Source organism: Lycium barbarum, chromosome 7 (genome assembly GCF_019175385.1).
Source record: "Lycium barbarum isolate Lr01 chromosome 7, ASM1917538v2, whole genome shotgun sequence".
NCBI classification, from domain to species: Eukaryota; Viridiplantae; Streptophyta; class Magnoliopsida; order Solanales; family Solanaceae; genus Lycium; species Lycium barbarum.
The window spans coordinates 91,732,799-91,804,887 of NC_083343.1; the positions used below are offsets into that span (position 1 = coordinate 91,732,799).

At 38.9% G+C, this 72,089-nt stretch overlaps 1 protein-coding gene, 1 long non-coding RNA gene and 1 other non-coding gene across 3 annotated transcripts; 1 reads left to right on the plus strand and 2 right to left on the minus strand.

The window, feature by feature from the left end:
• Positions 1 to 17,953: 17,953 nt before the first annotated feature.
• On the plus strand, positions 17,954 to 18,057 carry LOC132604752 (small nucleolar RNA R71). The gene has a single exon (XR_009568854.1). It is a non-coding gene; the product is annotated as a small nucleolar RNA R71 (small nucleolar RNA).
• A 5,093-nt stretch (positions 18,058 to 23,150) lies between these two features.
• LOC132603555 (uncharacterized) lies at positions 23,151 to 27,920 on the minus strand. Its single transcript, XR_009568392.1, has 2 exons — positions 27,244 to 27,920; positions 23,151 to 23,817 (listed from the first exon to the last, which is right to left on the minus strand). It is a non-coding gene; the product is annotated as an uncharacterized LOC132603555 (long non-coding RNA).
• Positions 27,921 to 32,470: 4,550 nt separating this feature from the next.
• On the minus strand, positions 32,471 to 39,074 carry LOC132603556 (uncharacterized). Its single transcript, XM_060316685.1, has 6 exons — positions 38,783 to 39,074; positions 38,314 to 38,687; positions 37,478 to 37,828; positions 35,558 to 35,938; positions 33,840 to 34,054; positions 32,471 to 33,339 (listed from the first exon to the last, which is right to left on the minus strand). The coding sequence occupies exons 1-6, from the start codon at positions 38,923 to 38,925 to the stop codon at positions 33,088 to 33,090; spliced, it is 1,716 nt and encodes a 571-aa protein (XP_060172668.1). The 5' UTR covers positions 38,926 to 39,074; the 3' UTR covers positions 32,471 to 33,087.
• Positions 39,075 to 72,089: the final 33,015 nt, after the last annotated feature.

Consider the following 72,089-nt stretch of genomic DNA (forward strand, 5'->3'; position numbering starts at 1 on the left):
CGGCTATACTCCCCAAGGTTGTTCCGGGGTGGCGTGATAAAGCTCGCAAAGCACAGCCGGAATCCCATTTTTTCGACAATGGATGAAGATAGAGACCGGGGCTGGTTGGAGCGATATGTCCGGGTGTGTACCTCGGACATTATTCTGGACAATTACATGCCCTTTCCGGAAAGGTGGAATAATAAGCGTAAGTTTGAACTTTTCGAATAATTGCATTCGTAGATTTTGCCAAACTCCAGTCCGCTTTCTCACTACTTGTCTTTTTATTTACACTAGCCGCGGGTTGGATTCCTCCGGTCGTCCGGAATCTCAACAAATGGGTCACTGCTCTAGTCAGCCAACATCCCCACGACGACCGGACGTGGGGTCACCTGTCATGTGGCCGATGGATCGCCCAGAACCACGGTAATACTTCGCTTCTATCCATATTCATTGCACTTTCTATCCTTCTGTAACACATTTGATTCTCAGGTTTACCTAAGGGCTCGGTGGATCCAAGGCCGGAGGCAGCAGCCGAACCTGCAGCGTCGGCACCCGAGTTTGATTCGGCGGGTGTATCCCGTATCCTTGCTGCTGCTGCCAAGAGGAAAAGTCCCTCGGACAAAGGGTAGAAAACAAAGAAAAGGGCGAGGACCGTCGTTAGGACTTTACGGGATGAAGCAGAGCCTGAGCTCCTCGTCCGGAGTATCAGTGCGGCCCCTTCTGTGACTCCTGTTCTGGAGGAGGGTATCACCGCTTCACCCCTTCCTTCAGCCGGGAAAGGATCTTTGGTTCCGGCGTTACCCACAGGTGCGGAAGGAATTCATTACCCGACTCCTCTAAGGTCGATTGATTTCGTCGACATTTCAGGTGAAGCTTCTTCCGAAGAAACCCCCCTGCAAAGGGCAAGTAGATCTTGGGGGGGGGGGGGGGGGCTGCTGCCGAAGCTGATCAAAGAACCGAGCCGGTCCCCGAGAGTGAAGCTCCAACGGTCTCTGGCCCGTTGCCCGACTATGAGACTGATGCAACTACGGAGCCCCCTGTCTTTACTGAAGCTGCTGAGGCTGCTCCAAGTTTTCCAACTCCGGCTTCGAGGCCGGATAAGTTTGAGGACATGTTCTCGAGCACTCCTCCTGCAACCGGTGAAGCCGCGGGTTTCGGACATCTCCAGATCCCTCGAGCCACGAGGGAGGTTGGTCGGGCCACCGAGTCCGGTGCTAGGGATGGCTTGGTTCGAACCTTTCCGGCCCCAAGTGTGGAACCGAGGAGGACGAGGTCGGCTGTGATCACCGTTCCCGAGGATTGCAGCTTTCTCTCTCGCCCGGTGGGTGTGGCGAGCTACCTGAGGCCCCTTATCTCAGACTCGGATAAACGAAAGATGAACGGGGTCTCTTGGCAGTGCCTCATCAATGAGGGTATGCACGCGGGAAATCGGGTAAGTTTTGTCAACTGTCCCTGCATGCTTTTCTTGAGAATTTTGTCTCGTTTGATGAAAAGTGTTTGACTTGCTTCTTTTTGCAGAGTGTGCTGCTTGTTAACGAAGCCTTCGTTCGTGCCCAGCAAGAGGCGGACGATCTCAAGGGCCAACTGGATGCCCAAGGCCGGGAAACGGAGAAATATGTGCACCTTCTTCGGGAGAAGGAGGAGGAGTTGAACCGAGCAGTTGCTCGTTCCAACCTCCGACCCGAGCTCGATGCAACAAAGGCTGAAAAACGTCGATTGAAGGGTGAGCTGGCCGATATGGTTGAATACAACCGGAGTCTCGAAGCGGACAAGATCGGCCTTAGCCGAGACGACGCTCAATTTTCCTCGAGGCTTGGTGAGCTCGAAACCACCCTCTCTCAACTCCGGGGGGAGATGGATTCGGTGAAGTCTGATGCTGCGGGCTTGACCGAGAGGAATCAGCTGCTCGAATCTGAGAGTGCGCGGTACAAAGAGCGTATGAGGGTGTTCGAGGAGAAGGCGGAGAAGAGGGCCCAAATATGTGATGATCTGAAACCCGAGCTTAAGGAGACGGCCGATGCTAATGACGCCCTCAAGGTCGAGCTGGAGTCGGCCATCCACATGCAAGATGTCCTCGTAGAGGCTCGGGATGTTCTGGCGGCAAAGTTAGCCCAGGCCGAGGCCGATTTGGAGGAAGCTCTGAAGAACGTGGAGGCCGCCGAGGCTCATGCCACTATTGCTGCCGAGTACGAAAAATGAAAGTCTCGGAGAATCACCCTTGAGCAAGCCGAGCATGGCTTTACGGGTCTTCCGGTCCTTATTCTCGAGGCTAAAAGAATCGAGGAAGAGGCTAAGGGTGTCCTCGGGGATGACTCTTACGAATCTGAGTGGACAGTGTCCGAACACTCCGGCTCCAGCCATTCCGGATTGACTAGGGCCTGTACTTAGCCTTTTTATTTTTTTCCTTTGTAGTGGTCTCCGATGTAAAATCCTTCGTATAAATAGAACATGTATTTTCCTTGATTCTTTTCTTCGAATGAATGTTTGTTATGATTTTAAGGAGTCATTATTTCTGACTGTGCCTACATATCGATTTTTGCCCATGGGACTTATCTTACGCTTTTGTGAATTTGGACGTCTCTGAATCACGACGGGCGTTTCTAGGGCCGGTGTTTTCGGCTACTTTTAGGGCCGGTATATTTCGGACACCTGAGTCTCAGCCTTAGCTGGATTTTGAAGTAAAAGTCCCCATTTGTGGGGTTGACGATTTTGGCTCGGTTCACTATGACCTTGTTGCCTTTGTCAAATTTCGACCGTAGTACCCGGTATAGGGTGTATGAATGAAATAGTGCTGAAATACGGCGGTTATCATCGTGGTGAACTGTTTTAACAGGAAGACTTCCGAGATATAGTTTATCCAAACTTTCGATAAATTTTTGCATTGCAAGTGTTTGTGTACATGAGAATGAATTTTTCCCTTCCGCCTTTGCCGTAGCAAATACTAAATGGACACGATTCATTCTGATCATTTGGTCCTTACATCGGAACCTAATGCAGAAGGTCCGGTTCTTGGTTTTGCCGTAGCAAATATGATGTTGACACACGATTCGTTCTGATCGTTTGGTCCTTACATCGGAACCTAATATTGAAGGTCCGATTTTGTTTTGTTGAGGGCGGCCTCCGATTTCAACTAACCGGGGCAAACTTCAGAGTGGGTGTGATAGTCCCCTAGCTCTTATCCGAGCTGCAAGATCGGGTGAGTGCTATTAAGTCCCCACTCGTTGGGTGTGACCCCGAGTTTCCGGGCGTTTGTCTTCGTCTTCGTCGAGTAACACGTTGTACTCGATGCCTCATTAAAAAACTTGTCGGAAAACCCATTTTGGGACAAAACCGCACTAAGGAAAAGAGTGCAACACGTGTTTTCAGGCCTAAATTCTAACTTTATCCGGTTCTCGATTTTTCTGCAAAAGAGAAAAGTTAAATAGAAAACACGGGGAGTCCATACCTTAACAGTAGTATCTTTTCAGATGAGCCACGTTCCAATTGTTGCGCAATCGTTGCCCGTCCATGTACTCCAACGGGTACGATCCTTTGCCCGTTATCCCGGTTATCTTATACGGACCTTCCCAGTTCGGACCCAGTTTTCCTTCGTTGGGATTCTTGGTGTTCAAGGTAACTTTTCGAAGCACCAAGTCCCCAACTTGGAAATGCCAAAAATTGGCTCTTCGGTTGTAGTACCTTTCCATTCTCTGTTTCTGGGCTGCAATATGGACTAACGCGTTTTCGCGAAGTTCATCCGTGAGGTCGAGTTTTACGGCCATGGCGTTCTCGTTTGACACCCTGGTAGTATAGCTGAACCGGAGAGTGGGTTCACCAACTTCTACGGGAATAAAGGCTTCGGCCCCGTAGACCAACGAGAAAGGAGTTTCTCCCGTACTTGATTTTGATGTGGTTCTGTATGCCCACAACACCTTCGGTAATATTTCCCTCCAGTGATGCTTTGACGCTTCAAGTCTTTTCCTCAGATTTTCGATTATAGTCTTGTTCGTGGATTCCGCCTGTCCGTTTGCACACGGTTGATACGGGGTTGATATAATTTTCTTGATCTTCAACCCCTTGAGAAAATCGTTGACTTTGCCACCCACGAACTGGGTCCGTTATCACAGGTTATCTCAGCAGGGATGCCGAAGCGACAGATGATGTGGTCCCATATGAAGTCAATGACTTCCTTCTCTCTGATTTTTTCAAAGGCCTGCGCTTCAACCCACTTAGAGAAATAATCAGTCATAAACAGAATGAAACAGGCTTTACCTGGTGCGCATGGTAATGGACCGACAATGTCCATTCCCCACTTCATGAAAGGCCAAGGTGAAACCACCGAATGCAGCAACTCCCCGGGCCGGTAAATCATCGGAGCATGTCTCTGACACCCGTCACATTTTCAGACAAATTTTTTTGAATCTTCGTCCATCTGGTTCCAGTAATAACCGACCCTGATGATCTTTCGGACCAGATTCGGCACCGGAGTAGTTGCCACAGGTTCCTTTGTGCACCTCTCTCATCACATACTCTGTCTCTCCGGGACCCAAACACTTAGCCAGGGGGCCGAAGAATGATCGTCGATACAATTGGCCGTCTACCAAGCAGAAACGCGCAGCTTTGGCCCTTAATGACCGTGATTCTTTTGGGTCATCCGGGAGCTTTCTATCACGCAAGTAGTCGATGTACTTGTTGCGTCAATCCCAAGTAAAACCCATTGTGTTTATTTCGGCATGTTTTTTTTCTATTGCTGTGTTCAATAAGTGCACCGTAGTCCCGGGGTTGATTTCCTCCCCTTCGATCGAAGATCCCAAATTGGCCAATGCATCGGCTTCGCTGTTTTGCTCCCTCGGTATGTGCTGCATGGTCCATTCTCTAAACCGGTGTAGTATCACTTGGATTTTTTCCAGATACCTCTGCATCCGCTCGTCCTTAACCTTGAAGATGACGTTCACCTGGTTTACGACCAAGAGCGAATTGCACTTTGCCTCGATTATATCGGCCCCCATACTGTGGACCAATTCCAAACCTGCAATCATAGCCTCATACTCGGCTTCATTGTTAGTCAATTTTAACAGTTCTAATAGACTGTCGGACGACATCCCCGACCGGGGTTCTAAGGACGATTCCTAGCCCGGAACCTTTGAGGTTCGAGACTCCGTATGTAGCGACCAAATACCCAAGGCTTTCCCCGAGGTTAGCAGGAGTTCTTTCTCAACCTCGGGGATCATAGCCAGGGTAAAATCCGCCACAAAATCGGCTAAGATCTGGGACTTGATGGCCGTTCGAGGCTTGTACGATATCGTATCCGCTAATTTCTACGGCCCATTTGGTTAGTCTACCCGATAATTCTGGTTTATGCATGACTTTTTTTAGGGGACAAGTAGTCACTACACATATCGGATGACATTGAAAATAAGGTTTGAGTTTTCTAGAAGCACTAACCAATGCCAGTGCCAATTTTTCCAAGAGGGGATAACGGGTTTCCTCATCCCCCAAAGTTCTACTTACATAATAAATAGGGAATTGCGTACCTGATTCTTCTCGGACCAAAACGCCACTTACCGCTACCTCGGAGACAGCAAGGTAGAGAAAAAGTTGCTCGTCGGCTTTTGGTGTGTGCAGCATCAGCGGGTTGGACAAGTATCTTTTTAAATCTTGTAAAGCTCTTTGACACTCCGGTGTCCAAACGAAGTCGTTCTTCTTCCTCAATAAGAAGAAGAAGCGGTGGCTCTTGTCCGAGGACCTCGATATGAAACGACTTAGCGCCGCTATCCTTCCGGTGAGCCACTGTACACTCTTTACGTTATTCACTACCTCGATATCCTCGATGGCCTAGATTTTGTCTGGGTTGATTTTAATACCCCGGTTTGACCCCATGAAACCCAAAAATTTACCGGACCGGACGCCGAAGGCGAATTTTTCCGGGTTGATCTTCATGTTGTACTTGCGGAGTACATCGAAAGTTTCCTGCAAATGCTTTAAATGGTCTTCTGTTTCGAGGGACTTAACAACCATGTCGTCAATATAAACTTCTATTGTTTTCCCTATTTGTTCTTCGAACATTCCGTTAACTAGGCGTTGGTAAGTTGCACCCGCATTTTTTAGTCCAAAAGGCATGACATTATAACAGTAAGTCCCATATCCGGTAATAAAGGATGTTTTCTCCTGATCCTCCGGGTGCATCCGAATTTGGTTATACCCGGAGTAGGCATCGAGAAAAATTAACATCTCATGCCCGGCCGTCGCATCGATCATTCTATCGATGTGAGGCAACGAAAATGAATCCTTCGGGCATGCTTTGTTTAGATCCTTGTAATCAACACACATTCGAAATTTATTACCTTTCTTTGGCACCACTACTACGTTAGCTAGCCAGTCCGGATACTTTATCTCCGGATAGATCCTATGTTCAAAAGCTTTGTTACCTCGTCCTTTACGAAGGCTTGTTTTTCTTCTGCCATCGGCCTTCTCTTCTCCTTTACCGGGGGAAACCTCCCGTCTAAACTGAGCTTGTGAGTTGCTACTTCTGGTGGTATTCTTGTCATATCTATGTGGGACCATGCGAAGCAATCGGCATTAGCTCGAAGAAATTCAATTTACTTGTTCTTGAGCTCCGAGGTTAACCCTGTGCCCAGGTATACCTTTCTGTCTGGTAGATACTCGAACAAGATGATCTGCTCCAGCTCCTCTACTGTTGACTTGGTTGCATCCGAATCATCCGGCATGACGAATGATCTGGGTACACCGAAGTCATCCTCTTTGTACCCCGGGTCCAACCCTGCATGCTGTGATTGCTATTTGGTGTCCGTTTCCCCGGTTGAGTCCTCTTCCTTTTGATCCGATTTTTCGGGCTGAGGTGTCGCTTCCTCGACTGCGAACATCTCCCTTGCAGCGGGTTGTTCACCTCGGATGGTTTTTATCCCCTCTGGTGTCGGGAATTTCAGCAACTGATGCAATGTCGATGACACGACCCTCATGCTATGTATCCAGGGTCTACCCAGTAATACGTTATACTTCATGTCACCTTCGATTACATAGAACACCGTTTGTTGGATAGTGTTATCGATGTTCACCGGCAATGATATCTCCCCCTTTGTGGTTTCGCTCGCCATGTTGAACCCGCTGAGGACCCGGGCTACCGGCACAATCTGATCGAGTAGCCTTAACTGTTCGACCACTCTCCACCGGATGAAGTTGGCTGAGCTACCTGGGTCAATCAAAATACCCTTAATTTGGGTTTTAAAGATAAGAATAGAGATTACCAATGCATCATTGTGCGGTTGAATGATGCCTTCTGCGTCCTCGTTGCTAAAAGATATGGAACCCTCGGATATGTAATCCCGGCCGCGCTTTTCACGCACAGCAGAGACCTTGGTTCGTTTCATCACCGGCCCTCGTGGGGGTATCGGTCCCCCTAATTATCATGTTAGTTATATGTTGGGGATCTACTGGCTCGGCCCTTTTATGGGTCTCCCGTTCTTTGTAGTGACTTTTGGCTCGTTCATTCAGCAATTCTCGGAGATGGCCATTCTTCAGTAATCGCGCCACCTCCTCTCTTAGCTGGCGACAATCCTCGGTCCTGTGTCCATAGGTTCCATGATATTCACACATCATGCTCGGATCCCTCTAGCCCGGATCCGACCTCAAAGTCCTTGGCTATCTTACATCCAGGATACGGCCAATAGCCGAGACGAGGTCCGAGGTGTTGACGTTGAAGTTATACTCCGATATCTTCGATGAGTCTTTGCTGCCGGCGGAGCTCCCGGCGTCGCTCCTGAATGAGAGACCTCGACTGTTCGATGGGCGCTCGACCCGTTTGTCACCCCGACCGGAGAAATGGCTCGGGCCAACCCTGGACTTCTCCGACCTGAAGCTTGGTTTTTTCGAATTAGAATACGGCCGATACCTTTCCCTCGATGACCTGGCCTCCGGTTCGTAATTGTTCCTTGGTCTCTCAAAACTTTTGCTCATATTTATTGGCCCCGGGGGAAGCTTGAGTTGGTCATCTTCCACCCGAATCTTCGACTCGTACCGGTTATGGACGTCCGCCCATGTCACAGCCTAGTATTCTAGCGAGTTTTCCTTTAATTTGAACGAAGCCGTCGAGCTCCGAGGGTTGCGCCCCTTTGTGAAAGCTTGTGCGGCCCACTCCTCGGGAACCGGAGGGAGCTCTATTCGGTCCCTTTAGAACCGGTTGACAAATTCACGTAGCAACTCATCGTCTCTTTGGGCTATACGAAAAATATCTGCCTTACGAGCCTGCACCTTTTTGGCACCGGCGTGAGCTTTTATGAAGGCATCGGCGAGCATTTCGAAAGAAGTGATCGAATGCTCGGGCAGATGGTCGTACCACGTCAGTGCTCTTTTCGACAGGGTTTCCTCGAATTTTTTCAACAACACCGATTCGATTTCATCTTCCTCCATATCATTGCCTTTTATAACGCAGGTGTATGAGGTCACGTGTTCGTGTGGGTCCGTTGTGCCGTCATATTTCTGGATATCCGACATTTTGAAACTCTTCGGGATTAATTTCGAGGCTGCACTCGGAGGAAAAGGCCTTTGGATGTACCTCTTTGAATCCAGTCCTTTCAGTAAAGGCGGAGCCCCCGGGATTTGATCCACCCGAGAGTTGTATGTTTCCACCCTCTTTTCGATTGAATCTACCCACTTTGCCAAAGTTTCGAGCATTTTCAGAACCTCGGTGGAGGATCCAGCTCCGGACCCATTGCCCAACTATCCGTGCTTCATCCCTTCTGGTTTCAGCAACACCCTTCGTCTTCTCCAGGGTCGTTTTATCTTTTCCACCTTGCAACTGGGCAATTGCGATTCCTTGTTCGGCAATCGCTGCCCTCTGTTCCTGCAACATTTCAAAAATCAAACGTAAGTCAATATTATCGTTTGGGGTATTCGGTTCTTTCCGGCCCTGTGTCCGGGACAAAGTAACTAAAACGTGGGTATTTAAAGGGTCAGTGGCCGGCTGGGCGACATTCTCCTGATCCACGGTGTTTTGATGGTTGAGGCCCTCCCTCGAATTAACGGGGTTAGGGTCAGCGGGGTTTGGTAATCCTCGTGGACCGCTGCCTTCAATTTCGGCCACGATCTCGTTGTTGTTGACGTGACCAGATTGCCTACTGTTAGCCATTTGGTCCGTTTTTCCAGAGACGAACAAAAGATGTTTCTGATTTTGATGAGTAAGGTAGAGATCAAGATCAAAGACCACTATTATGCTAGCCCCACGGTGGGCGCCAAACTGTTTACTCACACATTTAATTGATTATCCAAATTCGGGGTAAACAACTTACCCAGGAATCCAACATTTCACCAATCTATCGTCAACTAAGTACCCTCACCGGAAGAGAGGTGTCCATATACCTCACAAGAATCATTTATTATATATATATGTATTCTGCTTTCAATGAACATGAATTCAACAAGTACGCTCACTCTCACAAGGAATATCACATGCTCAGCACGACATACCTTGCCCATAGTGTAACCACTTCACTAATATAAGCATATCAAACCTAGGATCAAGTAGGACTTAAAAGGGTTGTAATGTAGGCTAGGGGATAAGTATGAATTATTTGGATAATAGTGACTAACCTCCGTAGGCCCTTTAATACGTAACAACACTCTTCAATTCAATTTCTTCACCACCCACTAACAATACCAACCAACACCCAAATTTGCACAAGTTACACCCATTTATTTCTTTTCATTTAAGCACCACTCTTTTAGAGACATGAGTTAGAAAGGAACTTTTTATTCGACAAAACCAACTACATATATACATATATTTTTTCAGTTCAGATTTCCCTTTTTTTTTTGTCGATCCCCAACTAACAAGCTAAACTTACTTTCCTTTGGTGCCCTTATAGACCTCCTCAAAATGCAACCAACAACCCCTCCCTTTTTTCACATCCTAACTCAAATTACCATAATTCATCATTAAAGTGCTCAAGGAGTATATTGGATAAAAAAATAAGCTATTTAGAACGAAAGGGTACAGCCATCTTGACTGCTATCAAAGAACAGGATAAAAGGCTCAACGGGGCTAACTAGGGTATACTCATGCACAAGTTGGTAGGAAAGGTTAGATTTAGGCTAACAAAGAAATGCCTATATCACTTCCTAAGTTACAACATACTTCATTTTATTTCATGAACACACGGGGAAAGTTCTAGACATCAATACAAAGCATGGATCACATAACAACTCGTTACATACTTAACGCAAGAAAGGGTCCATGGTGTCCCTCGGATCAAGCAACAACGTATCAACAATGCCAAATGGGTCATACATGAGTCAAACAACATTCAATTTAAGTGTTTCGAGAAAGGTTATGTATTTTCACGGCACGCTTCAAAAGAAACCACAAAAATCGCTCATATGATAGTATTTCACCTAACTCGAGTACCTAGCATTTGAATGGTCTTTCTTATGGACTAATTTTACCTCAAGCAGGTTGTCATCCACCCTTCATTAGGAAAAGCCCTTTCGATGACTAAGAAAAAGAAACAAATCCTAACGGATGACTTATACCACTACCGAGGGCCTAATAAACTAGAAAACAAAATCTTTTGACTTTTTCTGTATTTTCCATTTTTTTTCTAGCAATGCTCCTAAACTAAAAGGAAGAATAAAAGAATAATATAAAGTTAAAAAGAAATAATAATCTAAAGTTAAGTGCTAAAAAAATAAAAATCCTAAGGCATAAGCATCCTCTATCTCGAGACGCACCTCCCACCCCACACTTAATTTCGTACAATGCCCTCAATGTATAAAAAAAGAAACTAAGAACAGAGTAAGGTGAGAGATACTCCCCGAGGCCCTTTAGGGCCTAGTCGTCTTCATCAATATAGTCCTCATTATTAGCCTCGACATCATCCAGCTCAGTGTTTTCTTCTCCTTCATCATCGTCGTGTATCATTTGCAACTCTGCCTTCTCCCCTTCTTCAGGTGCAACCAATGTACGATCAACCGAATTTTCATCTTCATCATCAGATAACTGAGATTCCTCACCCACAAGTGCTCGATAGTGTGGTGTGTGTGGGGTCTGAATAAATACCCTGGAAAGACCTATGTTGTAATTACCCGGCACCATCATTCTTTTGTAAAGCTGGGACAACACTGTGGATTGGGTTGACCTCTCCTTTGCTGGAGTCAAGTTGTGTCCGGAAGAGTTCTATAGGGCCATGACGTTCGAGATGTCGAGCATGTCAGTGGGTGCCTCAAGCATTCTATCATGGGAGTCCGCCAATTCTTTGTCAAGCCTCATCAAGTAGGCGGTAAATGTGTTGCCGAAGCTCAGCTTTTTAGACTTGCCCTCTCGCAGTCTGAGAATCTCCTGATGTTCTCTGGCTGCCCTGTCATCAAGAAATAGACTATGCACAACCTTTCCTTTTTTACCTCCGAGAAATGATCAAGTGGAATGATTCTTGCATTCAGAAGGCGCAACCAAACCTGGGCTTCTCTATAAAAATTGCTCATACTCATGCTCCTGTGTGCCCTGCGAGGTCCTGCATATCTAGCCCATTGAGCTTTAGAGTTAGGCCCCACAAAGAGTTTCCCGTATAGCCTTATAATCGGGGCGTTTAATAAAGTTTAGCAAGGGCTCAGTTGGCACGTCTGGGACTCCGATTGCCCCGCACAAAGTAGCAGCCGTCAATGGCACCCAATTTCTCCGAATGAGCACAGAGGTTTAGTCACTGAAATATTTATACCGACGTACATCTTCATAACCAAATCAATATTTACCGGTCCTGGTTGCTCAAACAATGAACTCCATCCCATGGCCACTATGCGGTTGTATATGTCTAGAAAGTTTCTTTTTTAGAGGGACTCGACTGATAGCTCGCTCATGATTGTATCCGGTTGAGGTATTGAATCCCATGTACCACTCCTTCCCGTCACTGAAAAACTCGGGATGAGGCCTCTTGGTTGGAGCCCGAGGAATGGCAACAGCTGGATGCTTTCCCTTTCCAGATTGTGGTCCCTTCTTTACCTTGGATAGGTTTTGTGCTCGTCCTATTTTATGCCTTGGGAGGAGCAGGCAAAAGATTTTCCCTTACTATTTAGGTTAACCATTTTTCCTACAAAACAACACATTATCAAACCATAAGTACAATTCAATAACTAAAGGAGGTTGTGGAACGACCCCACATTTAATTCTATTACATGTACTCACGGCTAGAACGCGTGGCCCCTTTCAATTCTCGGGCCCCAATCTTGGTTATTCCTTCTTTTATGCACACTAGGGGTAAACCGACCCTATACTTACTTCAAACTACATTACAAAAATAAAAATAAAAGAAGCTAACTACTCTTATACTATAAAGCAAACAAACCTAAAAAACAAAATAAAAAAAAACAAATTCATATTGTAGGATTTGGGTCGGAGGATCACAAATTCCTAGTCTCCATCAAAATTTTGATTTTTATGGTGAAAGGTGATGCACAAGGGTTCCTATGTTTGTTTAATGTTCCATTGCTACTCAAGACTTCACAATTTCACAAAAAAACTTGGTCTAGGACTTTTATCGAACACCTTGTGGGCATAGAATCTTCCCTTAGTTTTGACAACAATGGTGGGTTATGAAACCCTCCCTTGTGAAATGGGAGTCATGTTCTAGCTATAAACAACACAAACAATCATAGCAACACCAATCCCCGCCCTAAATTCACCCAACCCCATCAACCCTAACTTTACAACTTTTCACAACTTAAGAACAATGGAGAAAGGGAAAGGGGAATCATGTGTTGAAGATAAAATTACTTACCTTGTTAAGTTAAGGGAGGGTGGATTAGAGTTACGTGAGTTTGATTTTGTTAGAGAGGGAGTAGGATAGGGAATTTTCGCCTAATGGACGTTGTTTGTGAGTGTTAAGAGTTTTTATGAGAAAAAGCAACCTCTGTTCGTGATTAAAACTTAAAAATAATTTCAAACCGGGTCGACCCGCACGATGGATCCGCATCGCGGGTCCATTGTGCGTGAGCCCATTCTCTGTCACCCAATAAAACTAGACGATCCATCCGCATCGCGGAAGGAAAGCCTGATTGATGGAAAGCCTGATTTTCACCTCTCTGATCTTTACCATTCGCGCGATGGGTCCGCATCGCGGGCCCTCTGCGTGAATCACTGCTCTTCGTCATGATTTTTCGTTCTTTCCTAATTCCTACAACATGAACAAATGTAACATTGGGTTGCTTCCCAACAAGCGCCTTAGTTAAGGACGTGGCACAACACCTTTTGTATTTTTCTAATTTTTTTTGTTCTTTTCGTTTTATTTTACTACGCTACTATTACAAACTCGGGTTGCCTCCCGAGAAATGCTTGATTTAACGTTGCGGCACGACGCTGGCTCTCTTAAGCCTTTTCCAGTTCCAACGAGGTCCTCTCGCGATCAATGACCTCTCTAAAGTAGTGCTTCACTCGTTGCCCATTCACCAAAAACGACTCGACAGAATCTTACGGCTTCAACTTAACCGCTCCATGTGCTGTCACACACACTATCTCAAATGGCCCAGACCACTTACTCTTTAACTTCCCCCTAAAGATCTTCAGACGAGAATTATACAGCAACACTAACTGCCCAGACTCAAACTCACGAGGTTGGTTTCACTTATCATGTACTCTCTTAGTTCGTTCCTTGTACATTTTCGCGTTCTCATAAGCATGATGGCGAAACGCATCAACCTCATGCAGCTGCAACAACCGCTGTTCACCAGCTTGTATTATGTTCTAAGTTCAGCTTCTTTATTTCCCAATAAGCTCTATGCTCAAGTTCAACCGGTAGATGGCACACCTTTCCAAAAATCAATTTGTATGGAGATGTGCTAATGGGAGTCTTGTAGGTTGTTCTATATGCCCACAAAGCATCATCAAGCTTCAGCGACCAATCTTTCCTACTCACGCGCACCGTCTTCTCCAGGATTTTTTTGATTTCTCGATTGGACACCTCTACTTGCCTACTCGTCTGAGGATGGTAAGCAGTCGCTACCTGATGTTTCACCCCATACTTAAACAACAAACTATCAAAGAGCTGGTTACAAAATGTGTACCTTGATTGCTGATGATAGCCCTCGGGGTCCCAAACCTCGTGAAAATATTCTTCTTCAAAAATCTTGCTACCATACTAGCATCATTGGTGGGGAGTGCAATGGCTTCCACCCACTTTGACACGTAATCAACTGCCACAAGAATGTATTTGTTCCCCATGGATGGTATGAAGGGCCCTATGAAATCTATACCCCAACAATCAAATACTTCGATCTCCAATATTCCATTCAATGGCATTTCATGTCGCTTTAAAATGTTTCCAGTTCTTTGGCCGCTATCACATGCTCTCACGAATTCATGAGCATCTTTGAACAACGTCGGCTAATAAAACCCGGACTAAAGTACCTTTGCGGTTGTTCTGTCATCGGCATGATGTCCACCATAAGGTGACGAGTGAAAACTCTCAAGAATTGCGGGGACTTCCTCCATTGGAATACATCTCCTAATCATCTGATCTGTGCCAAACCTGTAGAGATACGGCTTATTCCAAATGTAGAATCTGCTGTCGTGTAAGATCCACTTCTTCTTCTCATGATTAGCATCCGAAGGATATACCTCCCTCACCAAAAAGTTCACCATGTCTGCATACCAAGGTAGCTCGGCCGTCTGAAGAGCAAAAAGTTGATCATCTGGAAAAGTCTCCTTTATCACCACATCTTCATCAACATGCTCTCAATCTTCAAGACTCGATAGGTGATCTGCTACTTGGTTCTCTGTGGCCTTTCGATCAAGAATCTCAATATCGAACTCTTGTAGAAACAACACCCACCGAATAAGTTTGGTCTTCGCATACTTCTTAGCAAATAGATACTGCACAACAGTGTGATCAGTGTAGATAATCACCTTGGTCCCCACCAGATAAGAACGAAATTTGTCAAAGCCGTTAACAACTGCCAATAACTTCTTCTCTGTGACTGTATAGTTTATCTGGGCTGCATCAAGTGTATTTCTGGCATAATAAATAGAATAAAAAATCTTGTGCCTTTTCTGACCAAGAACAGCCCCCACAGCAAAATCACTTGCATCACACATCAACACGAATGACAGAGTCCAATCAGGTGCAATGTTAATAGGTGCAGTTACCAACCGCACCTTCAGCTCGTCAAAAGCCTTCAGACATGATTCATTGAATATGAACTTCACATCTTTATCAGATTTTCAACCTTGGAAAAGTCCTTGACGAACTGCCGATAAAAACTTGCATGCCCAAGAAAACTGCGCACTCCCCGAATAGAAATGGGTGGTGGCAATTTTTCAATCGCCTCGATCTTAGCCTTGTCAACCTCAATGCCCTTGCTTGATACTTTGTGCCTAAGACCAATGCCTTCTGACCATGAAATGACATTTTTTCCAGTTAAGCACCAAATTAGTTTCTTCACATCGAGCCAACACAGCATCAAGATGGCTCAAACAATCATCAAAAGAATCCCCGAAGACTGAGAAATCATCCATGAATACCTTCGCATAGTTTTCCACCATGTTGGTGAAAATAGCCATGATGCATCTCTGGAACGTAGCTGGAGCATTACATAAACCGTTTGGCATCCTCCAGAAAATGAAAATGCCATATGGACATGTGAAAGTGGTCTTCTCTTGTCTTTTGGTGCAATCATAATCTGGTTGTAGCCTGAATAACCATCCAGAAAGCAATAATAATTGTGCCCATCCAATTGATCCAATATCTGGTCCATGAAAGGCAAATGAAAGTGATCCTTTCTGATGGTAGTATTCAACTTCCGATATTCAATGCAAATACTCTAACCAGTAACAGTTCTTTGAGGTTCCAGCTCATCTTTCTTGTTTTTCACCACAGTCATGCCCCCTTTCTTTGGGACACATTGGACGGGGCTCACCCATTTTCTGTCTGAGATGGGGTAAATAATGCACCTATCAAGCCACGTGATCACCTCTTTCTTCACCACCTCTTTCATGATTGGGTTCAACTTTCTTTGACTTTCAACACTGGCTTTGCTATCCTCCTTCAATAATATCTTATGCATGCAAAAAGAACTGCTGATGCCTCGGATGTCAGCTATAGTCCACATAAGGGCTCGGATTCTATCTCTTAGTACTCGCAATACACGTTCAACCTGCACATCAGACAAATAAGCAGAGAGGATTACAGGCAATGTGTTACTACTTCCCAAAAAAACATAGTGCAGATGAGATGGTAATGGCTTCAGCTCCAGAGCAGGCGCTTTCTCAATAGATGGTTTTGGATTTTTCCACGATTCTGGTATGTCTAACTCCTCAAACGGTGTGTTGGCTCGTAGATATGCACAAGAAGTGTCAAGAATCTGAAGACACTCCTCGACTTCATCATCCACCAAGTCTTCACCATACACTAATGCTATTTTCAAAGGATCTTGAGAAGCTAGAAATTGATCTAACTCTGCATTCGTGAGCTTGGGCTCCACAACTATAATCATCTTCAATTCTTCATAATGAGGCAGAAGCTTAGTAGCCTTGAAAACATCAAAAGTGGCTTCTTGCCCATCAACCGTCATAGACATCTTCCTATCTCTGACTCGAATAACCACATCAATGGTCGCTAAAAATCCCATTCCCATGATGAAAGGGATATTCCTATCAGCCTCGTAATCAAGGATACTAAAATTAACCGGCAGAATAAAAGGACCCACCTTCACGAGAACATCTTCAATTATACCATTGGGATATACAAGGGATCTATCAGCTAACTGCAAAGTGACTGTTATTGGCCTTGGCTCACCCAACCCCAATGTTCGGAACACAGAGGTGGGTATCAGATTAATACTAGAACCCATATCACACAATGCCAGCCTAACCTTGATATTATCAATAGTGATAGAAATAGTGAAACTGCTCGGATCTTTCAGCTTTGGTGGAATCTTGCTCCTCACTCTAGAACTGCACTCCTCAGTAAGTGCCACAATCTGAATTCTGTCCAGCGCCTCTTATTTGTAACAACATCCTTGATGTACTTAACATATTTCGAAACTTCTTGCATGAGCTCTACCAAAGGAATGTTGATGTGTACCTGCTTCAATGTGTTAAGAAATTTCTTACAGGCTGCATCTATTTTCTGTTTCTGAATGCACTGTGGGAATGGTGGAGGTGGTCTAGTCACCACACGTTCAGGCTGTTGTATAACTTTCTCCGGACTCTTTTCAGCTTCAGTTCTTTGAGCAGGAATGGGTTCAGCATCTACCTTCTTTTTGTTCTTTGATAGTACCTCTTCAAGTTCTCTGCCATTCCTCAAGGTGACTGCTTTGCATTCTTTCAGTTTCTTTTCAGTATCACTCGGAAGAGCACCCTGTGGTCTGACATTTTGAGCAATCACCATCTGCCCGACTTGACGTTCCAGTTTATGAATATATTTTCGCAACTCGCTTTGCACTTTCTAATTTTGTTACTGAACTACTTGTTGTTGAGCTAGAAATTGCTTCAACATTTCTTCCACTAAACATCCAGCTATCTGAGCTTGGGGTTTCTAATAATTGTTCTGCTTTTCGTATTGCTGATTATATTTGTTTCTGAAATAATTTCCCTGATTTCCACCACTACGATTGTGTTTCCCCACATAATAGACTGATTCTGAATTAGCATGAGGCTCACCACAACTCTTGCATGCTGCTTGCTGAATGTGTTGAGCTGGTTGGATCTGCTGACATTAAGAAAGATCCATCGTAAGAAGATTACAAAGTGTCCCAATATTGCCCAGAATAGCTGCAACATCATCTACTTGAAAAATCCCAGCGGCTTTCTGTGGTATCCTGCTCGACTCGATTTTTGATACTCGCAAGCACCTTTAGACATCAACTCAAGGAGAGATTCTGTCTCTTCATATGTTTTGTTCAAGATCTGTGCTCGAGCAGAGGCATTCAACAAAGTCCTCGATTCATGCCTTAGCCCTTTTACAAAATAATTCCCAATGATATCCTTGGTTGCATGTGATGTGGACAATCTCACAAGTAACCCTTAAACCTCTCCCATGCCTGTGGTAGAGATTCAGAGTCTTTCTGAGTGAAGGTGGAAATTTTTCCTCTCAACTCGTTCGTTTTCTTGGGTGAGAAGAATTTATCGATTAACTTGCCCGATAATATCTCCCACGAAGTAATAGACCCAGTAGGAAGATTTTTCAACCAATCCCTTGCTTCACCAATCAATGAAAACAGAAACAAGCCATCTTCACATAATCATAGGAGACATCTCTATATTGAAATTTTTCGCTCAACTCCATGGATGTCATCAAGTGCCTATGTGGGTCTTCATGAGGCTTACTCTGATACTAGCATATATTCTGCACCAGCTGCACTGTTCCTTCTCTTAGCTCAAAATTTCCATTGATATTAGGCTTGACGATAGCCTTAGTAGTGTTTTTGCCATACTAGGTCTAGCATAGCTAGACAAAAGAACTCGTTGTTCTTGTGCCATGTCAGCAACTCTTGCAGGAACTCGGACAACTTCCCTGTTATCAGCTCCAAGATTTTCGACCAACTAAAGATTACGCTCGTTGTCCACTAGCTTTTTCTACTCGTGTAATGTCCATTCAATTTCTGAGTCAAATTTAGCTAGTGCTTTTCCTTGACTTCGAGTGTTTGGCATAAATAAGAGAATGCACCTGAGGAGCACAAATCAACCAAAGAACCAGAGTAAAAACTTGAATAGAAATTCAAAAATCCAAACTAGAAAAACAGTAATTTTTCTAAGTCCCCGACAACAGCGCCAAAAACTTGTTTCTCCCAAATGCAGACGAAAGTATACGCGGTTGTACAAGTAATATAAGATTTTTAAGTCGAGATATCGTACCCACAAAGACTTAGATTTTATACTGTTCAACTAATTCAAATTTTGTTGTAACTATTCAAGAAGGTGACAATCAAAGTGTTTGTTGTGACTAAACTAAAACTGAAAGTAAACGATTGAGTATGGTGTTTTTGTGACGAAGACTGTAAGGTTTATCAGATGAGAGAAAGTTCCAGGGTCATGGCTTTCGACAATCCTGTTGATCTTTTGACAATTCTACCTATCTTATTTCCTGGGTTACTAGTTGATGGGTTAATTGTAACTTCATTATATTTTCTCGAGCTACTCACAAGACTGTAGATTCTACTATAACGCCTTGCCAGAGGTAACACGAACAAATTTATTTCTTCGTAACCAACTAAGTAGGGCTAAAGGGTATATCTCTATCCTCAGTAGCAAAACGATTAAATCGAACAAACTCTATTTATTTTTATTACGTAAGTGAATTCCCTCTTTCAAGTCCAACTCACGCACCACAGATAGTGTCTAATTAGTGATCAAATAATTAAACAATTAAATACAAGAATAAATAAGCAACCCAAAATATGAACATTTAATTGATAAAAATTGTCGTCAAACCAACTATCATGTCATTCTCCACAACCCTAGAATTAAGAAGTTTAGCTACTCATGATTCTAGATGAAGAACAGGAATTCATGAATAATCTAGGGTTTAAAAGAAGAAAATAAAATAAACCTAGAAAGAGAAAGTAGAACGGCGGCTTACAAGTCTTAGAAATATCCCAGAACACCGTTGACAATTAATAAAAACGTCTATTTATAGTCTAGGTTAAAACCTAAAATAAGTTGACCAAATCCCGATCGAAACGGGAAAACTGTGCGTAACTCTGCTTTCCTTCCGCGATGCAGAAGGATTGCCTGATCAACCTTGCGTTTTTCTTCTGCGATGCGGAAGGATAGCTTGATTGTGCAACTTGGTTAGAAACTTGTTTTTCTCGCTTTCTCCACGCGATATGGCTGAAAAGCTAATTGCACACATTAGTCAGAGATTGATTCCTCACGCTTTTGTCCTGCGATGCGGATGAAAAGCGGAGTCTTCAGTTCTTCATTTCTTGCGGGGTCTTCAGTTCTTCATTTCTTTCTTTACTTTTTCGCACTTCTTACGTCGCCACGTTCAGATGAAAAAGCTTCCCAAAGTCTATCAAACTGCTCGATTTTCCTCCAAATGGCCTCGTCACACCTAATCACACAAATATAACAACATAAGCTTGGATACAACGATTTCATCATCAAGAAAGCATGTTAAGTACTAAGATTTAGAGGGAAAGCGACACGAAACGTAGATATTTTTGCCAAATATCAATGACCCTAGAGTGTACTCATTCCCCACACTACGAGTGAAAGGGAAAACATAAAGACTACCGTTAAAGCAACCGAAGCAAGACTTCCTATATTCATAGGAATTATGTCTCCTATCTTTATAAATGTAAAGGAATTGTTCCATTATTCCTCACTAATAATAGTGGAATCAATGGCGCAGAGTAAAAAAGAACGAAGACTATGAATAAACCAACCCAATATAGCACTCATAGCTACAACCCTTACTTGATTATTTCCTAATAATTGTTGTAGGTCACCGTAAAGATCAATTTGCGAGGTTTTGGGCCGTTACAATAACAATTTTTTTTTTTAAAAAAATCAATTATAGCCCAAGGGGGTGATTTTATAGAAATTAAAATGCAGAAGGTCCAATCGGCCAAAAAGCAAAACAAAAGTGCTAAAGTAAAAAAAACAAAAATAAAAAAGAATGAAATAGGAAAGTATCTCCTAAATCCCTAACTATAATAACTGCATACTTATCTCATGATCAAATTTTGACACACGTGTTGTATATACAAGCCGAGTACGAGTTCTTCCACCTTGGGATAGTTGCATCCATAATTGGACGTCTACTGGTGCTCTTTAATACCCATGTGCCGCTAAGACTAATGGTTATTTTTTCTCACTTCATTTGGTCTTTTCCAATATGCATTTGACCTACATGTGCTCCAATGTGAAAAAGACCAAATTAAGCAAGAAATATGGATGTCCATCGATGCTCTTCAGTGCGCATAGTGTCGCTACAGCTAATTGTTATTTTTTGCTTGCTTAATTTTTCTTTTCATATTAAATAACGAGTAGATTATGTGCATCTTTTTTAATATAAAAAATGCACATGATTTGCACATGTCTCAACGTGCAAAAGAACAAATTAATTATGACTCAACGACAATTGTACTATCAACTACATGAGTGTAGGGATGTTCAAGTGGGAATAGCCATTAGTATTAACTAAGAAAAACTAAAGAGAAGAATAAAGAAATGTAGATAAAAATTTAGGGTTTCATTCAACAACCTGACAATGCCTTAATCTATAGAATATGAAGCGTATTAGTGAACTAGCCAATAGGGACACTATTAAATAATAAAAGTAGGACTAAACAGTAGATACTAAAACTTCTAGTATGAACTAGCCATTTCCTACTTAGAAGTACTATCTTGAGAGCCCACGGTACCACCATTGGCTACATTCCGACATCCCTCTTCAAGAACCTTGTCCTCAAGGTTAAATCTGTCAATAGGGTGAGACTGAATTCTTATATGTGTAACCAGATTTTCGACAACACCACAACCTTCCAAGAATATAAACTTGATCACAAGCACTAGTAGGAATCTTTCAAAGCATAGCAATGTTGCAACCAACAAAGTCAACGTGTGTATTGTAGATATGTAATGAACTTTTCTATGCCTTTGTATGTATTGTAGTGAAACTTTTTTATGCCAGTGACCTTGTAACACCCCATCTCTTATGCACTGGAATTCAAAATTTCGTTAGCACTCATTTCAAATGAAATATTTAATTGAAGGCCCCTTTTGGTATTGGATGAATTTCCTTCAAGCGAAGACCACAAACAACACCTTCTTCAATAAGAATATCACCTTAGTAGGAAGACTATAAACATCTTCAGGTAATGCTATCTGCCACCAGGTTTTAAGATAAATATGACCAATAACTTCTATAAGGTTTGTGCTACCACTACCCAACAACAATGTTGTAATGTAGTGACAACCTTTAGATGCAACCAGAATTATAAACAACCTAACAAGACAAAGTATAGAAATTATTTCACCAGCTAAAATGATTTCATGAACAAGCATTAGGGTATCCAAATTAAAAGGTGTTATTGATCGGTTGTTCATAACCACAAGCCTTTGAATATTTATTTAATCCTCTACGATTTATGTGGACGATACTAAACAAGATATTTTCATCAAACCCATCACTACCAAGATATATATCAGCTAATGTGAACAACCCAACGACCACTGAACTTGTGAACCGATTCAACTACAGTAGGAACACAACTTTTGAGATAAAAAACTAGAAAAATGTAGTTTGTATTTACATTTTTAACTTGCTTATCAACAGCTGCTAGAAATTTACTACAAAGTAGAACATTATTCCCCCATGAGAATATATTTCCAAAAGAGAAGAAAACACCAACAGGGCTCGAAAAGCCGCTGCAACACAGCAACATCACAAAAAGTGAGCACTATACCAATCTTAACTATTATAACTGCAGAGAAGTATGGTGCACACATATATTCTGAGCAGTCACCAATGGTGGTTATCTTTCCAACTTGGTCTTTATGCTTAGTTGTTTCAAAAAATATTTTAGCAAGATTTATATCAATTGTATTAATGAGAGCGCTCCAGTACATGTCTGCTACAGAACCAGGCTGGTAATACTCCCAAAAATGCTACGTACCTAGCGGCCTCATAGGAGTGGCATTGTATATTCCGTCAATGCCACCAAATAGCAATCTTGAGTCATATGCATCGAGAATCGTTTCAACAGCATAAACACCAACAATCAAGAAAGCACCAGTCCATAAAAAATAGCCATGTCAAGTGTTTTAATAACTCGAAGTGGCTTTAACAAATTTGACCTCTCCAAATAACTTACGCGCTATTTCTCGCATTTCTTTACTGCTTGTTGAGCTAGCATTAGCAAGAGTTTACTAACCCATCCTTCATTTGGATCATTGAACATCATCTCAAAAACTCAGGCCCTAGGAGATAAATGTTGCGATTTAATACTAAATTTTCCAAGGTCCTATTCTAGTACATAATCCCTAATAGTTTTATCATAAAACTTGCCAAATTTGATGGAAAGGTCTAAAGCTATCATCACAAACATCCTTAGGGGCGAGAAATATCCCCTTCGTCAAATTTAAAGACATCAAGAATTCAGTCCACATATAACCACCCTTAATACACAATTCAAGAAAAGTAGATTGCCTCAACAAACTATGCTCTAGACTGAGCACATAATCATTCACATTGCAAAATTTGGCGTCTAGAAACTTCCTTTTTTTGACCATGTCCTCCAACAAAGAAGAAATAAAACATAATATATGAAGCTCAATAATGTCATCAATGTAAATACAGTCCAATAGAGTGTAAACCATCACTTGTTGATCAAGTTTGGAACTATCTTCAGTGTTGTAGTTCTCATCCTCATTTCCGACCGATTCCTCCCTTGAACCTCTAATCAAATTGGATTCAGCAAGATCGAAGAAAGGAGATTGATACTATGTAACATAAATATTAAGTTCTTTGGTAACAACATGTATAAAAAGATGGTAAATCTTTTCTTGCTCACAGATGCCGACAAAGTCAACATCATCGCTGAATGAAGGAACACATAGAGTAATGGCGTCAAGTGTCAGAGGTTATATAATCATCCATATCAACTTTGAGAGTTATGTCCAAATTTCCAACCTCTTCACAAGTTAATACCATATAATTAGGAACCATTTTAGTTAGAGAAATATTGGATTTAAGAGTGATATTTCAGCTACTTGCAATTGCTCGTCGTCTAGAACCTCAAATTCGTCCTTAAGAGAACTTATATCAAACACCGTGTACTCCTTAATTTCTTACTTTCGCTCACTATCTTCAAGTTCAAGAGGCTCCTCTACACATTCATCCCATCGTGTACCTATCACATTGATTCCATACATATGAAGAATTTGGTCAAGCATTTGATAATCGTTATTGTTACAGTTAGCATTTCGCAGGCGGATTAGCGCTCAGAAAGCTACTTTGAACTTGTTGGTGCTCTTTCAGACTTTGTTTAGAAAAGAGCCACCACCTAATTTTTAGGAAAATAGGAAAATCGGGTTGAAGGGTTTATTCAAATACCGTGAAAAACTCTTCGTAATTCAAAGTTCTAGGTAAGGGTTCTGGTGATCCCCTTAGAAAGGTGTTAGGAACCCTTCTTGGGAAGGTGTTAGGAACCCTAGTATTAAGGATCCGTACTATACAGTTGACCTTCGAATTCCAATGTGTGGTTGTTTGCATGAACTGTTTATTTCGTGTTTATTCCCGTATTTAAAAATCTGTCATATATTGCATATCATTTAATTTTGAAAAGAATTGAACATATCTCCCTTATATATGGGATATTTAGGTTCGGATTTATAATATCCAGATACGAATAATTTCTTTTTATGTATAAGGATAGTATATTTTGTGTATAAAAGGTATAAAAATTATTTCATTTTAAGTACAATTCTGTTCATGCATCATCCCATACTTGGTTTCGGGTTAATCCGTTTAATATGTTTAACTGCCCTTCCTAATACCTTTATAATTACGAATGGACTTTGACGTATCTTAACTCATATAAAGGCTTTACTCTTTATTATTATACACACATGTAAAACTGATTTTTATCTTCGAATTTGGGCTTAAGGCTCCATCCGTTTTTAAGTAAAGAAATTGTATTTTTTGGGCTTAGCACAAGTCTCATTTACAAACTGTTTTTCCCTTTTGAATAAAAAAGTATTAGCCCAATTTTTTTTAAATTCTTCTTGTTATTAGGCTTGGCCCAAAATGCTTATTTCCCTTTTTCTGTTTGGATCCAAAAACTTAGTTGATTTTTTACAAAAAAAAAGGTATATGTCTCTTATTTATAAATTTCTGATCTACTTTTGAAGATAGAAAAAGTTATAGTGCTTATGGTTTCGAAATTCCTTTTAATTTTTCGTATCAAAATGGATCCATTGCCTTTCCATTTTTATCTTGAGAGTTTGTTTATATTAAGTTCGGATTTTGAAAATTTGTTTTGGAGACCTAAAGTCAACTAAACGGCATAAGCACCGTTGTCCTAAGACGACTAGTTCATATAATAAGGATTCCAATATACATAAGAGTTTTACAAGTGTTTACAAGCATAAATACAGCAAATTATAAGATGAAGAAAGCATGAATAATTAAATAAGAGAAAGGGGAAGGCTAGGGGCATACCAAGCCCCTAGTTGGTCATTTTCACCCATGGATGGGCCTTCTACGCTTTTAATATATTAGCTTCCATATTTGTCTTCATCAGACCGATAATGCGAAAGAATTACCTGTTGGGCCTTGGCCCAATAGGTTGGCTGGACTCGGCCCGAATGGCCATGCAGTGGAGGAGGAAAAAGAAGAGGGACCCGGTTAGTTTCAATCTACTGTTATATATATATATATATATATATATATATATATGATTCACAAGTAAAATAACGCATATACACACATATACGCTATTGGGCTTTAGCAGCCCAAGATCAAATATAGAAGAAAAGTACCTGAGCCCTTTTAATTCCTACTTTGGGCTAAGTGAGACTTCTACCACTTCTTTTTACGAAGTTAAATTGGGCAAGGCCCAGCTCCCTTTCAAATAGCGGCCCAGTTGAGAGTTAAAGCTAAATGTAACCTTCCTTCCTTTTACTTACTAGATATATATACCTTATGTATATTTAACCTTAAAACCATAAATCTTACACCTATGATTCAGTTAACCACTTGATTAGTCTTTCCAATTTTAAAGAAAAATTTCTAACTCAAACCAAGGCCATTTTGCACTCAAATTAATCAGTTAAACATTGGACAAGCAGTTCCACTACAAGCCCATACACAGCCTCAAGTTGATCGACAATCCACTTGGCTATTATGCCATATTAGATCAACATTTACTTACAGCCTAAGCTAAAACAGTATCAAGATAGAGTAAGAAATTACAGGTTAAACATATTGACATCAAGATCACAGAGAGGCTTGGGAATCAAAACCAGATCACAAAGCAGGTTGAAATTTCAACTATAAGAAAGAATAGTATAAAGGAAGCAAGATTTGGCAGGCTCAAGCAATCACAAATGACATAGTAATGATCATTTGGGCTTCAGTTGACTCAAAAAAGATGACAGAGAACACAGAGAGGAGGAATAAGGTTCACATACACCAGACCTTAAATGAGATTCAAGCCTAGGCCTCTTTTAAACTTTAATAGATTTTCAAGAAGAGGGGAACAAGCAGAGGGTCCAAACAAGTCTTATGACTCATATAGTCTAGCATTTGGTTCAAAATGCGACTTAGTACCAACACTTCAGCTTGACCAATTCTTTCCTTATCTCCAGAAAATTAATGACATCAAATGGACAAGTATATCTTGTACCTTCAACAGGCTCACTTAAACACTTAATAGATTCATTTTAGACCCATCATTTGGCTCAATGATGAAGTTTAAGGGCCAAGTATGTTCATTTGGCAAACATACCCCCCATGGACACCTAGAGTGTGCCATGATACCTCTTATTTGGAGAAAAGATATGGTGAACCAAGTTGAACTTGGTTATTCCTCATCCTCTCTTTAAGGTATATTTTAAAAGGCTTCTTGATGTCAAGTGGTTCATGGATTTCCCCTAGACACTTGTGACTCTTCAAACAACATCATTAAGTCAACTCCAACCAAATGCTCAACTGGCAATAACACAAGTTGATATTTTATTTAACTTGACCTAGTATTCTAGTTATGAAGTTGTTCTTACCTCTCTTTTTATCATATCAGAACCTGGATAGACCTATACATCTTATTTTAGGACCAGTTTACACGTGAAATAGAATAGGAACAACATACTTCAATTCTCAAAGAAGGTTAAACATCATTATTAGTCTTGTTCTCATCCATGATCAACATGTGCTTAACCTTTGGTCACAACCTTTATAAAATGGTTTAAACAGTCTACATAACGGACTTGGACAGATTCAACTCACACTTAGTAATCCTATTTTCATCATATTTAAGGCCTTTAACTAGTAAACTTCACTCAACTACTAATATCAATCCTTTTAGAAGTGAAAACAACACCACCAGAGATCCATTTAAACTAATACTATTAAGGCTCATGGTCATACATTAGCATATCAGGCATCCAGGTGATTAAGCAGTGATCCGGACATTTTTTTTAAAAAGGTCATTTAGACTACAATATTCAAACATAATGCTAACTAAGCACATTAACAAAACCGCAATACTTAAACTAATCTAAACACACATGAAATTAACACAAAACAAGAAAAAAGCAATAAAAGGACAGAAGATTACCCTTTTTATGTGCAGTAGTGAACAAGATCGAATTTGGAGCCCTAGTGCTTCCAATCCTCGAACTCAGCCAAACGCAAGAAAGAAAATTAAAATTTTTGAACTAGAAAACCTAACCGTTAAACAGCTAAGTATAAAATTTTGACTAAGGCAACCTAAAACTCAAGTGGAAACTCAGATTTTAAGTTTTTGCCTATGCTTGAGTGTTCAAGACTTGTTCCAATTGTGAAGGTTGGGGTTCTATTTATAGAACCCCAAAGCTATGAAAAAACTTAAAACCAACGATGTGGTACAAGATGGAATTCTCAGAAATAAACACTCAATACACGAAATCAACGCTTAGGATTTAAAGATAACAAGCATATACGGTTAGATCTGGCCCACTATAGGTCGATCCGACCCAACCTCTTAGGAACCAATGAAAACACATTCGTATAATCAGCAAAACACAGAAAATTGAATTGTTTGACTTGAAAATTAAAAGAAAAACAAAAGGGGAAAGGACTAGTACCGTGTTTAGAGTGAAGTGAAGGTAAATATTAATTGTTGTATGAGAATAGTTGTACAAAAACTGATGAAAGTATGCGAGTTCTGAATGCTTGCCGTTTTTGGCATGTAGAGAGAAGAGGAACCCTAGGCGGCGCCTAGGGTTTTCATGAGAAGGGAAAGGAGATAGAGAGGAGGGGGGGGGGGGGGGGGTATAAGGAGTTGTTTGGTACGGAGGAAAATGAGAAATAGGGGGAGTGTCATTCACTTTGCCTCCTTATTGCTGTTGTCCGATAGGCCGGGTCGGTCCACTTAGTGGATTGGGCCCGGTCCATTATTTTGGGGAAAAGAAATGGGCCCCTATACATGTATATATAAGTATATCTAGCGTATATACGCACCTAAAGAGTAGAAGTGGGTAAATTAAATAAATGAAAAATGCTAAAATATTGATTATTTGATCATATTATGGTAATTAAAGCATAATTAGCCTTTTAATTAATTTTAAAACACGACTAATTGCTTAGACAGACTTAGTTTGCAAATATAACCTCAATTGGTTTTAAATCCAATTTGATCATTTCAATTATGGCCCTATTTGGCCTATTTTATACAATTAAAAGTAAATTGCACTAATGACCTTAATCAATTTGAGCCAAATGAATTTGGCTATTTCAGTTACGGCCATTAAAAGGCTAATATTGCAAAAACGACCCCAATTGCCTTACACCGTGAATTGGCTAATTCAATTGTGGTCGTAATATAAACAACTAAATAATTTTAAAAAATAAATTTGCAATAATGCTCCTCTAATTGACTCATTATCCTAATTAACTACTAGAAACAAATTATGATTAATTATGGAAAATTATGCAAATATACCAAATTAAAGACCGAGGGGTAAAATAGTCAATTCTTTTAATTACTCAAACTCCTTGGATTAAAGGGGATAATGTATTTGCAAATTTGATTTTTGACAATTTAAACAATTAAATAAATGATTATTTTGAAATTGCTTTTCTTTGATTAAATCTAACAAATATCTCATAAATGTCAAAAAAATATATTAATTAATTTCCATATGATTTATAATATTATAGAAATCATTTCGCCAGTTGAAAGGGGTGAATATTGACCCAAATAATTTTATAAAAATCATTTTGACCCTTTTAAATGCATGATTCATTTTGTTTGTCATCCAAGGACTCTGAGTAATTAAAATAAATTATGGGAGGTCAAAAATTAGGTGTACACAACTACCCCTTCGGTGTTTGGGGATGGCGCGACCCTCCCTTAGCAGCGAAATTTGACTAATCCTAATTTTTGACAGACCCTACTTGCTTTACCTCTTATTTTATGCGGTTTTCAAATATGTGGTCGGACCCTGATTTTTGGGTCTCCTACATATCTCGGGCTGTATGAGAATTCAGACCACTTGTAGTTCGGCTCAACTAAGGACTTTAAGTGTTTTGGAAGGAAAGTCCTGAGATCTCCCGCATTGTGACTGAGATTTCTTCGAACGGCTGTTAGAGTGTGACCGACTCTCTGGTCTTGAGCCCGCCTACATATCCCTGGTCTCTGGGAATCAGGTCACATGTATTTCGACTCGCTGAAGAAGAGTATGCCCCTTATGTTGGAATACCTTTGGATTTCCCGGTGTGTATCTGACCGGTCGTGTTTTTTAGTAAAGAAAATAAATAACAAACAAAATTGTGACTGAGTCTGAGATCGGATGGCTTCTAAATCCTGGCCGAAGAGCTTGCCTCTCATAGGCACCCTATCTTGACCGGCTGCATAAGAAAAAGTTCCACCTTTTCTCCGTAATTTTCCTAGATCTAGTTCCGCAGGCCGACTCCTTTCTGGCGGCTACGTACCTGTTTCTTGAATTTGACAGCATTGCAGAAATTCTTCGTGGTATTTGAATAAATGGCACCCAATTCCATCCCCTTTAGTTCATCTTGTTAAGGACTTTTGTCAAACAATTGGCCTCCGTTGTTTTCAAACCTATAACATCTTCATCATCAACTTCCGATGGTGTTTCATTATTCAAATCCTGGAAAATGAGGTCAAATGAGACCACAGAAGAAGGAAAAGGAACAAACTCACTGGAACGACTTTTTGTTAAATCAGGTATTACATGGGCGTCTAGTTTATCAGTGCTCGTTTTGAGCAAGCAAGTGGACTCAGCTGAAGTCGCTGAAGCAGCGGAACCTCCATTAGACTCGATGTTAGGAGAATCCCAGGAAGTGGCTCTCCATTGTTCATAGGCTTCAGTCACTCCGAAATTGCTCCGACGGGTGAATGTTCTCTCGCACCAATGAGAGGATTTAAGCAAAAATAGACCGTTCATTGGTGATTAGGCTGAGCTCCATTGAAATCTGCTGCTCACTTGCCCCACCTTGAACCTCATATGTATTAGGTGAATCATGTGGATGAATATTACGGAAATGTCGATTTTAGTAACTCCATGAAGCGGAACTTGGAGCTTGATAGAAATAGGTTTGCTTAACTGAAGGCATAATCTGATTTTCCATTTTGTGAACATAGTATGAATTATGCAAATCAGAGCATTGGGGAGGATGGTAATAGTGACTCGGCATTGCAGAATCAGCGTCGAGAAACGTAGGCTCTAATACCAATTGTAGCGATTCCCATGTGGGTGTCATTAATATTAACTAAGAGAAACTAAATAGAAGAAAGAAAAATGCAGGTAAAAATTTAGGATTTCATTCAACACAGCCTTACAGTGCTTTAGTCTACAAAATACAAAGCGTAATAGTGAAGTAGCAAATAAGGGCACTACTAGAAATAAATGATAAAAGTAGGACTAAACAGTAAATTCTAAAACTTTTACTAAATTGAACTGAACTAGCCATTTCCTACTTCACTCAGAAGTACTATCTTGTGAGGCCACAGTACCACCATTTGCTGCATCTTTTTTTGGCGTAATCTTCTTCAAAGGAGTAGAAAACCTTCACACCGAAAAAGATTCGAGTGAAAGCCAGCTGCATGAAGTCCATCAATAGTACTTTAGCTTTTTTCAATCAATTTTCTTTCTTTTGATTTTATTCTCGGCTGGTTGATATTACAATACGTAAGTTAGTTAAGATTTGATCCCCTGGAAGATAAAAGAATTTCGCTTTCCTGAAAAAAGTAAACAAATCTCATTAACCACATAATTTAGTGAGTAGCGCCAAATCTTTCTATGGATTGCTTCTTTCACCTCTTTCGCCGTCAAAGTGCCTATGGTACCAGTTCATATTTGACTACCCAAAAGCTCATATAGAGGCACCTACGACAGGATCCGTCATCTTGGCAGGAATTGCTTTAAAATTGGGAACCTACGGGTTTTTAAGATTTTCAATACCCATGTTTCTCGAAGCGACACTTTGTTCCACTCCTTTCATTTATGCTTTAAGCGCGATTGCTATAATATATACTTCCTCGACCACTTTAAGGAAGATCGATCTTAAGAAGATCATTGCTTACTCCTCAGTAGGTCTTTCTTTCCCTTTTCTGATCGAAAGATCTTTTTTGATGCGCCATCGCTATAAAGGTTACAACCTAGGCATTCAAAAGGAAGGTTCTTAGATAAAAAAAATGGCATAAGTGATTACAACGATGCCCCCTTGCTTTGGAAAGAGTTGACTTCTTCCTCTTGAGTGTAGGATAGCCACTGACTCTTCCGATTAATATTGATATAGGGAAAGGCCAACGCGTCAAAGTAAAGTCAGGTTCAGCCATCGACGTAACTGGTTCAAATACCAGAAGGTAGGTCATAGAAGGTAGATTAAATTCGACAATCTTAAGTAGTGGAGTCGGACCTTAGCCGAGATAGGATACTGTCAGCTAATCACTAGCTTTTGCTAGAATAATATCATAAAGTCGGAGAGCTAAAAGAGTTCCCTAGCCCAGACCAGGTGAGTAGGGATGCAGCTCCGTGGACGACTCGTCGGGCCTGATAGGTGGTGGTATCACACCCTTCTCAAAGGAACCGTACGTGACACTCTCGCATCATATGGCTCCGTCCCGGAAGCAGGACCTTCCCTTTCCTTTGACCAACGTGACACCTTTGCGTCATACGACTCCATTTTGTTTGTGGACAAACGATATCCGGTCAAGCCTATGGCTGGATCCTTTTAGATCTACGGGCCGATCGGCCCCGTGGCAGTTCTTGCTGTAGGGGGATACCCTCAATCAGCTTCTTTAAACTTTTTCCTTCTTTAGGCTCCCAATTTCTCTCTTTAGGCTCCCAATTTCCCTCTTTAGGCCCCGAATTTCCTTCTCTTGGTCCAAGGCCTTACCTCTCCAAGGCCTTTTCATAATCATAATGTTTCCTTATGTTTTTTTTTTTTTGCTAAAAACACAAGTACTATTTTGGAAAAAAATCCTTTCTGGTTTGCTTTAGCTTTTCCAGCATTTGCCGCCCCTTCAATAGCCTTTTGTGCGGATCCTGCACCTGCGTTTCCACGCCTCAACGAGATTTCAGTAGGCCTTTGAGTCAAATGACTCGATCTATTGGGGTTAAAGTTTCGTATTCGTCTCATATTAACCTAACAAATCTTGGATTCTCTCGTTTATCTAACCTATTCATTTGACTCAATCTATTTTAACTTTTCCTAATTTTTACATAATTAACCCACCCATGTGATACCTTATATATGTATACAACAATTTCAAAGGAAAGCAAAAAAAGTAAGCAAGCAATTTCTTACCCACAGGATACAGACACATTCACGACGAATGAAAAAGAACAATATAGTAGCACGTATTTGTTTCCTAATTACTCCAATATATATATCAGCTATGTATATTATAAGTATATGAAAGTATACATTTATCCTAGATCTCATGGTTTAAACTACAGAATACAGATAGTAATACAAAATCAAAAGACATATTTGCTCTCTCTGGATACATCTATTGTTGTTAATTTGCTTATTTGTCTTTTGTCTATAAAACAAGAGTGGGACCAAATCAAGATCCTAACCCTTTTTTTAATTCCATTGCAAGGTCCACAGCTTTGCCTTTTACTTTGGATAAACCCTACCTAATATAAAAGCTCTAAAAAGAAGTAAAGCTACCCTTGTCTCTTATCCTCATCCACGTTAGTTCCTTTTTCCCTTTGCTTTTTCTCTTTTGCATATTCAGTACCGTCAAAATATTTCATCAAATCCCTTTAACACTCCTTTTCATTGTTTTCCTCCCATATGCAACTTACAACTTTTAATTTCTGGGCAACCCCTTTATTTTCTTGTCCTTTTGTTGTAGTTCTTGTAGTATTGAGGATATTCATCTGCATGACACATTCATCATCTAGTCATCAAAGTAAAATGAACTACTTAGTGCCAGGTGGGGTCCTCAATGTGCTGGAAAGAAAAGCGGTGAAGAATCTCTTTGTAATTTGCCATCAGAATCAACCATTACTTTGCTCATCTTGTCTTCGCACCAATGCAATTGTTCATCATTCACTTGGCTCATTCTCAATACTCTTGACACTAATTTCAGGTCTATTAAAGACATCAATATCTCCATTTCTTCATCTTCTCTTAACCTTCTTTTATTCCTCAGGCACTTCCCTGATCGTCGTAGATCTTTCACCTTTGATTTTTTCTGCGCATCATAAAAAAGTTTTTAATTAAAAAGAGTTTAAGTGTTGTGCACTGTCAATGTAGATTGTAATTATATAGTCATGCGACAGGTAAGTTTTTATGATAGACAATAATTAGTAACATGATGAAAGGATAACTGACATGCTATTACTTTATTAGACTATATTATATATTAATTGTTTAAATAATTCTTTACACTGTCAATGCTTATATTTAAATCGTCCAAGAAGCAAATATTATGGTTTAACGTCTATATACTTACAATATTGTACAAAATTTGTACACTATCAAGTTATTTAAATGTAAATCAAATGTAAGTGACCGATTGGAACCGGTAAAACTATAGTGATAGTGTAACACCTTTTTGCTCTATCAAGAGTATATTCTAGTGACACAATTTATACTATTAAATCCCAATATTATAAGATATAGAGTTGTGAATTTCGACGATGGCGATATAGAAAAAATAATTAATGAGAACAACAGTGTTTAGATTCTTGCCTTTTTGTTTACTTTCTTTAGTAAGATGAGCGTTGCATCAGCTGAACCTCTTCTGTTTCTCCTAAAGAAAGCTGCCATTAGTATTTGGCAACGATTCTCCTTGTCTTCCTTTAGGAAATTCATAAATGTTCTGATTGCTTCTTTCATTATCTGAAGAAATGATTCTGAAGATATTCTTGAGCAATAATCTTCCTGACCTTTATCTTCATCCGAATCTAATCAAAATAAGTAAACAATATTATTAATTATATCTCAGGCTTGTTGACAGGAATATATATTACGTATGTAAGAGACTTCTAAGGTATCTAATTTTATATTCCATTTCATAAATCACAACACCCAATTGATTTTTTTACCTGATAAACTTTAGAGACCAAACAATTATAGCCTAAGTTCACATTATAGTCTGAATTATAATTTTAATGATGCACAAGTCATCCATCCTAAATAAAAGGCCAATTTGGTCCAATTGCTATGGTCCACCCATGGGGGCCTTTCCTGGTCATCAAATACCCAAGGTCACACTCATTCTTTTCCTAATTCTTTAATACAGAAAAGAGTACTGAAAACTGAACGTGTGTTTCCATTCCATTTTATTTACACGTCTGGGTTATTGAATAAAATATAATTAACACAAATGAGCTCGTCAAATTCTATATACTAATAGCAGTGTAAGAGCATGTTTGGATGGACTTATGTCTATGAGCTGCAAACAGCTTATAAGTTAAAAAAAATAAGTTGGGGTAGTCTCACTTATTTTTTGGCTTATAAGCTGTTTTCAGCTTATAAGCTGCTTTAGATAAGCTAAGTCAAATGGGTCCAATTATTTTTTTGAGCTTATTTTAAGTACAAAATGACTTTAAGCTGGCTAGTCAAACACTCAAAAAAGCTGAAAACAGCTTATAAGCAACTTATAAGCCAATCCAAACGGGCTCTAAAAGCTTTTTTATACCACCAGGTCATTTTAAATTACAGGCAATTAGTACCCATGGATGACAAATAAAGTTAATGACCTGCAAAATAAGTTAAATAATTTCTATAGCAGGTTAAATAGAACTAACGATACTAAACAATTCATGAAACTATAAAAAAACATTTCCCTATATTAAGTTTTAAATATACATATAATATATGTATTATATACACAAATATACATATTATATACATGATCAATGTATATGTTTTGTATACTTTGACTAGCACCCATAATTAATTTCGGCCGACGGGCCAAGAATGAAAACAAAACCCTTAAATAACAAGAAACTGACATAAGTAGTCGCCACCAAAATAATAGCTAGCCAACAAATGTCTATTTTTCATATCTTAACGTATAATATACATAAAATATGCATGTTTGATACATAATAGTACTCCGTAGTGTATAATTTTTTGTATATTTGGCTAGTATAATTACTTCTGACCGACCGGCCAAATGCATAATTTTCTGAAATGTAATTTTGGCTGACCATATTCAAAATGGACTTCTTATATTAAAAGCTATTGACTAACACGATTTGTGGTATGGGATGATTCGGGGTCCCTCCACCCTTAACCAGATGTCTTGGTTTGAGCCTCTGGGAATGGAAAGAATCATGTTGAGAGCGCTGCGCAACGCGCGAATCCGAATATAATCGGGGCTCAATATGGGTACCAAACACCAGGTGGGAAATTAAACAAAAAAATAAAATAAAATGTCAAAAGCTAGAGAGATTTGGTACCTCGATATTCTGGGACTTGAAGCAACTTAGGAGCTAAACTTCTCATCCTAGCATAAACCTCAGGTCTCCTTCCATTTTCATAAGGCTCATTTTCAACATATCTTTGTAAAAGAACTTGAAACTGTTGAAAATGTTGTGCTACATAAGCAGGACAACCTGGATCGTCCGATTCCTTATTACGTGAAGATCTTAGCCGTTGAAAGTATTTGTAATTCCAACTCAAAGCTTCCCATGCTAAGCATACTTGTGCCACGTAAGCAGCCTCCAGTTCATTATAAGGGTTATTATGGTGAGATGATGAGTTCTTGTTCTTTGTTGCCAATTTATGAATAATCCTATCTGATATTGATCGTGGACATGCTTGAATTGATCTTAATGATTCTGAAAATTAAAAACAAGCTATAAATATTAGTGTGATTATAAATCATTTTAGTAGGAATAAAATAAAAAGTTTAAAATTAAATTATTCCAAATATAAAAAAGACATCATTCTTTATTGGACGGATAAAAAAACAATGTGCATCATATAAATAGGACGAAAGAGTATAATAAGTAAAGTTACGACACCAAAAAAGAAAAAAGTAAAGTTGCAATAATTTTTTTTTAAAACATTAAAATGGCTAAACTACTGGTGAAGTGATCATAAAACAAAAATGTCTGAAAGATTAAATTTTCAGTGCAGAAATATGACACGTCACTCGCCACATAGTGCTGTCACTCTGTAATTCCACCTTCAGAAATTGGAAAAAATTCACAAGTGTAAAATTCTTACCTACCCGTAATTTAACCAATTGAAAAACCATTTAATAATAAATAAAAAAAAGATTCACTATAGAACTCCTTTAATCTACAAAAATTTCTAACTCCAACAGTAGAAATTTAACTTTTTATGTCATTTGTATTTTTTGAGCAATTCACATACGCTTCACTTATTTTAATCTGACAAAAAATTGTTTTGTAATTTTATTATTGGCTTAATACCTAGATGGACCCTTAAACTTGACATGTTTTGTAAGATAGGCATATAAGGTGACCAGATAGACACTTAAACTTACTCAAAGTGTATTTTTCAAGTTTTTCAGTTGTTTTGAAAACAAAAACTATATTTTTCAAACACTCACAATTTTCATGGTCAAACAAGCCCTAAATATATTACAAAATATTTTTTTTAAAATGCAAAAATAAGGCAAACGCATATACATGAGACTATAAATGTGCACTTAAACCAATAAATACTCGCTAATCGCAATTTTGCAGCTTTCAATTAACTCGGATTTTTTTTTTTTACACTTGAATAATTAAAAAACAATAACTTTAACCAATAAAAATCCTTAAAAAAAGAAATTTCAAATTAAGAAATTTCTAAGTTCAGTATTTCAAGTGTAAAAGAAATTTCAAATTAAGAAAACTGTAAAGCCGAGAAGAAAATCCTTAAAAAAAAGAAATTTCTTAATTTGAAATTTCTTTTTTTAAGGATTTTTATTGGTTAAAGTTATTGTTTTTTAATTATTCAAGTGTAAAAAAAAACCGAGTTACTTGAAAGCTGCAAAATTGCGATTAGCGAGTATTTATTGGTTTAAGTGCACATTTATAGTCTCATGTATATGCGTTTGCCTTATTTTTGCATTTTAAAAAAAATATTTTGTGATATATTTAGGGCTTATTTGGCCATGAAAATTGTGAGTGTTTGAAAAATATAGTTTTTGTTTTCAAAACAACTGAAAAACTTGAAAAATACACTTTGAATAAGTTTAAGTGTCTATCTGGTCACCTTATAAGTTTATATGTCTATCTTACAAAACATGTCAAGTTTAAGGGTCCATCTGGGTATTAAGCCTAATGCCTTTATTATTATAACAAGTAAAGTTCAATAACAGTACGTGAAATTAACCCAAAAAATCATGAAAGTTGGAAATTTACCTGTTTCATGTAGTTTTTGCACACTAATTCTATCAAAAAACAGCATTTCCTCATCATATTTTTGGAAGATTGTGTAAGACTCCCATTTGGGGCAACTTCTTCTTGATGAAGAAGAAAATGGATCGTCAGTTGTTGAGTCTTTAATTGAGCTTCTCCATTCAGTGGAACTCTTTGAAGTAGAGCCATTAGTACAAGAATCCCCAAATATTTCATGCTCTTCATTTTCTTGCACTAATTGGAATTTCTTGTTCTCTAACTTTGGTGATGGTGCATTAACAACGATAGTTTCCTCTCTACACAAATTAATCTCTGTCACTGGCTTGTCTTTAATGATTTCCCTGTAACAGTTTCCTGTAACATCAACATAACCAAGAAAATAACATGCCTTAATCAGATAATTACATAAGAAGCTGGAGAATAATAATTTCGAACATAATAAATTAAGGGTGTGTTTGTTATGGGAATATGTTATTCAATTTCGGATGTTTGGTTGGTCAAAATATTTGAATTTTTTTTCTTAGGAAAACAAGTTTCTTAAAATGAAGAAAATGATTTCCTTAATAAAAATAGGAAAAACACGTTCCATAAATGACCTTCCAAGCTCATTGTCTCCTCCTACCCCGAAACTCTGACTCTCCACCCATCCCACCCCCATAATATTTTCCTATATTACATAAAAATGCTCTTGTATTAATTTTTTGCTTACTACCAAATACCTGAAAATAAGTAAGAATTACACATATTTTCCAAGAAATATTTCCTACGAATTACATTTTCCTCCAACACACCCTAAATCAGTTGGAACATATTTTGTAAAACATAATTTTAGTACGTACCATGATTGATGTCCTTATCGATCATGTTCATAAATCCATTTGTCTTCAAGTCCTTGGGAAGAGATGAGGTGGGCCCAACTTTGTTGATTTCAGAATAACAACAAGAATCAGAATCATCAACTCTTCTAAGAATCTTCTCTTTAACTTCCACTTCATCATCAGTACTCAGAATAGATTCTGAATCCAATGAGCTATAAATAGACTCTTCCTCATCAGTACTATAATCTTCCTCTACATCTTTTTCAAAACCAAGAAATTGATCATCTATGAAATGATTTTCTTCCACTGTCTCAACATTATTATCATAATATTCATTTTCATCCTCCATTTCTTCATCATCAGAAAATTCAAAAAATTCATATCCATCTTGATTCCTACAAAAAAAAGAACCCCACAATTCGTTTTTGGTCAAAATGTAATACTGAGAATTAAAACATTAGAAGGAAAGTAAGGGAAAAATTACAAGTACCTCCAGAAAAATGGATTTCCACCAACCAAGTAGAAGAATTTGGCAAGTAAAATATAAGTGAAATAAGTGAAGAGTAAGAAAATCTGAAAAGAGCTGGAAACATTGTAGAACAACCTAGCAATAATTTCTTCCGAACATTGCATTTTTTTTTCTATAAGGTTGAAGTCTTACAAAGGTTTTTGAGTCTCTATCGATTTTCGCACAAAGCAAAGCAAAGTAGCACAAATAAAAAAAGGTGTGAACTTTAATTGCTTTCTAAAATACTTTGTTTGTCGAGATGGTCTATTTCTTTTCTTATGGAGTTTACTTAAATATCCTTATACTTAGGACACTGGTTTTTTTTTTTTTTTTGTGTCAAATACGCGCTATTAACTTTATTTAGGTGATATTATCAAATATTGCATGAAACTTCTTAATTTCCCACCAAAATACAAAAGCAAAGTAGCTTGCATTTTTTTTTTGTTGGTTATATTATACTATTTTGTCATGGTCTTTCATTTTCGTTATTTCTTTTTTTGGACTGCATTTAATTATGCTTTTCTTGAGCCAAGGGTCTATCAGAAACAATCTCTTTACCTCCCAAGATAGGGGTAGAATCTGCATATAATGTATGTACTCTCCCCAAACCTCACTTTGTAGGATTATACTGGGTATGTTGTTGTTATAGTATTAGGACAATAATTCAGTTCTTTCAGTCATTAAGAAGTTATGCATGATGCCAAATCAATTTGGTTAAGGTTGGGAATGAAAGATGTAATTTCAAGTATGAATACTTAATAAATTGAGAATTTTGGGTATATCTTTTTCGTAGCAGAGCATTAGACGAAGATTACTATCAAAGAATTGCCGCAACTCTTTAGTCATACTCTATTTCCTAGTGAAATAGAGTTTCGTTTTACGAACTAAATATATACAATCTTACATATTTATAGAGGAAAGTAGGAGGGTATGAAGTAAGACCTCATTTATTTGTATTTAATGAAGGTTTTAATCTAATAATTTATTTTTAATTCATGTAGCCGATTTGTTTTTTATATTAAAATCTTAATCATTATGATATTAACCATTAAGTGATGTGTTGTTTTTATTTATTCATGTTACAACACTTAATGGGTCTAAATAAATTTGAATGATTACGATTTGTAGCAGGGTCTTAATAATATTAAGATGTTTATTTAAAGCTATCTATCAAGATGACAGTTTACCAATTTCATGCAGTCACCACTACCGCCATTGCCGACCATTATCAACTAACTCTGCCACCACCCACCATTATCAATTGTTACCACCACAACCATCCACAACCACAGCCACAACTACCATCACCACCACGACTAATCACTACAATTAGTCATCACCACCACTAGCCACCATTTACAACATCACCATGAAATCACCATTGCCACAACAACCACCAATCACTATCGCCAATCACCACCATTAATTAACATTATATATTGCCAACCACCATCATCATTCATCATCACCATTAGCTATCACTATCATCCACCACAACTACCAGTTGTCACCACCATCAACCACTACTGTCAGCCATCATTACTACTAGATACAATCCACAACACCACCATTATCCAACATCATCCTCAATCGGCACCCACAACACCGCCGCTAGGCATCAGCACCACCAACCTCCATATAATTTTTTAAAGATATTTTATTGATATAGTATTAGATTAATGTAGTATTTCAATGAATTTTATATTTATTAATTTTTAAATAAAGATAAGTTTTATACATATGTTAAAAGACAAACAAATCTAGTTTTTAATACAACATCATAGTATTCGGTTGTGTATTCAGATTTAGATATCTAAATTTTAAAGCACATCTTAATATATATATATATATATTTATTTAAATTCAAACATCTTAATAAAAATAAATATACCTAAAAATCCCTTGCTGTTTTTCGTGTTCTTCACATCACAAGAAAAGAGAGTGGTTTCTTCCCTTTTTAAGCGGTCAACCACCTCCTAGTAACTTCCAATAACCACCCAAGGGAAGTTATTTTAATTTGAGTCTCTTATTAATTTCATCTAACTGGGTCCAGTTAATTCACATGGACGACCCATTTTTATCCCATCGAATTAATCAACGTCCTCACTTCCTACACGATGAGCGAGGTCATCGTATCGATACACACGTCATTCATAATGACAAGTAGTTCGTTCGTCTTGCGAACATTCATAGGTATATTAATGTTGCAAACCTATTAAGATTGTACAAGAACTCAACATAGGAATCCAATAACATGCAGAAATATTTTCACTACAAATGAGAAGATAATATTACTCGTAATATCCCAAACATCATATATTACTCTATCAGTTGTTTATCTGATCCCTCGTCCTCGAAAGAGGTGAATTATCGTGCTCATCCATAATATTATACTCACAATGACATTCGATATCATCATGGACTCATGGTAAGTATAATGATCGACTTGTGAATACAAGTTAAATTACTAATTTAGTTATCTTCCCTTTCTATTCGTATCTATTAATTCTAGATCAAACAACTTTCCTAGACATGCACTGCATTGCTGAATCACTCATGGCTATTAGTGACATATATATGTATGTGTGTGTATATATCTATCTATATTTTATTTTAAAAGCATGAATATAATGTTGGTTGACCAAAATATTCTTGAAATATTGAATGACTTTTATACCCTTTTAGGTTAATTCTACCATGATTCTATTGACTATTTTGGTAAATAAAAATATCACAGTGAAAATAGAGTTTAAAACAAATACTACTTGAATTTTTGCTTCTAATCTACGTAATTAGTTAAACGGTTTTTGCTATCACGCGGTGGTCTTATTTACCTTGAAGTTTCTTTGTCAAATAATCTCAAGTTAATTTTCTTCGTTTCACGGAGAAGTTGGCAGCCGTAGACATGGACAAGCAGGAAAAGAAAAAGATGCGTAATTGGTCGAATCTTTTGGTAAGGAATTTAATATCTCTGTTCAAAGTCTTTTTTTAATCTTTTTTGTAAACTTCATATGTGTTTGTTCAATAATGCAATAGAATTAGAGCGTGAAAGGTACTATTTGAAATTATTATTAAATTATGTCGGAGGATCACTTTCGTTTGAATAATTATTCACTGTTAGCGAAAGGGCGTGTCAAGCATTCCAAGAAGTTTCAAAACAAATAGGGTTATGAGAGGCAATTTTCTTCAAATTGCCATCAACTTATTTAAAATTATAGTAGTGCATTTTAATCCAATCGACTTTAGGAAATTGTGGAATACATATATTGTGATGATAAAACTGTAATAGTATTCGGGACTTACTTTAACATGTAGGACTTTCAAGTCAATTAATAGTAAAATTTTTAAGATGAAGAGCTATAGTAAAAAAAGAGACTACCGGAAAATGTAAAGTTGTGAACAAAGGATGAATTAGAGATGAAAAGGTTCAAAGGTACGTTTCACAAAGAATATATATATATCAATGAAAAGAGTAATTGACGATTGTGCTGTGCATGAATATTTTACGGGTCCCGTGATATGATGACGTAGACATGTATGAGACACTAAGCAAAGCACAAAGTCAAAAGTGAAATAAGTAGAGAATAGTGTCAACTCGAAATGACTAAATGCCATCAACAAATAAGTTAATTATAAGAAAACACACATGTCGATCCCATAGGCTCAACTGACTCTTCTATATAGTAAAGTAATATATATATATATATATATATATATATATATATATATATATATATATATATATATATATATATATATATATATATATATATATATATATAGGTTTTTTTTCTCCTGCAATGCTAAAATTATAAATCCTTACTTTTAGTCTCTACTTAGAGTACACAAACTATCTATACAAAGAGCTACACAAGCACGTACATTAAATGTATTTTTCTACTATGCATATATAAAATTCAATTGCTTGATTATATTAGCTAGGATCCTTGAAAGTCTGAAGGTAAGGGGCGTGATAGGTAGATAGGTTATAAAAGGTGTATTATTTCTATTTTAATAGTTTGTAAAGATTAAGAGTTACTTACTATATATATTAAAAACTTGAAAAGTTAGTATTATTATAGAATTATATATATTGGAAATGTTAATTTTTCTAATAACATATTTTACCTCACTATTAAAATTAGTATCTAATAACATTTTTTAATTAATTACAAGTAATATTACCCAACATTTTTGTTTTGTGATAATTGATAGGTAATAACGTGCAAGACTGCAAGTGCACGTTCGTAGAGACTAGTATATACATATATGTATATATGTATATGTATACATATATATTGAAAAGTTAATGTAACTATTTGGGTCGGGGTCTCAAACAATAAAATATAACAAGATCCATTCTTCCATTACCCTATTAGTTTCTTAGCACACGTGTCATAATATTCTCACCTTATAAATTACGCGCATGTGTTTTATTCTTAAATACAAAAATACCGTACAAATCTTAATCTAGCCACCTTTAAATATCTAACCCGAAGTTTTCATTCAATGATTTTCAACTCTAACCTTTTTAAAAACTCGCATCTGAACTAAAAAACAAGTCATAAGGATAGTGCAATCCAATAGTCTGAGCTATAGTCAAGACCAACCATTGTCCATTTATCTAATAGTATACATGACCTTTTACTAATTAAGATTCTAATAGGTCTCATCTCAGCACGTTCCTCGATTTCAAAGATGACATTCAATTTCTTTGGGCTTAACTTATTGACACTGGGCAATTTAAAAAAATTTCATTTCATGATAATTTACAATTCGTAGCGGTTGACAGCTAATGTTTTACCTCCCGTAATTTATTTTAATTACTCAGAGTCCTTGGATGACAAACAAAATGAACTGTGCATTTTTTTAAGGTCAAAATGATTTTCATAAAATTGTTTAGGTCAATATGATACCCTTTTAGTTGGTAAAATAATTTCTACAATATCATAAACCATATAGGAATTAATTGGCATAATATTTTGTGATATTTATAAGATATTTGTTAGATTTAATCAAAGAAAAGCAATTTCAAATAATTATTTATTTAATTGTTTAAATCGTCAAAAATCAAATTAGCAAATATTTTATTCCATTTATTCCAACGAATTTGATTAATTAAAAGAATTGACCTTTTGACCCCTCAATCCTCAATTTTGTGTATTGGCATAATTTGTTAGAATTAATCATAATTGTTTCTAGTGTTTAATTAGGATAATTAGTCAATTAGGGGGGGGGGGGGGGGGGAATTATTGCAAATTGATTTTAAATTATTTAATTGCTTATGTTATGACCACACTTGAATTAATCAATTCATGATTTAAGGCAATTGGGGTCATTTTCGCAAATTTAGCCTCCTACTGGTTTTAATTGAAATGACCAAATTCATTGGCTTAAATTAATTAAGGTCATTAATGTAATTTTGCTTTAATTGGCTAATTAGGCTAAATATGGCCATAATTGAAATAATCAATTAAGATTAAAATCAATTAAGGCCGTATTTGCAAGATAAGTCCATTAGCATAATTGACCGTGTTTTAAATTACGTAGTAGGTTAATTACGTCCTAAATTGATTATAATTAAAGTATTATGGTCAACAATCAAATACCCATTTTTTGTTTTACCCATTTTAGCCTTTATATGTGTATATACACCTAATATACATACGTACATAGTATACGTATGAAAGGGGCCTCCACTCATTTCTTTGAAAATTTGGACCGAGCCCAGTCTAAAAAGGACCAGGACCCGGCCCAAACGAAGCTGGCTTAAGGGCTAATAAACCCTTAATACCCTCATTTCACAACAAAACAAACCAAACGCACCCTACCCTATTCTCTTTCCTCTTTCTTGCAAAACCCTAGAAGCCGCCTCAACATCTCTCTCTCTCATCGCCCAGAAATGGAAAACAATCAGAGGGATTTAGACTACACTTAGTATTGTACGATCATTTGTGGAAAAAAATTAATGCATCCACTCGTTTTTTACCAAACACCACTTTAGAGGTATAGAATCACTCTCATTTTTACTTTTTCCTTATTTTCTCGCCTGAATTGAGGTAAAATTGCATTAATGGCTATTGATTCTCCCTTTTGGAACCCTCAATGCCATTGGTTCTTCAAAAACCAATTGGATCAATGGAAATCGGCTCAAATCCAGTCGTACATTGTTTTATTGCCTTAATCTTAGCCGTTGATTCCACTCACAAGTAAAAGTTCCTCAGGAAATTTATGTTGTCCCACATCGATGGACTAGGGTTTTAGTGTCTTTTGGAGGTTCTATAAAATAGAACCCCATCCCTCAAAAAAAAAAAAGGAAAAAAAAAGAAGTGTTTTCACGACCTCAGGGCCTGAATTTGAGTATCAAAACTCGAAATTTAGGCTTCTCAGTGAAATTTTAAGACTTAGCTTTTTAAGGTTCGTATATCCTTAGTTCTAAAAATTTGTGTTTTTCTTTTTGTGTGGCTGAGTTTGGGATTTGGAAGCACAAAGGCTTCAAATTCATTCTTGCTCATGGCTGTGCCTAAAAAAGGTAACACTCCAATATTGTTGTTTATTTTTAGTTACTTTTCTAGTTATTTTTTGTTTATGTGATAGTGCCTTTTTCTTGCTATTAAGTGTTTTTAGAGTAGTCAGTAATTGTGTGACTTAGTTTACTGCTCTAGCATATGGTTTAATTTGTTATGGGTTTGAAAGGGTTCCTCCTGATCATTATACTTGTGTTAATCATATGCCTAATCTCGTTATAGTTGTTTGTTGGTTCGGACCAACTAATAGGCTAAGTATGCATTTGTTTTGAACAATTTTTCTGATAGTACTTTGTTAGAAAGGGTATTATGAACATGGATCCTTTTAAATGATGCTTAGATCTTTGCTTGACTGTTTGTCCTTTTAGTATAATGACATAAGGTTGTGTAGTTTGACATAAATGACTTGAATGATCCTATAATGACAATGCTTACTCATGCTTGAATGTATGAGGTTGTTATTAAACTATAATAATCCTTTGGAGTTGGCCTAAAGCATTTGATAGTGTGTTAATTGAAGTATGTTATCCTGAAAATCTTGAACTTGTTTTCTGAGGCAACCTGTTTGTTCATGTCATATTGTTGTATAGACCTTGACCAGAATAAGTAAGGTGCTACAGTTAGTCTAGAACAGGTCTTAATGAGATTGTACATGCTTAAATAAGTCAAAAATGGGATTCAAATAGCTGAAGAGCTCTGAATAGGTTTAATGGTATCTGAGTGTGTTTAAATCTGTCTAAAATTATTTGGGATTCACCTAAGTCTGCTTAGTTTCTCTTGAAATAGCCTAAGTGTGGCCTTGGTAAGATTTAACTAGCGTACACTAAGGATGAAACAAGTAAAGGGTTCCAGTTGAAACTATGTGAGTTTAAAATAGAAAGATAGAGTAATCCTTATCTTAGCTGACTAAGGCTAATCCAAAAATGGCATCTTGATTTGCTAAGTATCCATGTTTAAAGGGGCAATATGCAGCTATTATGGAAGAATGAGTGAACCTTAAAGGAGCGTTGTCTAGTTCCTAAGGTTGCTGGATGTACAATTCGGTTTTGTCATGTCTTGTTGCGCATGGATCATGTTTAAAATGAAAGGAAGAGTCCTGATAGGTTTTAACGTACGCTAGCACACTAAGTGTCAACATGATTTCAACTTGGCTAATTAAATGACCTTGAAGAAAGCACTGGGATCTTGAATTTAAAGTCTGTTTGTCTTCAGAGTCCTGTTCTTATGCATTTTTCCTGACATCGATAGTCAAGTGTGTTCAGAACCTGCCTTGACACCGAGAGATGATATCTGGCATTTATCTTGGCTATAGTGAAATAAAAATAAAACTTGATACATACACTCAGCTTAACTAGTATTGGAATACAATGTGCATACTTGTTTGAAATTTCCATGGTCAACAGGGGTAATTCAGTGCTTATAATCTAATAAGCAAACTAATTAAATCATCCATCTGCATTAATACTGTTTAATTATGTGATTGGGAATGGTTTAATGACGGAACTTTATACGATCATACGGATTTATGAGTGAACTAAAGACCACATAGCACTGAAGAGCCTTTTAAAAGATGCCTTGGGAGAGGATCAAGGGGAACCAAGCATTACTTGGTTCATGACACCTTTCCTCCACATAAAAGGCACCATGGCACTTCTATAAGCCTATGGGGGTATATGTTTGCTATGTAAATGCATTGCGACCTTATAAATCCTATTATTATATCAAAGGGTGAAAGTGGAGATCAAGTCTGGCTTGTTCAAGTTGTTTCTTTGATTAAAACTAAATGATGAACTTACTGATAAATAGTTTGATTGATTTTATATAAAAGAGAAAAGTGATTGACTAGGTTAAAATCTGAGTGTTGAATTCATTTGTGAAAGGAGGTTGAATCACTGAGATCATTAGAACCATTTGGATTCATTATGTCATTTATTTTCCCAAGATCCTGCTGAAGTTGAAAGGCATAGCTGCTTCTGTCTTTCATTCATTTCCTCTGAGTTATAGTATGCATAAGAGTTGTATATCTTCCTGTTGCATTGTTTCTCGTTTTGTGAACTTGACTGTGTTTTAAGGATCACTTCTGTGCCTGCTTGAGCTATAGGCCTTGCACTTTTGCATCCTGTTGTTATTAACATGTCAAATTCCTGCGCATAGCCTTTCTTGTTGTTCTTTGTGCTGGGTTCTGTATATGAATTATGGTATCTCTATCTTGTTAGGAAGCAGTCAATATGACTAATTGAATTTCCCAAGCCCAATGACTTAAACCATGTGTGTGTATATGCTCTTGTCTCTTATATATATGTGTTGTATATATGTATACGTGTGTGTATGATAAGTTCAATGAAATGAATCTAACCGGGTCCCTTTTCTTTTTCCTCTTCTCCATTGCATGGCCATTCAGGCAAAATCAAAGCCAACCTGTCGGGCCAAGGACCAATAGGCGATTCTTTCATAATATCAAGTCCAGCGAAGACAAGAATGGAAGAAAATATACTGAATGCATGGAAGGTCCAGCCATGGGCGAAAATGGCCAACTAGGGGCTTGGTAAGTCCCTAGCCTACCCTTCCCTTTTATTTATTTGCTTACTTTTCCTTTATTTGTAAAATTATGGTATTTGTACTTGTAAAAATTTGTTAGAACTTATATATACTATTGGAATCTTTATGTATGAACTAGTCGTCTTAGGACAACGGTGCTTACATCGTTTAATTCTACCTTAAGTCCCTAAATGATTTTAAGAACCCCGGACTTAGTATAGTGGTTCTAAGACTATAAGAATAATCAAACATTTTTTTTTCGAAAGTTAAAAAGATTTCACAGCACATCCGTAATCATGTTATGCTCCTTGGTAAATTGAGTTGGCTTTTTGAAAACAAAAGATACATTTTTTGAAAAATTAAAAATTCTGGATTGAAAAAGGGAATTTTTGCCAAACACTTTTTCTTATGAATGAGATACGTTATCCTTATATATAAAAGGGAAGTTGTTATTACCCGGATATTATGAATCCGAACCTAAAATATCCATATATAAGGGAGACATATTCAATTCTTTTCCAAAAGCCAAATGATATGCAATAAATGACAGATTTTATAAATGCGGGAATAAACACTAAATAAACAGTTAAAGAAAATAATCATACATTGGAATTTGAAGGTCAACCGTATAGTATGGATCCTTAATACTAGGGTGCCTAACACCTTCCCTAAGGGATTACCAAAACCTTTACCTAGAACTTTGGTTAAAAAGGTTTTTTCACGGCATTTGAATAAATCCTTTGAACCCAATTTTTCTAATTTCCTAAAAATTAGGTGGCGACTCTTTCAAAACAAGTCCGAAAGAGCACCAACAAGTTGTTAGTAGCTTTTATGCATCTGCGTAAAAGTGAACCGTAACACGTGGCGACTCTGCTGGGGAATTAAATTTTCTCACCATAGGATTAGAGTATAATATGAGTTTATTTGTTTTAACTGTTTATGTGTTTATTTTCCCGCAATTATAACTGTCATTGCATGCATATCATAACTCCCCACTCCTGACATTTATTTTACATTTTGTTCATAAGGGCACTTCGCGGATCACGCGGTCGTTCTTTCACTATAAAACAAAACACTTTTTGTTTGGAGCTGTTGTGAGGCGAGGTTGGTTTGCAGTCGTCCAACAACCCTAACGGTTCAGCCTCAGTTGTCCGCTCGGGTTCCCGGTCATTTGTAAAAGCCCACTTTAGTGATAACTAGGACAGAGCTAAGCCAAATTCCTATTGAGCTAGAATATCCGTACTTAGACAAGCCTTAGGTATCTCAGACCTACCTAGGGCTCATTAAGAAGACTACCTTGTAATCGGACGGTCTATGACCCGAAGACACTGCATTCCATTTATGTGCTATGTGGAAACATGTTTGTGTCTATGTGGTGAACCATTGGCCCTACGGGAAAGGGCGAAATCTTAACAGTGTCTTGTTTTGTAGATGGAGAGAAGAATTTGGCTTGACATAGTCCTCCAGGCCCCGGACCTGCATAGAGCTTGGTGGGAATGGTTAGGAGATGTTCATCGTCGGAATATCAGTTGCACCATGGGTCATTTACCCTCTATTATGACCATGAAGGGTCGCCCAGAGCTAATAGAAGTTTTAACCAAGTACTGGGATGACAAGGAAATGTTGTTCCGTTTTGGTGACATAGAGAAGACTCCGTCCCTAGAAGAGATTAGGGATGCTATAGCCAACAATGGAACTTGTCTAAGGAGGCAACATAAGCCGGACCATAATTTGTTATTCCCTTAGAAGCCGTCTATTGGTCAAATTCTGAAGTACCTTACTTTAACCGAGGCACCCTGGACACATGGGCCTACTATAGCCTTCAGAGACTTGTACCGGAGATTCGGGGACGTCACTGGGTATACTTTGTATCAAAGGGAGTTCAAAAGTCAAGAAGAGTGGGAAGCCGTCAGACCCTTAGCATTTTCCATCGCCTTATTGTGTACTGTGGTGTTCCCAAAAGATGAATCACTGGCTATAGAAACCCGTGTGATCTATTTAGCCCTGGCTATCTTTTATGGTATAATCAAGGATCAAGAAACTAGGTATTTCGACTTAGCCCCTATCATCTTGGTGGACATCTTCCGGGCCTTAGATAAATGCCGGAGTCATTTTCGATACTTCCAAGGATGTAATATGTTGCTGCAATGGTGGATTATCAAACATCTCAACATGGCCAAAGAGGTTCGGGGTTGGAGTCAACAGAACAGGATAGACGTCCAGCTCTCGGATTTGTGTCCAAAACTGGTTGCACTAAGTTCTTCACTGACTTGACTGAAGATCGAATTCAGTGGATGTTCCCCGACTTCACATCTGAAACCATAGTAGTTTGGGGCAGAAATTTCCCATTTGTGCCATTAGTCGGGGTTCGAGGGATCCAACCTTACTATCCATCTTGGGTATTGAGGCAGTTTGGGAGAAGGCAAGTAATACCCCAAGCAGGGAACGCTGAGCTGTTCATCATCGAACATACATAACATAAAATCAAAAATGCTGGGATAATTCTCAGATCATGGAATGGTCGTGTGAGGTGGGGACCAAACACCTTATCCCCAGACAGGTTCGAAGCAGGATGTGACCCGGGCTACTATGAATAGCTGCTAGGTCATTTAGACCGTACACCTATCCCAAGGCCCACACTTCATCACGATGTCTGAGAAGAAGATCACCTGAAATAATGTTTGGAAGGTACAGATAAGCGTTTGGCTAATATTCTGGAAGAGTCGGATCCTGCTAGAATGGAGCTGTATTAGATACGTCTTCACATTCAGACTGCCCTTCGAAGGGCCAAAAAGGCCAAAACAGGTCAAGTTTCGACATCAACCACTGGAGGACTTTGGTGATTTTACTGCTTTTGTTATTATAGCCCCATGTCGGCTTCATCATATTTTGTAATCCCTTCGGGAAAGATATTATTATTAATGAATGATGATTTTCGGGGCAATGGTTCATCTTTACAAACGACACTTGCATGTTTCAAACGATTAGGACAACTTTGGCTCAAAAAGCCTTAAGGACACGAGTAGTATAACTGTTTACAAATTACATGACTGCTTGATATATTCTTCACATGACTACTTGCTATATGTGCTATTATGTATTAAAGCCTGGATACGATTGATCCAAAGTTTTAAATTACATACCTAAAAGAAAGACCAACTGACTTAAGACTTACCCTTGTTTGTCTCCACTAAAAAAGGTTGACTTACAAATGGCAAACCAGGGAGATCAGAACATGCTCACCCTAGGAGAAACAACCGAGATGCTAAGACTCTAGGTTCAGTAAATGGAAGAGAATCTTCAGGAAATAGGAAATAAGATTGAAGAGGTTGATAGGCTACTGAATCTGGTCGGTAACCCACCGGAAGGGATACCACAGGAACAACACTATGAGGAGAATGACTCTAAGGAAGTAAGGGAGTTGGTGATGAACTACATACCGCTGGAAAGGAGGCCAGAGACACCTCGAGAAGAGCCCCAGAAGAGGTAAATGGGAATTAGGGAGTTGAATCTGACCCATGGATGATGGAGTCAGATCCACAAAAAGAGTTAGAGTCTCAAGAGGAAGCCTCTGAACCACAAGAAGCTGAAGAATAGCAACTAGAGGAAGTTGAGCCCTAGGATATGAAAAAAGAAGAGTCTGAACCTGTGGACATAGAGGTCGAGGAAGACCAAGCGCCTTTTGGGATGTTCCTCGAGTTTCAAGAAGAAGCAAATGATGTCAATGATGAGTCTGACTATTATGCCCCTACCAACGAGGGATCTAATTTGTATGCACCCTCACCTGAGCTGGTGCCAGCTGCCTCCACCATGGCATCAGGAAATTTTAGAAGAGTAGACCCACATCCACCCGCCTGGTGGAGCGTAGCCTTCAAAGCCCGATCTTCCCCGTTCAGAGTTGCTCCTCGACCCGTCAGTTGTAAGGATGTGTTCGAGAAAATGCAACCTGTAGGTGACACCTTGCACCACTTGAGTCAGACTGCCAGTCCAAGAGTTGGTCTATGCCTACAAAAGATGCCCGTTTTGCCGCAATCAAGCGGGCCATACCTTGAATGAATGTTTGGGATTAAGGAGAAGGATTGTTGGCTTAATTGATGATAGGATCATTGGAACTTTATGGGGACCACATACTGTCACCCCCCAAAACCCACCCTAGACGTGACCGGCATCCGACGTCATGAACAACATCGGAAGAACCTAAAAGACGCAGTAATAACACTTGAACCCGCCAGGTCCAATATTCACCTCCAAAAATTATAGATATAAATGCAATCAAGATATAAGAATTAAAATCAACGGAAGTCTTTAATGAATCAAATACTAAGTCAATGAAACAACGTGCCCGAGAGTTAAACAATAACTCGACAACTACCCACAAGAATGGATACTAAGGAGCTTATAAGAGACACAACAATAATCTAACTTTGGGACGCAGCCCGAAAATCTAGAATGATAAATAAATAAATAGGGTGTCCCACGAATGAATGTGTGGGCTCACCAAATCAGCAGCAACAACAAGTCCTTCCTAAGCGCCTGGAGTATCAAGAACCTGCTCTTCTCTGTTACCTAACATACCATAAAAAACAACAATGGTATGCCTGAGTACTTCGTACTCAGTGAGTGCCTCAGGGACAACAAGTAATATGAAAATAAGGTACAATAATACGTAAAAAAATCAATCCTGAAAATCATGTGAAACCAATGTAAGAACAGTTATTCAGTTTGTATATCTCAATAAAAATTATCAAAACCGATTATAAAGCCTCTTGTCAAGTTACAACTTCAAATATGCCTTTCAATTGATCATAATTAACAACAACAATTCCATAAGAAAATAAGAATGTCACACATGCCAATACAGGCCCAAGAATCAAGCATATCGCGCATAGCGCACCACACCGAAACATATAATTCTCGGTGGCTATCCTTTCTCCTGAATAGCTAGGCATAAATCACAACCCGGGTAGCGAACCCATCGGTGGCCGCTCTTCCTCCCAAATGGCTAGGAATTAACACACTAGGATCCATAGTGGCTACTCTTCCTCCCAAGTAGCTAGGCCAAACACAACAACAAAGTTCATAGCATAGAAGCCGATTCACAATTTGTCTCAAAGTAGTCACACCATCAAATAACATTAAAGTTCATTATGCCATTACGAAAATTCATAATTTCATAGATAATCTTGAAAACATTTCCACTTCTTTAAACAAGATTACTTTGTCATAGTTCCTTTGTAAGGTCATCAATACCAACAATTAACCATCATCACTAAGCATCTCTCATAGAGGAAAACATTTATAATACCTTATACATATATAGGGTTTGTTACAATCTAGGTTAAATGTGGGCTCTTCCCCTCACGCACATTAACCATTAATCAAAACATGTAATAGATTTCAAGAATGTAAAACTAATTCATCATATCATTCAAAACATGCTTTTATAAAGAATCAATCTTTCAAGAGAGTTTGTAAAAGGGACATATGAATTACCTTTATATTCAAAAAGTTTTTTTTTTTTAAGAGACATACCTCAATCCTGATAAAAGCTACTAAACAGAATTCCCAAGGTTCACAATCACACCCTTAGATGCATTCCACACACCCCTATCTTCTTCTTCTTGAGAATACAAGAACTTAGGGTTTCAGAGAGATGATTTGCTATCAAGAGGGGATGGATATGGTGTGGGAATGATCAATATTGATTGAGTGAGAACTCACCTTAGGGTTAGAGAGACGTTTCTAGGGTTCTTTTCCTCAGAAATATTGATTTGAAATGAAGTGGGAAATAACACAACGAAGTACAACTTTAAGACAATTTGGAATCAGAAAATAATTCCCGATCCGTGTTGAGTCCGCGTCACGGGTTCAGCACCTGATCATGTTTTTATTTTGGTTCGCAGATGAGGCGGACCCAGCACATTTTTCTTTTCTTTTCGATAGTTGACATTCGCTTAGTAAAACGATCATAAATTTTTGTACATAACTTTTCTTGGGCTGGGCGACCTACCATTGGAAAGCTATTTCAAATATCTACAACTTTAATCAAGGAAGTTTTTCAAAATTCGCAACACATTTTCATGAAAATCGTCCAGAAGACAAACCTACACAGTACTGAGAAGAAAGGAAAAATAAGAGAGCGAGTTCGTAAGGACTGCGACTCGCAGAGCTACATTTTTGGGTAGATAGTAGGTGTCCCCCACTTTTGCACATAAAAAGTTGCCCCCTCCCCACATAAATATGTAAGGAACCACGCCGACCTGATGTCCCTATGGAACGATACACGAGAAACCCTAGTCGGGCTTGGTCTGGGGATGTCTTTAGTTTGGGTTAGCCCAAAGGATATCTTGGAAAGTAAATATCGTTCTTTTGTAAAACGAACTACGATAGGGCCTGATTTTCCCTGGTGGGATACGTAGGCAGTCTATGTAAGGCTCGGTCCCTACATAATATAAATTATAATCCCCCCAACTTGTTTAATTTTTGTAACAGGAAAAGGGTTTGCCAAAGTAAGTCAACCTCAAAGCCCATCGGACCGAGATCCACCCAAATCCAAAAAGGGCCCATAACCTCCAAACCTTTAGAACAAAGGATCAATTAGTATTTTGGCTTTAATACGTGACTTTATGTGCTACGTGCACTTTTTATCAATATGTGATATCTTGCTTTTATATTTATATCCAAGTAACTAAATTTATCTACCGTTGAGTTATTCTTATCTTATAGAACAAGGCCGATTGGTTTAGTACCGAAAGCTGGCACACTTCACGAGATCAAAAGGCATGTTAGTATCCCTATCAAACGAGGATAAGGGAAAAGAGAAAATGACTGGTACACCGGATAATGGTAGAAATGAGCTCGTTCTCCGCGAGGGGGATACCCAAGACCCATGGGAATTATTGTCTCAAGAAGATGTGATCGCGATATTACTAACTGCCATCACGACCCTCCAAGAAAAGGTGGCTAGGAATGAGGTGGCCAATGCTGACAAGGACGCCTCAACTGAAGGAAGAAGGCCTCATCCTCCCTTTCCTTCACTAATCTCTTCGATGCCTGATCACTTCCCCATCTACCCACCAGGAACCATCCCACCTCCATTAAATTCGACTGACCCGAATCATGTTGGCGTTTCTTACCACACTCCACCACCAACAAAATACACCCAACTTTCGGGAACCACTCATTCGCTCCCTCATATTAAATCCCCCAGCCAGTGTTCATCAATCCGGAAAACTAACCACATGTTTCAGCTTTGCCAACTTGGCAAACCGCATCAATCCTACTCACCAAATAGTGTCTTTCTACACTCTCAACGTCCAAAACGAATCTTCTCCAGAACACAAAGAACTGGACCACTATGAGGAAATGGAGAAGGCCTAGAGGATTGAACACGACAAACGTGAGAAGGATATGGAAAAGAAAATGGAGGAGCTATTAGAAAGGTCCAACAGGACCACCAGAAAGTCCACAGGCTTAAGATACAATGATCTATGCATGCATCTAGACTTAGACTTACTGGGAGGATTCAAGATCCCAAAGTTTGAAATGTTCAATGGGACAGGGAATCCAAAAGCACATCTTCGGTCCTACTGTGACCAATTGGTCAGTATTAAAAAGAACAAACCTCTGATCATGCGACTATTCAGCCGAAGTTTAACTAGCGAGGCCGCTGAATGGTTCGCAGCTCAAGACATACGCCAATGGCTTACTTGAGAGGACATGGCAGAAAGCTTCATGGAGAGATTTTGATTCAACGTCGAAACAGTGCCTGACCGATACTATCTTGAAAAAGTCAAACAAAAGTCCACTGAAAACTACAGAGAGTTCGCTAGCCGGTGGAGGGCCGAAGCAACCCGTGTGTAGCCACCAATGTGTGAGGGAGAACTGGTCTCCGTATTCATTAGAACACAGGAACCAGACTTCTATGACAGAATGTTGTTCATGGCCGGAAGGCCCTTCGCTGAATTAATCAAAATGGGAGAGGCCATAAAAGATGGTCTCAAGTCTGCTAAGATCATCAGCGTTTTCAACAAGGCATCTGGACAAGTCACTGTAGGAGTCTTCCGTAAAAAGAAAGAGGATGTGGCAAGCATATCCCACATACCAAGCGCAAACCCTAGAAGGCGGGAAGAACCACAATCTTCTCACCCACCTCCTCTCCCTGCCAATTACCCGACCTCACCTTACAGCCCTACACCCATATTCTATGCACAATCAGGCTTTACCACTACTGTACCGGTTTACGTGGCTCCACCAATCGGTTGAGTACTCGCTCTTATTTACCAAGAACCACCACAACAAAGTTATCAACCAACACAACAAAATTACCAGGCGGAAACCCATGCTTACAGCCCACCATAAAATAACCCACCACAAATCCATCCACCATCGAACTACCAAAATCAACCACCACCATTAGCATACAATGCTCCATGTCCTGCTCTCGAGAGGAAGCCATCAAGAGAATTTACAACACTGCTTGAGTCGAGGGGTCGACTCCTTGAAAGGTTACACGCCCAAGCTTAATCCAAAAAATCCCTCCAAAATCGGCTCAGCCCCGAAATAGGTTTTTCAGGGCTGAGCAGACTTGCGCCTATCATTCAGGGGGAAATGGGCTCAACACAGAAGACTGCATAAATCTCAAACATAAGATCCAAGATCTGAATGACAGGGGAGAGATCATCTTGGAAACCGCAGCTCCCAATGTAAACACGAACCCGTTGTCCAACCATGGAAGCAACAACGTCCACGTGATTGAAAAGGATGAAGACTGAGAAGTTTGTACGGAGTTGGTCCCCAGAATAGTTAAGTCCATTGAACAAACAGTGGCTTCCCTCACGCTCCAGGATCGTCCCAATTTCAAGGTCCTGATCCCGGCACCAGAAATTCCAAAGGCTAGACCAAGCTTCAGAACCTTAGTCCCAACACCAGTGGTGGCTCAGGTGGCACGACTGATAGTGTCCGCTCCCAAAGAATCAATCACCGTGCAAGCGACCATAGCCCAAGGCATGAATCGCTCAGGAAGATGTTACACCCCTGAAGAATTGGCCCAAAATGTTGCAAAAAAGAAAAACACCTAGAAGAGGGTAATAACTAAAGGAGAAGCCGAAGATTTCTGGTGGCGTATGCAGCCAAAAGATTATTGAATTGTTGAGCATCTGAAGAAAACACCAGCACAAATATCAGTGTTAGCACTACTGGCCAACTCGCCATCACACGAGCAAGCTCTCATGAAAGTGTTAGATGATGCATACGTGCCAGCAGGTACGAGTAGTGAGGATCTAGCCGGGTTAGTAGCACACTCCGTTGGAGAACACAAAATTGGCTTCTTCAAAGAAGTGTTGCCAGTTGAAGGAACCTCCCACAATAGAGCTCTCTACATCACTTTGGAATTCCATGACAAAGCGATAGGAAGGGTGCTCGTAGATAATGGAGCAGGACTCAGCATTTGTCCTTTAACCATATTAACACAACTCGGCTACGACATTGACCAAATCTGCCAGAGCGGGATGAACATTAGAGAATTTGATGGGTCCCAAAACTATTCCTTAGGAGAGATAGATCTGAACATCCAGATTGGACCTGCTTCCTTCACAGCAGAGTTCCAAGTCATGGCAATCACCGCCAATTACTATTTGCTCTTGAGAAGGCCGTGGATACACTTTGCGGGTGCTATACCACCAAATTTGCACCAAACTATGAAGTTTGAGTGGCAAGGCCAAGAGATTGTAATCAAAGCTGGAAAAGATACGCAGAAGTACCCTTACAACATCATACCAGTGATAGAAGGAAACTCCAACAGATTAGATTTCCATATGGTGGAATATATTGGGGCAACCTATTTTGAAGGGAAAATCAACAAACCAATGCCAACAGTCTATAAAATAATTGCCTCCACAATGTTAAGGAATGGCTTTGCGACGGGGAGAGGCCTAGGAAAAGATTTGGAAGGCATAACAGAACCTGTGCCAATCCCGGAGGAAAACTACTACTCCAGTCTGGTGTATATTCCTAGCGAAGATGAGCTCACAAAGGCCATCCAGAGAGAACCAAGAAGAGGAAATCTACCTCAGCCAATTCCGGGGTTGTACCAGTCATTTCCCGCAAGGATGCTAATACAGAAAGGTAAAGAAGCTAATGAGGGCCTGGAGCTGCTGTTTCGAGAGGAGGGATGCTGCGCAATCATCAAAGAACGCCAAGAGATGCCTACCATACGCAGCCTAAAGCCGGGAAAACGTTTGGACAATTAGACATCTACTCCCCTCTTGGCTCCTCGGTAGAGAGATGGGCTTTTTTCAAAACCTTTTGCTAAAACGAAGACATCGACCGAGGCCCGAATAATCGCCCCCTTTTCAAAAATTGTCTCGTAATGTTAAAAATGGGAATGGTCCGACGTTGTTCCGAATTAGGACTGCAGTTTGTAATTAATTATTTTCGAATCAATGAAAGCCCCGATTTAGACAAAAAACATTACTTTTTACTAATAATAATAAAACTTTTCCTGTAACCATACATAATGAATAATAATAAAACCTATTTTTGCTTCGCCTCACCTTTTCTGTAAAAACAGTAAATAAATCAATCGAGAATGTCATGACATGTCGTGAAACGAATGAGGAGAATAACAAACAAGGGTACGAGGAGTGCGACGAAGAGATGATGATGCCAGAGGGCCTGGTAGAAGAGCTAGAAGAATTGAAAGATAGGAAAAAGCCAAACATGGACGAAACCTAGGTGATTAACCTCGGTGACGAAGAAAGTGTCAAAGAAACACGAATCAGTGCTTGCTTAGAAGCATCACGAAAAGAAGAGCTCATAGCTCTGTTAAAGGAATACGTGGATGTCTTCACCGGGTTATACGCTGATATGCCAGGATTGAGCACTGAAATAGTGGCCCACATATTTCCCATAAAAGGAGGCTTCGCGCCGTTCAAACACAAGACCCGGACATTTAAGCTAGACATGAGTATCAGGATTAAGGATGAAGTGGAAAAACAGATCGAATCTGGGATAGTGGAGGTGACGTCTTACCCCACTTGGTTAGCCAACATAGTACCATTACCCAAGAAGGATGAAAAAATCTGAATCTTTGTAGACTACCTGGATCTCAACCGGGCCAGTCCAAAAAATAACTTTCCCTTTCCGAACATCCATATTCTCATAGACAACTGTGCCAAGCACAAGTTGCAGTCTTTTGTGGATTGTCTCACCGGGTACCATCAGATACTCGTGAGTGAAGAAGACGCTAAGAAGATGACCTTGATCACCCTTTGGGGAGTCTACCATTACTGGGTAATGCCGTTCGGCCTCAAGAATGCCGGTGCCACATATAGGAGAGCCATGACTACCCTGTATCATGACATGGTGCACCGAGAGATCGAAGTCTATGTGGACGATGTTATCATAAAGTCATAGGAAAGCTCAGAGCATACTACGCACCTACGTAAGTTCTTCGACAGGCTTCGCAAGTTCAGCCTGAAGTTAAACCCGACGAAGTGCGCGTTTGGAGTGCCTGCGGGTAAACTGTTAGGTTTCATAGTTAGCCGAAGAGGCATTGAGTTAGACCCTATGAAAGTCAAGGCAATTCAAGAGCTTCCGCCTCCCAAAACCAAGAAAGAAGTCATAAGCTTCTTAGGAAGGCTGAACTACATCGAATGATTCATAGCCCAGTCAACTGTGATTGTAGAACCAATCCTCAAGTTGCACAAGAAAGACGCCCCCACAAAATGGATGGAGGAGTGCCAAAAGGCATTCGATAAAATCAAGAAATACCTTTCCAATCCTCCTGTCCTAGTGCCACACAGGCAAGGGAGTCCTCTGCTACTGTACCTCTCAGTATCAAAAAACGCTTTTGGGTGCATGCTCGCCCAACATGACAAAGAAGGTAAAAAGGAACATGCCATCTATTACCTGAGCAAGAAATTCACATCCTGCGAGTCAAGATACACACTCGTAGAGAAAACATGTTATGCCCTGACATGGATCGCCCAAAAGCTAAGGCATTACTTGTCAGTATTTACCACTCACCTCATCTCCAAAATGGATCCCTTAAGATATATCTTTTAGCAACCGATGCCCGTTGGAAAGTTAGCTAAATGGCTGATGCTGCTAAGCGAATTCGATATTGTATACGTATCACAAAAGGCAATCAAAGGACAAGCCCTAGCTGACTTACTGGCAGAAAGTCCCGTTCACGATGAACTCAAACCTTTACGGACTTTCTTCCCCGACGAAGAAGTAATGGCTATGGAAGAAGAGGTAGCCGAACCATACTTGGGTTGTAGACTGTTCTTCATTGGAGACTGTTCTTCATTGGAGCAGTCAACTACAAAGAATCCGATATCGGAGCAGTGTTGATATCAGAAGCAGGACAACACTATCCGATGGCCGCAAAGCTTAACTTCAGATACCAACAACGTGGCTGAATATGAAGCATGTATTCTCGGCTTCAGGATGGTATTGGACATGAACATGCAAGAGTTGCTAGTAATCAGGGATTCCGACTTGCTCATAAATCAAGTGAAGGGAAATTGGGAGACCAAGAATAACAAAATATTGCCATACGTAAATCTGGTACAGAGATTGTGCTGGAGATTTAAAAGCATTGCCTTCAGGCATACTCCAAGGGCTCAGAACGAGTTTTCTGACGCTTTAGCTACAATAGCCTCCATGATTCAGTACCCCGAGAGTACCCGCATTAATCCTCTGTAGATCACTCTGAAGGAAGAACAGGCTCACTGTGCACACGTCAAGGGCGAGCCAGATGGCGAGCCATGGTACGCCGACATCGAGGCATACCTGGATAAAGGAGAGTATCTTCCAGAAAGCTCAGAAAATCAAAAGAAAACCATCAGAAGACTAGCCAACAGATTCTTCCTAAACAAAGAAGTGTTGTACAAAAGGACACCCAATCTCGGGTTACTCAGATGCGTAGACGCTGAAGAGGCCACAAAATTGCTGAAAGAGGTACACGCGGGGGCATGCGGACCTCACATGAATGGATTTATCCTTTCCAAAAAGATATTGAGGACGGGATACTACTGGATGACCATGGAGCATGACTCCTGTAAATTTGTGTAAAAATGCCATCAATGTCCGATACACGGAGACTAAATCAAGGTTTCTCCGACAGAACTACATGCAATGAGCTACCCTTGGACGTTTGTGGCAAGGGGGATAGACGTCATCGGACCCATCGAACCACCGACATCCAATGGACATCATTTCATCTTAGTCGCCATCGACTACTTCACCAAGTGAGTGGAAACAACTTCTCACAAATAAGTGACCAAAAAAGTCACGGCTGACTTCGTTAAGAACAATCTCATATGCTGCTTTGGTGTGCCCGAGTCCATCATAACAGACAATGGAGAAAATATGAACATCCATCTGATGAAAGACACCTGTGAACAATTCAAGATAACTCATAGGAACTCGACTGCCTACCGTCCACTGATGAATGGTGCCATAGAGGCTGCCTGTTACACCTCGTAGTTTCGTATGTTGAGATTCGAGCTACCTTTCAGGAGGTATGTGAGCTTATATGTGTTTAACTTATGGTTATAAGGATTTAAGTTCATATAGTAAGCTAAGAAAGGATTGAAGGGCAAGTGAATTAAGGAAATTAAATTTGTTGGAACTTGGAAGAAAATATGAGGGGCAATTTTGGCCCAACTTGGAGAAAGAATATCTTTTAGTGGATGAGGAGTTTAGAAGCAAAGTAAAACCCTAAAATAAAGTTCATCGAGTCTAGTTTCCAACGCAACAAACCGCTCGTCGATACGATATCAGAGTAGAGAATTATGGACATTACAAGTTAGGCTGACAGAGCAGAAACGCTGCTACAGATGTAAGTTGACCCACTACAGTGACCCGATCCGAATTTGACCCACTATTTAAGGACCAAATCTAATCCAAAACCTCATTTTTCAGCCAAGAACACTCCAGATATTTCCCAAATCTTCTAGAAAATTCTCCTAACTTCTATCCACTAGATTTTAACGCGAATTAAGTATCATCTCCGGATGTAAGTTGGACAGCGCGTAGTTGCGATTAGACTATCGTATTGTGGTGAATCTTGGTTGGAATTCAAGGAAAATATTGGAGATATCGCGGTACTTGCGAGAATAAGGTACGAATCTCTCCTTATTGATATGGGTATAAGTTTATTTGCGGAAGTAGAGTTGTAGAATAAGCGTATAGTGGATTTGTTGGTGGAAAAATTGGACAAATGTCGTGTGGGATATTTTATGGAATATATTGGTATTGATAATATTGTGGCTGATGTTGATATTGTTGTTATTGTTATTGGTTGCTGGATTATGATTTCGGACTGGGCATATAAACAGGGGAGATGCTGCCCGAATTTCGGCAGATTCAAAAAGGGGTTTCATTTAAATGCTTGAGACAAGCGTGTTGCAACGAGTCTAATGATAGTATAAATGATTTATATGTAGACATACGAGCTTGGGAGAATAAACGTTGGGTGACTAAGAAGACCGAAATGTGTGTTAAGGCTAAACCTTTCTTTCTTAAGGCGTGATTCCTTTGTTGTGAACCTATATACACGACATCTTCAATAACCTTGTTTCTAAAAGTACCAAAGCTTACAGTTCCCGATGTTCTTTTGATATGCTTGAGCTTGTTTCATGGCTTTTGATGTTATTCATTGATGTTGATCTCATCTTATGACTTTGTTCCTTCAAGGTGAGACGTGTTCATGAAGACGGTTCCATAATAATAATCCAATGAGTTTAGGAACAGGTTCTTAAGGAATGTTTTATAGGACATGAATAGAGTGCTAGCAGAGGATCTCTAATGAGGTATTTAATGTTCGAAGAGAGGTTCATGTTGTATCTTAGGATTTGGTTATGGTCTAGTCAAGTTGGAAGAAGTACTAATGGCCTGAGTTGTGCTTATAAGTCTTTTGTGATTATGTAGACCCTATGGGTTAAGTGAGGACCACGGGAAGTGCATAGAGATTACTTGTAGAAGTTTAGTTATGATGTTGATTATAATTACCACTGGTCTACGACCAGTTGGGCAGATGTATATATTTACCACTGGACTGCAGCCAGTCGGGCAGTTAGCACCGTGCTACGGCCGGTCGGGCAGTTACCGCTGATTAGTCGGGCAGTTGCGCTCTACCGTCGGGCGATAATCGGACAGGCAGTTATTACCACCGGACTGCAGCCGGTCGGGCAGTGACCACTGATCAGTTGGGCAGTTAGTATAGGATGGTTTGTAAGATAACGGCATAGTACTGTACATAGATATGGTTAAGCATGCGAGAGTATAGAGAAACATATATCATACATGGATCGGGTTGCACGCCGCAAAACATGTTCAGATAACGTTTGATGATAAGGTAACCAAGACTATGGTAGGGTATACAGACCTAATAAAGATTGCAAGAAGATGAAGAGGTATGTATACATATGCTAGATTTCCATCGGTAGTTCAGAAATGCCAGGTTGATTCTTATTCTTCTCATCTTTAGTATATGGCTATTTTGTTGCACTTTCCGCCTTGCATACTCAGTACATTGCTCATACTGACGTCCCTTTGCTTGGGGCGCTGCGTTTCATGCCTGCATGTCTTGAGATATAGCTTGACGGATCTTTCAGTAAGGATACCATTCAGCAGGCAGAGTCGTGGCACTCCACTTGCTCCAGAGTTGCCCTGTGAGTCAGCATGACTGCATATGCATTTGCATGGGTATGGCGGGGCCCTGTTTCGTCCACTTTATGTCATGTATTCCTATAGAGGCTCGTAGACAGATATGCACAGTTAGATATCTTATAATCATCTCGACTTATACTATGTTGTATCATTATTATGGATAGCCTTACCGGCACATGCACTCTAGATTAGTTTGAAGACGTAAGTATGTTATCTTTTGGGCTTGTGCCCCTATGGCTTATAGTACCTTGGTCTTATGTTGCCTTTCGAGATACAGAAAATGTGAGTTACAGTTTGGTTCGCTCGGTTCCCGTAGGGTGCCGAGTGCCAGTCACGCCTTACCAAGGTTGGGGTGTGACACTGCCAAAGAGAACATCAAAAGAATCTTACGAAAGATGATCGATAACTACAAGAATTGGCACGAGCAGCTGCCTTATGCTTTATTAGGGTATAGAATGATGACCCGGACATCTACTGGAGCAACCCCATATCTCTTTGTCTATGGCACTGAAGCGGTCATACCCGCAGAAGTGGAGATTCCTTCTCTCAGGATCATCCAAGAAGCAGAACTGAATGATGCAGAATGGGTCAGAAACCGCTACGAGCAGTTGGCCATGATCGACGAAAAAGAATAGTGGCAGTATGCCACAGAAAGCTATACAAACAGAAAATGTCACTAGCTTTCAACAAACGGGTCAGAGCCCAGCTCTTCCAAATTGGGCAACTCGTACTCAAGCGAGTCTTCCCTCACCCAGAAGAATACAAAGGGAAATTTGCGCCGAACTAGCAAGGACCATACATGGATAAAAAATTACTCTCGGGAGGAGTGGACCTAGCTAAGATGGATGGACAAGAATGGCCCAAAGCTATCAATGCAGACGCACTCAAGAGATACTACATTTAGGACTCCATTTGTTTGTAATCCCATTATCATTTCCCGGTAATCATATCTTTTGGTTGTAATCGTACTTTTGTAATAGAATAGGGAAAAATAATCATCCATGTAATGAACTACACGATGACTTGACTTACCCACAAGTGGGATACGTAGGCAGTCCACCCGGTCGCATCATTAATACAAACCAAAACTCAATTATTATTTTTCTAAACTACGTTCGACTTGATTTCCTGCTGCGACAGGGTCCGTAGGCGCTTTCGAGCTCGGTCATCGTGAAAGAAAGACCCAAGAAACCCTTAGGAAACCTCAGAGACACAAAGGCAGGAAGGATCAACAAGGTCGGAATATAAGGATCGACGTAAGAGTCAGCCAACATCCACCCTACATTGGGGCAAAATTTTTGAGGTCTCCTTAAAATTTCCTGTTAAAAGCGATCAGCAAAGAAGATGACAAACCCAGACCATACACTGGGGCAGAATTTTTTAGGGAACTTAAAAAATTCCCACACAACGAGATGACACAAGATTCAATGGAATCAAGGCCTGAAACTGGGGCTAAAGTTTTGAGAAAGATCTCAAAAATTCCACCAATTCGGCGACTCAGCAACGAAATCCCCCGAAAGATCGGAAGACCTCGTTCTAAAAAACACATGTCATGATATCCAAAATGAAAACAAAGATTTTCAAAATTAGTTTAAGTTTGCTCTAAACCCATCTCTCGAAACATCGAGTCTAAAAGGATTCAGAGGAGCATCAAGAGAAGACACCAGATGGGAGGACAACAACGCTAATCGGCCTATTAAGAAACTAACTATTTTTCTGTGGATGCAGGTTTTTAAACAGGATGGCAGATACATCATCAACCCGCTTACCCGCAGCAAAGCAAAAGACAAAACTCAACCAGACATCAAGTGGCCAAAAGGAAAAGAGCATCTCTAACCACGAGGGTCATGAAGCAAAGAAAAAGAGCACTCTGACCACGAGTGTCATGAAACAAAGAAAAAGAGCATTTCTTACCACGAGGGTCATGAAAAAAATAGACAAAGACATTCGACAAAAAAAGGGGTCATGAAATGAAGGAGAAAAACTTATTCGACCAGAAGGGTCAACAAAACAAATGAATGGAAAAGACGTATCTGACCACAAGGGTTATACAAAGAATGAACAATGAAGACATATTTGACCACAAGGGTCACATAAAGAACAAATGAATGGACAAAGTCATATTTGACCAAAAGGATCATGACAAAGATGAAAGGGCATATCCGACCACAAGGGTCAAAGCTAATACAATGGATGAAAGAAAGATTATCCAGCCAAAAGGGCCATTTATATCAAACTGCCAAAAGGGCCATTCATACAAACTGTCAAAAAGGTCATTCATTCAAACAGCCAAAATGGCCATTCATACAAACTGCCAAAAGGGTCATTCATATCAAACTGCCAAAAGGGCTATTCATTCAAACAGTCAAAAGGGCCATTCACATCAAACTGCCAAAAGAGCCATTCATAGAAACATCCAAAAGGGCCATTCGTACAAACAGCCAAAAGGGCCATTCATTCAAACACCACGAAGAATATCTGCAATACTGTCGAATTCGGGGAAATAGGTACACAATCGCCAAAAAGGAGTAGGCTTGATGAACCAGATCCAGACAATTGCAAAGCAAACGTGGAACTTTTTCTTACGCATCCGGTCAAGATAGGGTGCCCATGAGAGTCAAGCTCTCTGGCCAGGATTTGGAAGCCTTTCGATCTCAGGCTCAGTTGTAATTTTGTTTGTTTTTACTTTCTTTACTAAAAATCGCGACCGATCGGATGCACACCGAGAAATTTGAAGGTATTCTCGCATAAGGGATATACTCTTCTCCAGTGAGTCGAACTACATGTGGCTTGATTCCCAGAGACTGGAATATGTAGGCGGGCTCAAGACCAGAGAGTCGATCACACTTTAACAGCCGTCTAGAGAAATCCCAGTCACAACACTGAAGATCTTAGGACTTTTTTTCCAAATCACTTAAAGTGTTTAGTTGAGTCGAACTACAAGCGGCCTAAATTCTCGTATAGTTCGAAATGGGTCGGAACCCCAGAAACCAGGGTCCGACCATAGATGTGAAAACTGCATGAAAAATGAGAGGTAGAATGAGTCGGGTCAGTAAACAATTAGGGTTAGTCAAATTTCGTTGCTCAAGGATGGTCTTGCCATCCCCGAATACCGAAGGAGTAGTTGTTGACACCTAATTTTTGACCTCCCATAATTTATTTTAATTACTCAGAGTCCTTGGATGACAAACAAAATGAACCGTGCATTTGTTTTAAGGTCAAAATGATTTTCATAAAATTGTGTAGGTCAATATGTTACCCTTTTAGTTGGTAAAATAATTTCTATAATATTATAAATCATTTAGGAATTAATTGGCACATTTTGTGACATTTATAAGATATTTGTTCAATTTAATCAAAGAAAAGCAATTTCAAACAATTATTTATTTAATTGTTTAAATCGTCAAAAAACAAATTAGCAAATATTTTATACCCTTTAATCCAAGGAATTTGATTAATTAAAAGAATTGACCATTTTACCCCTCAATCCTCAATTTTGTGTATCAGCATAATTTGTTAGAATTAATCATAATTGTTTCTAGTGTTTAATTAGGATAATTAGTCAATTGGGGGGGGGGGGGGGGGGGTTATTGCGAATTGATTTTAAATTATTTAATTGCTTTTGTTATGACCACACTTGAATTAATCAATTTATGGTTTAAGGCAATTGGGGTCATTTTCGCAAATTTAGCCTCCTAGTGGCTTTAATTGAAATGACCAAATTCATTGGCTCAAATTAATTAAGGCCATTAATGTAATTTAACTTTAATTGGTTATTTAGGCTAAATATGGCCATAATGGAAATAATCAATTAAGATTAAAATCAATTAAGGCCATATTTGCAAGATAAAGCCATTGGCATAATTGACCATGTTTTAAATTAAGTAGTAGGTTAATTACGTCCTAAATTGATTTTAATTAAAGTATTATGGTCAACAATCAAATAGCCATGGTTTTTTTTACCCATTTTACCCTTTATATGCTTATATACACCTAATATATACATACATACATAGTATACATATGAAAGGGACCTTCACTCATTTCTTTGAAAATTTGGACCGAACCCAGTACAAAATGGACTAGGACCCGCCCCAAACGAAGCTGGCTTAAGGGGTAATACTCTGATTTTTCATGTTTTGATGCTGAAGAAGTACCATACCGATGGTACCTATATTGTTTGTTGGGATTCTATATTGCTTGAAGAGAATTTGACTTATGACGAGAGGCCTATCGCGATCTTGGATCCTCAATACCCTCATTTCACAACAAAACAAACCAAACGTCCCCTACCCTATTATCTTTCCTCTTTCTAGCAAAACCCTAGAAGTCGCCTCAACATCTCTCTCTCTCATCGCCCAAAAATGGGAAAAACTCAGAGGGATTCAGACTCCACTCAGTATTGTACGTTCATTTGCGGAAAACAATTAATGCATCCACTCGATTTTTACCAAACACCACTTTAGAGGTATAAAATCGCTCTCATTTTTACTTTTTTTTAAAAAAAAATTCTCTCCTGAATTGAGGTACAATTGCATTAATGGGTGTTGATTCTCCCTTTTGGAACCCTCGTTGCCCATTGGTTCTTCGAAAACCAACTGGATCGAGGAAAATCGGCTCTAATCTAGCCGTATATTGTTGTATTGCGATAATCTTAGCTGTTGATTCCACACACAAGCAAAAGTTCTGCAGGGAATTTATGTCGTCTACATCAATGGACTAGGATTTTAGTGTCTTTTGGGGGTTCTATCATACCTCAAAAAAAAAAAAAAATAGAAAAGGAAAAAAGAGGAGTGTTTTCACGGCCTGAATTTGAGTATTAAAACTCAAGATTTAGGCTTCTCTTTAAAATTTTAAGACTTAGCTTTTTAAGGTTCGAGTCTCCTTTGTTCTAAACATTTGTGTCTTTCTTTTTGTGTGGCTGAGTTTGGGATTTGGAAGCAGAAAGGCTTCAAATTCATTCCTGCTCACGGCTGCGCCTAAAAAAGGTGACACTTTAATCTTGTAGATTATTTTTAGTTACTTTTCTAGTTATTTTCTATTTATGTGATAATGCCTTTTCCTTGCTACTAAGTGTTTTTAGCTTAGTCAGTAATTGTGTGACTTAGTTTACTACTCTAGCATATGATTTAATTTGTTATGGGTTTGAAAGGGTTCTTCCTGAACATTATACTTGTGTTAATCATATGCCTAATCTCGTTATAGTTGTTTTGTTGGTTCGAACCAACTAATAGGCTAAGTATGCATTTGTTTTGAACAATTTTTCTGATAGTACTTTGTTGGAAAGGGTATTATGAACATGGATACCTTTAAATGATGCTTAGACCTTTGCTTAACTGTTTGTCCTTTTAATATAATGACATAAGGTTGTGTAGTTTAACATAAATGACTTGAAAGATCCTATAATGACAATGCTTAATCCTTCTCGAATGTATGAGGTTGTTATTAAACTGTAATAATCCATTAGAGTTGGCCTAAAGCATTTGATAGTATTTTAACTGAAGTATGTTATCCTAAAAATCTTGAACTTGTTTTCTGATGCAACCTGTTTGTTCATGTCATATTGTTGTATAGACCTTGACCAAAATAAGTAAGGTGCTACAGTTAGTCTAAAGCAGGTCTTAATGAGATTGGACATGCTTAAATAAGTTTAAAATGGGATTCAAACTGCTGAAGAGGTCTGAATAGGTTTAATGGTATCTAAGTATGTTTAAATCTGTCTAAAATGGTCTGGGATTCACCTAAGTCTGATTAGTTTCTCTTGAAATAGCCTAAGTGTGGCCTTGGTATGATTTAACTAGCATACACTAAGGATGAAACAAGTAAAGGGTTCCAATTGAAACTATGCGAGTTTAAAATAGAAAGATAGAGTGATCCTTATCTTAGCAGACTAAGGCTAATCTAAAAATGGCATCTTGATTTTCTGAGTGTCCATGTTTAAAGGGGTAATATGCATCTATTATGGAAGAATGAGTGAACCTTAAAGGAGTGTTGTCTAGTTCCTAAGGTTGCAAGATGTACAGTTCGGTTTTGTCATGTCCTGTTGTGCATGGCTCATGTTTAAAATGAATGGAAGAGTCCCGGGAGGTTTTAAATTATGGTAGCACACTAAGTGTCAACAGGATTTCACCTAGGCTAGTTAAATGACCTTGAACAAAGTACTGGGATCTTGAATTTAAAGTCTGTCCTGTTCTTATGCATATTTCCTGACATTGGTAGTCAAGTGTGTTCAGAACCTGCCTTGACACTGGGAGATGATATCTGGCATTTATCTTGGCTGTAATGAAATAAAAATGAAACTGGATACATACACTTAGCTTAACTAGTCTTGGAATACAGTGTGCATACTTGTTTGAACTTTCCATGGTCAATAGAGGATTAGGGTAATTCAGTGATTATAATATAATAAACAAACTAATTAAATATCAATATGCATTAATACTGTTTAATTATGTGATTGGGAATGGTTTAATGACAAAACTTTATATGGTCATGAGGATTTATGAGTGAACTAAAGACCACATACCACTGAAAAGCCTTTTTAAAGGTGCCTTGGGAGAGGATCAAGGGGAACCAAGCATTACTTGGTTCATGACACCTTTCCTCCACATAAAAGGCACCATGGCACTTCTATAAGCCTATGGGGGTATATGTTTGCTATGTAAATGCATTGCGACCTTATAAATCCTATCATTATATCAAAGGGTGAAAGTGGAGATCAAGTCTAGCTTGTTCAAGTTGTTTCTTTGATTAAAACTAAATGATGAACTTATTGATAAATAGTTTGATTGATTTTATATAAAAGAGGAAAGTGATTGACTTGGTTAAAATTTGAGTGTTGAGTTCATTTGTGAAAGGAGATTGAATCACTGAGATCATTAGAACCATTTGGATTTATTATGTCATTTATTTTCCCAAGATCCTGCTGAAGTTGAAAGGTATAGCTGCTTCTGTCTTTCATTCATTTCCTCTAAGTTATAGTATGCATGAGAGTTGTATATCTTCCTGTTGCATTGTTTCTCATTTTTGTGAACTTCACTGTGTCTTAAGGATCACTTATGTGCCATATATGAATAGTCAAGTTTGTCTGCATTTTGTTTCTACTTGTGCTGTACCTATCTGCTTGAGCTTTAGGCCTTGCACTTTTGCATCATATTGTTATTAACATGTCAAATTCCTGCACGTAGCCTTTCTTGTTGTTATTTGTGTTGGGTTCTTTGTATGAATTATGGTATCTCTATCTTGTTATGAAGCAATCAATATGACTAATTGAATTTTCCAAGCCCGATGACTTAAACAATGTGTGTGTATATGCTCTTGTCTCTTATATATGTGTTGCATATATGTATACGTGTGTGTATGATACTTTTCTTTTTCCACTTCTCCACTGCATGGTTCATTCGGGCCAAATCAAAGCCAACCTGTCGGGGCAAGGCCCAATAGGCGATTCTTTCATAATATCGGGTCCAGCGGAGACAAGAATGGAAGCAAATATATTGAATGCATGGAAGGTCTAGCCATGGGCGAAAATGGCCAACTAGTGGCTTGGTACGCCCCTGGCCTACCCTTTCCTTTTAGTTATTTGCTTACTTTTCCTTTATTTGTAAATTATGGTATTTCTACTTGTAAAAATTTGTTAGAACTCATATATACTATTAGAATCTTTATGTATGATTAGTCATCTTAGGACAACGGTGCTTACGTCGTTTAGTTCGACTTTAAGTCCCCAAATGATTTAAAAACCCCCGGACATAGTATAGCAGTTCTAAGACTATAAGAATAATCAAATGGTTTTTTTCTTGAAAGTTAAAAAGATTTCAAAGCACACCTGCAATCATGTTATGCTCCTTGGTAAATTGAGTTGGCTTTTTGAAAACAAAAGATACATTTTTTGAAAAATTAATAATTCTGGATTGAAAAAGGGAATTAAGTTTAAACAATTTTCGGTCAATATCAAAATTTTGGAATTAAAGCCCATCGAAAAAACCTGCATGTTTTGAGGTCAAGTCTAAACAATTAGAAATTTTTAAATTTTTGACCAAAAGTCACTAAACATTCTTTCAGAAAAAATGGTTAAGACAAAAATGGGCTAAGCCTCAGCCGAAAAATTAAAGATCCCTTTTACAAGTCATATGTTGGCTCTAAAGCCAACGTTAAAATAAATTTCATACATACGCTTGCCAATAGAATCATGATAATAAAATAGACCGTTTTATAAACCAAGTGTTGTTCAAATAATAAAACGTTCGTAAATAAGGAGTTTTAGAATGAGGTGTTCTAACGTATTATACGAACCGACCCGAAACAAAGTGTATTATTATAACGTAATTATATATACTTATACATTTTTTCCAAACACTTTTTCTTATGAATGAGATATGTTACCCTTATATATAAAAGGGAAGCTATTATTATCCGAATATTATGAATCCAAACCTAAAATACTCATATATGAGGGAGATATATTCGATTCTTTTCCAAAACCCAAATGATATGCAATAAATGACAAATTTTATAAATACGGGAATAAACGCTAAATAAAC

Excerpts from the sequence above, each read along its gene's own strand:
- LOC132603556 (XM_060316685.1), bottom strand. The coding sequence starts at position 38,925 with ATGCAATGTTCGGAAGAAATTATTGCTAGGTTGTTCTACAATGTTTCC. Across the intron at positions 37,829-38,313 it reads CGATAAGGACATCAATCATG|GAAACTGTTACAGGGAAATC; the intron begins GTACGTACTAAA and ends TTGATGTTACAG. Across the intron at positions 33,340-33,839 it reads TAAAGAAAGTAAACAAAAAG|AAAAAATCAAAGGTGAAAGA; the intron begins GCAAGAATCTAA and ends TATGATGCGCAG.